This window comes from Amphibalanus amphitrite, unplaced genomic scaffold, assembly GCF_019059575.1.
Source record: "Amphibalanus amphitrite isolate SeventyFive unplaced genomic scaffold, NRLGWU_Aamphi_draft 000131F_arrow, whole genome shotgun sequence".
Taxonomy (NCBI): domain Eukaryota; kingdom Metazoa; phylum Arthropoda; class Thecostraca; order Balanomorpha; family Balanidae; genus Amphibalanus; species Amphibalanus amphitrite.
The window spans coordinates 460780-531198 of NW_024881626.1; the positions used below are offsets into that span (position 1 = coordinate 460780).

Genomic DNA, 70419 nt, shown 5'->3' on the forward strand with positions numbered 1-70419 from the left:
TCATTGCAAAGCCGTGGTCGTGGCAAGATCATATCTGCTATCCAGCGTGGCACTCTGCTTAATCCGCTGATAGGGAAGACCCAGCGAGACCAGTGTCAGTGTGTAAGGGCTTTGTTCTCCAAGTTCCGAAAAACTACGAGACAATGCAGCACAGTGGAGATGCCGCCTCTGTGAGAGCAGAGTGCGAGTCATTCATGGCCATGTTCATTGCCCTGTATCCAAAGCATATGGTGACGCCATACTTTCACCTGCTGGCGTAGGTATTATGTGCCGGAGTTGTGGAGCCACATGGCGTTCCCAGTAGCTTCAGACCACAATCCAAACTGTACGTTCTGGTGAACTATCTGACTCCTCGGGTCTATGACTATGTATCAGAGTGCAGCACATGCGAAGAAACTGTGGAAAATAGCTGAACGCTGAACACCAACTCATGTCACGTGCGTCACGATTGTATTCGTTAGCTGTATGCCAGTATTTTGCATAGACTTGGTTTTAGGTAAGCGTAATCGAATGCTGTCGATCACACTTACAGGTCCCGTTTGCGCCATTTATGTCTTTTGCCTACTTGGCGCCATCTTGTGGTAAAACGTTTCAGTTTTATGGCTGGCTGCATTCAATAAACGTGTTCTCTGCTTCAAAACAGCTTTCATATAAATGGTACCCAGCTATGCCGCCAGCCACTGTCATAACAACGTCATAATCACTTCTTGTACCTAACTCGCGCACGCCATGGCTGCAAACGAGCTAATGTGCTCGCGGCCAGATTGTGATTATAAAACACCGGCTCTCGATGGGCGCGTTAGGATCCAACTGCTCCAGGTGCACCAGGCGGCTGTCCACAGGCCGGCAGCTCACTCAGAGCGGCAGCCACGGGCCTGACGTCCATTCATGGAGGCTGCCCTGAGCATATTCCGGAAGCTACTGACCTCCTACAAGCGGAGTCTCGGAATCTCAGTGCTCTCTGCTAACATCATCCTCCAGTTACATTGGTGACGTGAACTTCAACACCATCCGGTGACCGGAGCCGCGGCCGCACCGCTACCGCCTGCTGCTCCGAACCTCGCTCCGTACGGGTATGCTCTCGCAAACAACCCGTATCTGTTCGCTGCGCCCAATATGGGAGCGCGCCGGCGCCGCCGCCGCAAGGCCGCGCCGGCGGCCCCCGCGCAATGAGCGGATCGCGGCCTGGAGGCTCGCCGCCCCGGGGACCTGGCGCTACCAGAACGACGGACTCACCGGAACCTGGACAGTAGCGCCGGCCCCGGAGCGGCCTGGTCGGGAGCCTCCGGCCTTCCAATGGCGGCTGGAACGAGGCACAGTTCGGCCTCTACAGCAGACGGCACCGCCATCAACAAATAGCGCCCACTCCGAGGACCTACCAGTTCTGCAGCAGGATGACCTGACTTCCCTGCTTCAAGAGTCTACCAGACCCTCCACGTCCTGGGCTTCCGACGACTCCTGGTGGCAGCACCTCCACTCCAACACAGATACAGGTGAGCGAGCGACAACCCCGTCACTGTCCCTCTCCCTGGCATCACTGGCTCCCTCGATAATGTCAGCTGAGATGCAAGCGGCCGCCGCTGCCATGGCAGATGAGCAGGAAGCTGCGCTTCTGACGGCATCGGAGGGTGAGCAGGAGGGGTTCCCTCCTCGTGGGGAAGCGGAGGAGCTTATTCAGCAGTGGCTGAATAACCTCCCCCCCCCATGAGTGAGGTCGAACCCCTGTCTTCCGCAGGCGACGATGAGTTGGACCTCCAATCCGACCTCGACGCCGCGTCGAATCGACCCGGGCAGGCGCTGACCACGCCGCCCAGGCCTGCCACGCCACAGCACAACACGTTAGGCGACACGGATAGCGAACACTCGTTCTTTCAAGTAGCTACACCCGTGCCTTCACCACAGCGTCCCTTTGACTGGTGGTCAATCCTTAATCGCCTCACGCAACAGCAGCTTGACGAGCTGAATCGCACAGCTACCGAGCTCGCCCTTCAAGACCCTCGTTACGAACCCCCAACGGGAGATGACCAGTTGGGTCCCCCGCAGGCCTCGGGGCCTCCAGAACCCGATGAGCCAAACGAGGACAACGAGCAATCCGAACAGGGAGATGAGCCAGAGGAGGAAGAGGACTCAGTCCTTACCTTCATCTCACAGGCCGAACAGGGTGAAATTACGCCTGATCACCACCCTGATTTTTCAGCCCCCAGTTCCCCAGTCTTGAATACGACGGATCACAGGGTACAGTCCATCCTGACCGCCGGGGCCAAAACTTTCATACCACCGCCAGCACGGGCACATCGTCAAATTACCTTTGTATCGCGGATCAACTCCGAGGTGATTGAGAGCCTCGAGAGCTCCGGCCTCATCAAAAAAGGGCCAACCCGCTCCACGTATCGTTTGTTCACAATCCCGAAAAAGGACAAAAGAGTACGTGTGCTGTACGATCTCTCAGATTTGACACCGCATCTCGCGACCCCCATGTGTCATCTGCCGCGACCTATCGATGTCCTGGCCAACAGTAACGCCCGGTTTGCGATCAAAGTCGATCTTACCGATGGCTTCTTTCACATCCCGCTTCACCCCCAGCTCAGTCAGTACCTGGGAATACAATACAAAGGCATCACGTACACTCGGGGGCAGATTGATGTTCTACCACTCCCTACCCATCGGGCTCCCATGGCTCAGCATTGGCTGCTGCCAGTGTTGCCTGCCCTCAGCACTGGTCAGCACTGCCTGCCAGTGCCAGTGCTGCCAGTGCTGCCACTGGCAGCAGCCAGTGCTGAGCCATGGGAGCCTGACAGGTAGGGAGTGGTGGAACATCAATCTGCCCCCGAGTGTACCAGTGGACACGCCTTCCCATGGGCCTGGCCACGGCCCCCGCTATTATGCAAAGCGTAATGCGGGAGGCCGCCAAAGAAATCACCCAAGCATTCCCTCACGTCTCAGCCTACGTCTACTTGGACGATTTCTTGTTCGTCGCCCCCGAACCGGCCCACCTCCGTGAGATTCCTGAGTTCATGACCAAACTTGGCCTCAAAATCAACCGGGCCAAATCGGCCCTGGAACCCACTCAGGAACTCACTTACCTCGGGATTCACCTGAACCTCAAAGAGCGCTCTCTCTCGGTCTCAAACAGTCTCCGGGACAAAGTCCTAGAGGCCATCAAGCAGGCACCCAGCAAATCCCACTTGTACGCTCAGCGTCTGGCGGGATTTGTCAACTTTGTCCGACCCATCGGTCGGCTGCCGCTCCAGATCGTATCAGAGATTCTCGCCCGCTCTCCGCAATTGACCCTTCTCGCCTCCTCTGACCTCATGCGCCACTCCTGGGTCTTCACCGCATCTGACTACCACAACCGCTTCCGCGAACACCCTCGCTGGCTAGCCACAGTTGCTACACCAGTACAACTTGGCTTTGCGGACATACACACGGAAATCTCCATACAACTTCCCGTGTATCTCCCGATCTTTCAGGCCGAGCTACTGGCCGTCTATTTGGCCATGTCAATCGCGCCGAAACGGGTCACAATACTCACAGACAACACCGGAGCACTGTCCGCTGCCCACAAAGGACGGTGCCCATCAGCCTGGCTCCCATGGGTAACCCGTGTGTTTATTCATAGGAACACCAGCCTCCGGTACATACACACGACACTTAACCCTGCTGACCGGCCGTCCAGGGTCCCTTAGTGTCGCTCGCTCTCATGTACTCAGGAATTGTAGTGTCATGCTTATCAAATGTACTCAGAATGTTCGTGTAACACTGTATTGCTCTACCAAAGGGGCACATATGCCCTCCGGTTCTTGCGTGTGTGACGTCACAGCGCGGGAATACGTCACACCTCTCCGCCAATCAGAGGCTGCGCCTCCCCGCCTGCGTGCGGGTAATGCGGCAGCGGCCGCCTCAGTCGGTCGCCGAGGCCCGCCGCGTACGGACGTGCCCCGACCATTGTCGTTGTGAGTGACCCCTTTGGGTGAGCAGTGTCAGTCCGGTGAGACAAATAAAAAAATGTCCTTGCTGCCTCGGAGCCCAAGACTCAACATCGTCATACCCGTTCTGCCGCACCAGCCTTAAGAACCGAAACAACGACCGAGCTTCGGAGCTAGCTACACCCAAGAACTCGCCAACCCAAACGGTCAGTGCGCTTGTTGGGACGCTCTTATCCCAGCCCTCCACCTGCTGGAGCCCGTAGAGACCGCCATAAACCGGGTGTGCTCCTACTCAACTCCTCGACGCCTGGAGTGCGTCACCAGCAACTGTGAGTGTCACTACCAGCCCGATCAACATCAGTGCCAGCACTGCGGCATCTGCCACAGCTGCGGCTGCGACCTGGTCACCACCTCCGCACCCGGCTTCCACCGCTGCTCCTGCACGTACTGTCTTGCCAGGTGCTGCACCCCCCATTTGTCTATACAGCCTCAAGACCCACCTGCCCACAAATTTTTATCCAGGAGCGCCAACACATCATCCTGAAACGGGCGCAGTCGAAGGTCAGCTGCCCGAATTCAACAACTGCGACCCCAGCCCAGCCAAATCAAGGACCCACTGGGATAACGCAAGTTCCGTCAAGAGCGACAGCTCCGAAGGTTTCTGACGCTGCCAACAGCATCCAGCCAACTGAAATCCCGTTGGCCATAGTCGAGCCACACCGCCGGCCGGCCCAATCAACTGCCGGGACACCCTGGAACCGGCTACACACCCAGCCACCGCCACTCGTCCTGCCGCAGCCGATACCCGACCAGCCGGAGGAGGACGACTGGTGAGGAGGACTTCGCTGCGTCAACAAGAGGCTCAAGAGGTGCCGAGCGCGTAACCTGCAATACTGGCGTCAGCGGGCCGTCCTATCGGTCAGCCATCTGATCATCCCGGCGGCAGGTCTGCTGCCTCTCGCACTGCCGTGGCCGATACCCGACCAGCTGGAGGAGGACGACTGGTGAGGAGGACTTCGCTGCGTCAGCAGAGGACAAGCGCAACCATGAAGCTCGTGGCGATGATCGTGTTTCTCGGCTGGCTCGCCACCGTAAGCTGGGCAATGGAAGCTACCCCTACAGACCCCGGGCATCTTTGTATTCCCGTGGGTAAGACGTACCCCAGCTATAGCTCCTGGGCCATAACGGTGTGGGTTAACATGAAACCGTTCAGAAGACAAACTCGTGATTTAACTGCTGCTCAAACGTCTCTGGAACGACTTGCCTCTGAAATAAGACGCAATAACGTAAACACCACTGACATTGCCACCTCTGAAACCATGTTCCAACTAAACCTGAAGGAGCTTGAAGCAGCGCTCGTCGAAATTAACAGCGAAGCAAACGGTCTGCAACAATCCTTTTTCGGATCTGTTGTATCCTAATGCATCCAATGATAGAGGCGACCGGTTAAACCCCGCTCGTCGCTTCCGTAACAGACGCCCCAAACGCATTCTACCACTTGAACCGCTTAAAGTACGGACGAAACGTGGTCTTATCGACGGTCTTGGTAACGCTTCTTTTTTGTCCCATGCCTATTGAATTGTCCACCATGTGAAACATAGTGGAACAGGTATGCAGGAGTGCCCTTCCATGCCCATGTGACCTGGCTACGTTAGGTAAGTACCATAGAACTTCATTTAAAGGTAGACTGCCACCTTTTTTCCACAAAACGGTTTTCACTAGAGCTGAGCCACCTATGTCCCAGACTGAAGTCGGTTTTCCGAAATTCGAACCCGTTTGCGAGAAATCGGAGACCAAAGTTCAGTTTGATGCCATTTTTTAGTCCAAGAAAACCGACATCTCTACTGTTTATCGATAACTTTGAAACATGAATTTTCTTATCTTTTGGTAAATATATGCCAAAACTTTGATTGTTTCGAGATCAGAGAAGAATTTTGGAGTGTCAAAATAAAAGTTAAACTTATATATTCAGTAGTTCATTTTTTCCAAAAAAGTGTGGGAAATGGGGTTTAACATGGGCCAGACCCATTCCAAATGAGCCATGATTTTTTTAATGTTTTACGAACTTAAATGCAAAATAAATTAAACATGGCCAATTTCTCATGAAATCATATATTAGTAAATTATAAAATACCTTACTTTTTCAAATAAAATGTAATAATCTTATGACCTTGAAGTCTAGTGATGTGTAAACATTGTCGCTAGACATTAACCGATTGATAATTGTATGAAAATCGACAATTTTTTTCGCGATTCACGTGATGATACTTTGTCAGGTGAATTCTAAAATTTTGTTTTGTCCAGGGAATAAATCATAGGCCGATCTGAGAAAACTTTTTGAAGGTGGCAGGAGGGGAATTCAAGCACATTAGGTCACATCACTCCCCGCTCTATTTTCTAGCTATGGACAGCCCGCCACCACAGGTACCTATTAGTAAAAAGGTTACCCCTGAGGACCCAGCAGACAGATAGCATGGCTAGTGACATCCGCTGAATTTTAATACCGCCACTGAAAGTGAGATCAAACACTACTGAAAACGTAATTCTTCTCAATCAGAAAGACTTGGCCATAGCTCATTAACTTAATGGGACCTTCAAAGTGCTCAATGCAACTAGAATAACTGCTCAAGAAAACCGCCTAGCGCTTACATCACTGTAAGAAGCTGTTCAAGACAACCCGCGCACCGACGGGGGTCTGCGCCAACTTAGAACCGACGGGGGGGGCGGATAACCCCCTCCCCCCTAAGATCTCGAGAACGAAGCAAGATAGCGACAAGCGGTAAACGGCATCTGATACGCACGGACAAGGTCTACAATTTTTACTAAGGTCATTTTCAGGTCAGGTCAAAGATGACGTCACAGAGGTCAAAAAAGTCAAAATGGCGGCGCTAGATATGGGAGTTTTTCTCGAATAACTTTCGAACTAGTCAAGATAGGAACAAGCTAAGGGCATCATCGTATCCTCTTGTCAATCCGCATCGAATGATATATATGTTGACCTCGAAAGGTCAAGGTCAAAGATTGACCTAAGGTCACGTGACCTCGTGTCAATCCGCATCGAATGATATATGTTGACCTCGAAAGGTCAAGGTCAAAGATTGACCTAAGGTCACGTGACCTCGAGGTCATCATGCATATCATTCGATGCGCCTTGACGAGCTGAACACAATGAGACCATCCGCGCGGCTGTATCTTGTTCCTGTACGGAGTTATTGGCAAAAAACCTTTGGTGACCTTTGATGACGTCACATGACCTTACAGTTGCCCAACAGCAAAACAGACCTCAAGGTAGTGAAGGTTGATCGTATATGAAGTCATGTATGGTTTATGGGGCCATTCCGACCCGTTTTAGTGGTAAAAACAGGGAGTTGATTTTTCCCCCATTGACTTATGATGGGGAGGTCGAGAAATTGACCTGACCTTAGGTCATCAATATCAAAATTCCAATATATACAAATTGTAGCTACTAATGACCTTATAACATCCTGCGACTTTCAAAGTCCTCCGACAAAGACTGTAGCTCTACTGCAGCTCTGGCACGGCGACAAAGTTGCAAAAAAGTGATTTGAGGTTGGGTCATTCAAAGTGACCTGGTGACCTGACCTTGAAAGTTAGGAGGTTCAAACTTGCACACCATGTGTAAAATTGATGAGAGAATAGTCGTACCGAATTTCGCGGCGCATCTACGAAAAACCTAAGGGGGGCGGATATCTCCCCCCCCCCCCCGTCGGTGCGCGGGTTAACGTAGGTAGCGTACAACACCATCGTTACGGCGGTACACAGCAATGTAGATAAAGTTTCCCTTGCATTACAGTTGTCTCACATCACATAATTCAAGAATCACACCTGACCCCCTCCCCGTGTTCGAATACGGCGATCCACGGCGTATCTTTGAACAGTTTCGGCGCTATGCTAGCCCGAAAAACCTCTCGGGCGTGGTGGCCCGGGGCTTAATCTGCTACGCCATCGGCTCGTGTAGGCGGGCGGCCTGGGTGGCCGACCGGGTTGAGGGGGAGGTACAGACTGCTGAACGGGATGCTTCAGTCAGTGCTGCGGGAGAAAAGGTGCTACATGTCCTCACGCCGGAAGTGATGAAGGGTCAGATTCTTCACGGGCTGAACTAGCGTCGTCTGCAGGCAGGCGAGACTCCACGCGAGTACGTGGAAGCACTGAAGATTCGGATTCAGCAAGCCATGCTATAACTGACGGCTGAGTCTCTGAATCGCATGACAATCGTGCAGGCGATCAAGGGTGCACCAGAGGCGGTGACGGTTTGTTTGTTTGTTTATTGGAGCTTTAGGGCGCGCCGTCTACTGGGGTCATTGGCGCCCATAACGTCACATACTATTAGAGCAAATGTATCAAAAGAGAGAGCCCACTAGATTCAAGGACTAGAACCAAAGACTGGTGACGGTATCGACAGTTCCTGACGGGCACAGGCAAGTTGAGCGGGACATGTCAGAGCGGTGTTGACTGTCACCGGCCGTGGCAGGGTCGCAGGTTGATCAAGGTGGACAGCCCGCGCTTGTTTGTGTCGTTTTTTACGGTGAACCGAGCACGTGCGTGGCGGAGAACCCCTGTGATGTTTCCGGCAATCCAAAGCGGTAAGTGGACTAAGGCGCTTTGGGATAACCTTCCGAAATGGATACCGATGGTTGAACGTTATTTCGCTGCGATGATGTAACGGAACCGGTGAGAAAATGTGCGATTCTCCTCCATGTCGTCAGCGATTATGTTGCGGACACGTATGAAACGCTTTCTGAGCCGGAAGGACGTGTCGAGGGTAATACCTTTGAGAGCTGTAAGTCGAAACTACTCGCGTAAGTACATGACCCCGGTGCATAATGTGATTACGGAGCGGTCAGAGTTTCATGCGATGACCATGTATCCGGACGATGATTTTTAACATTTCCTGAGACGGCATGAAGTCCAGGTTGGGCGCTACGACTACACCCCGGCGGAGGCTGAGAGGGAATTGCGTGATCATTGTGTTATGGGCGCCACACAGGGCCTTGAGGAAAAGAGAGCGACAACAGTGGCAGGATGTATCTCACAGTTGACAGAACCAATGCGTTGACAATAGTGCTGAGATGAGAGTCTCTTTCGGTAGTCTATATCTGGCACGACTAAGACATATAAGAAGACACCAGTGCATCGTGCAACAAGCTGATCAACAAGCTCGTATGATACTCGTAAGACAGCGTGCGGTCCATCACCACGCCCAAGTTTGTGACGTGATCGCTCTCGTGAATGGTACTGCCGCTCACGGTAAGGGTAAAAGGCGGAACACTTCGTAACATTTGGCAACTGGCCCAGTCGCGTGCCTCGCGCCTCGAGGCGCTCCTCACAGACCAGCAACTAGGCGACCGAAAGCCTACGCAGCTGCTGCGCAGCACGCAGCGCATGCTAGGCAGTGCAGGTCGCGACTTGGGACTACTCAGGACGCTGTTCCTCCAGCGCCTGTCGCCGACAGCCCGCGCTACCCTCGCGCTGTTGCCGGGCAGTAACGACGCTCCTCGGCGTGGCCGCTCCCGCTCCCGTCCACGTCGGCCCGCACCTGCATCGTCTGGCAGCGCTCAGCCGGCGGCGACGGACGAGGGGCATTGCTGCTATCACTGGCCGACACTGGCGCCCCTTAACCCGCGCGGGGCTGGGGTCTCCAGCCGAACGCGCGGGGCTGGGGGGGGGGGGGTAAATTTTACCCCCCCCCCCTGTTATCTCCCGAACTAATGGTCCGATTTGGAAAATTCAAACGCCAATCGAAAGCTCTCATCACGAACTACTAAAAACATGTACTTATTTAAAGTTTGAGGTCAAGGTCAAGGTCAGGTCAAGGGTACAAATTGCAAGTTTCTACAGTATCGGCCTTGCACCGTAGTTGCCGAAGAATGGAGTCATGGACTGAGACTGATCGCCCAAAACGTGTTCTTAGGCTACCAAGACAATATTCGTTGCATACAATATCATTCAGAGGTCAAGGTCAAGGTCAGGTCAGGTCACCAAAAAACAAAATATAGAAAAGGGCATGTGCGACACATGTTTTATGGGTCATTTTACTCATAGAATTCAAAAGGCACACTCAATAAGTGATATGGACCACCTCTGGATGAATTTCAGGTGGAGGTCAGGTCAAGGTCAGGTCAAGTGAGGTCAAATTTTGAAGTTGGTTGTTAAGGCCTAAAAAGGTGTCTATCTGATGCAGTTTTTCACGGTGAATCGAATGGTGCTATTTTTGTTTCCGTACGAGTTCTAGAACTTCAAAAAAAGTCATTTTTCAAAAAATGTGTGTGTCGTGACGTCATAAAATTTTGAATAACTCCCACATTTTTTAACCGATTCTTCTAAAATTTGGTATGTAGGTGCACATAGACCACTTCTCTGACATATATTCCGTTTTTTTCGATAGTTTCAAAATTTTGGATTTTAGAATGATTTTCCCAAAAAAGTCAGTTTTTTGAAAAAAATTAGGCCAAAATCCAAAATTTTTAAAAACCGAGATAGCCATTTGATAGACAAAGTAAAATTACGTATAACCTTTTTTGTTACGTCTTGATTCCTTTAAAAATGAAGATGTTAGCGGCGTTTGAACTTTCGCCGTTTTTGAGGCGAAAATGGCGAACATGACGTCACTAAAACGTCAATTTCTCAAAAAATTTCCGACGGATTTCGCTCAAATTTTCAAGGAACGTGTCAAATTGATGTAAGAAAAGGTACTGAAAGTTTGGCGGCGCTGCGCGCCGCCGTTTTTGAGATATCGCAAAAATTCGCGAGGGGGGTAAAATTTACCCCCCCAGCCCCGCGCGGGTTAAGTCACCGACCTCGCCTGGAACTGCCGAATCCTCGTCGAGACCGGCGCACAAGTGAGTGTCATCCCACCACGAGTCCAGGCCGACGTGTAACAAAGTTTAATTAGCCCTTTCCTCTAGCCTCCTTGTCACTCCGCCCGACCTCCTCGCTTCGATGCCTTATACGGTTATCCTCTTCCTATTGGCCCGTGATATGACGTGCATATGTCACGTAATGCATGCTGTGTGTGGTGAGAGCGCCGAACCGGAGCGGGCCGAAGCCCCCGGCAGTCGAGGACAGTCAATTCTTGTCAACGGACTCGGACCGTGCGAGGGCCGCTCCATATCCGGTCACTTTTGATCTTTACTTCTTCTTCTCGGCTCTTCATCTCGGACTCATTATCTCGGCAATATATGTATAGTGGAAAGTGGTGCAACAGTTTATTTGAGGAACGCGACGGACTAGACTATCACCAACTTTACTGCACTGTGCACTTTGCACTTTACTGTGTAATCGTAATTCTCGTGTGGGCGGTCAGTCAATCTACTGGAATGTATCTCTCGCTCTGTTATACGTTTTCTGACTGCTTCGTACTGCTCTTAACTTTGTCAAAACTAACTAGTGTTTCCTCGCTCTGTTCACCATATAGCTTGTTCGTACTGACTCGAATACATCGCTATCCTTGGTCGATCTGAGTGTTTGGGGGAGACGGCTTCACATCAAGGCACTTTCCAGCCTGTCGTGTGGAATCCCAAGTTGCGAATCCTAAACACTGGAATGGCTTAATCTGGCTCAGAGCACGACTCGCCACGGCACCAGCCACAAATGGTGACCCCGACGTGATCGGCTAGCTCGAGAAGTCTTCGCCTCCGCCCCGACAAGAAGAGGTCATCCCTGACCTGACCTCCCCATCGCCTCGGCAAGAATGGGTGACATTCACCCGGCTTCAGCTGCCGCGAACAGTGACTAGTGCGCTGGTGACGTGGCCCAGCCTCGGTGCAACGAGCGCTATCGCGAGGCTGCGCGGTGAGCACTATCGTAGTGCAGCGCCATCAGTGAGCGCAGCGAGCGCCTCACAACTACCAACAGTCTTTCTTTGTACATATAGTGTCATTGTGTGATATAATAGCGACCATGACACCGCCGGCCCAGCCCGAGCGGCCGGAGGCTGCCGCACAGGACGCGCCGACGCTGCCGTTCGCGTCGTTCAGAATCCAGCCCTACGCACCGGAGAAAGGAGAACTTTGGCGAGTTTGGCAGGTTGAATGCGCGTTCGCGGTCGCCGGCATCAGCGACGACGGCGACAAGTTCCGGCTCCTAGTGGCTAACCTGCCGGTGCACGTGGCATCACAGGTCCGAGACGTGGTCACGGCCGAGACCGGCTCTTTCACCGACCTCAAGAGGGCCCTGAGCACGCGCCTGGCCCAGTCGCGCGCCTCACGCCTCGAGTCACTCCTCCGTGACCATCAGCTGGGCGACAGAAAGCCCACGCAGCTGTTGCACAGACAGCATGCAGCACATGCTGGGCAGCGCGGGCCACGATCTCGGCCTTCTCAGGACGCTGTTCTTTCAGCGCCTGCCGCCGACCATCCGCTCCGCCCTCGCGCTGCTGCCGGAAGACACTAGCATTGAAGACCTGGCTAGCGCGGCGGACCGGTTCCAGGAGGTCTCTGGTGGAGCCGCTGTCACCGCCGTCTGCACGCCGACGACCGGCGTCGCTGCCGCCTGTGGCCCGCCGGCCGGCCCTAGGGTCATGCTCGCCCCGCCGGCCAGCGCAGTGGCCGCCGCCGGACCGCCCGTCGCCTGCGGGTGCGGTAATTCCGGCATGGCCGCTGCCGTCACCGCCCTCACCGCTGCGGTAGCACGCATCGAAGCCGTCTTCCAGCGGGGCAGTGCCGGCGCTCCTCCGCGTGGCCGCTCCCGGTCCCGTCCGCGCCGACCCGCACCTGCCTCGTCTGGCGGTTCTCAACCGGCGTCGGTGTCATCGGATGAGGGGTACTGATGAAACCACCAGAAGTACGGCGCGGAGGCCCACCACTGCAGACCGTCGTGCTCCTGGGCGGAAAACTAGTCCGCCTGTCCGCGCTAGCGCCAGCGGAGACGGGCCGGCCAACACTGGCGCCCCTCTTCTACGTTACCGACCTCGACCGGAACTGCCGATTCCTCGTCGACACCGGCGCACAAGTGAGCGTCGTTCCACCACGAGTCGTGGCCGACGGCACCACTGTGCAGCAGCCCGACGCGCCAAGACTTGAAGCCGCCAACGGCACCGAGATAAAACTCCATGGCGCCGTCTCGACTTCGGTAGGCTTCGGCACGATAGACTACCCGTGGACTTTCCTAGTCGCCGACGTATCGATGCCGATCTTGGGAGCGGACTTTCTCGCCCATCATCGCCTGCTGGTGGACATGCGCCGTCAGCTCCTCCAGGCTGAACACGGCACAACGTGCGTCGTGGGCACCCGAGTCGACATCGGCTCTGTCAGAGTGCGCATGTGCGCAGCGCCCACTCTCTCGGACTTGTTCAGAGAGTTTCCTCGTGTGACGGCCACCTCTGCCAAACTCCTGCCGGTGCGTCATAGTGTCACCCACCATATAGTGACACGCGGACCTCCGCGCGTGGGACATCCTCGGCGATTGCCACCGGACAGCCTCCGCATCGCTCAATAAGAGTTTGACAAACTCATCAGCCTCGGGGTTGCCCGCCCAAGAGCAGCCGGGCGGCACCCCTGCACATAGAGCCGAAGAAGGAAACCGGACAATGGCGCCGCTGTGGCGATTACCGCGCCCTGAACGCCGTCACCGTTCTGGACCGGTACCCCATTCCGTTCCTGCAAGACTTCTCCGCGAACCTGCACGGCTACACCACCCTCCCCCTGCAGAACGGTGTGCGCATCTGCGCGGACTACTGACTGACGGTCAACCCCCAGCTGAGCCCGCTCAAGTACTCGATGCGGACAGCAGAGGAGCTGTTCTCCGGCATCAGGAGAAAACGGTTGGCGAAGCTAGACTGCAGAAGCCCATACCTGCAGGTGGAGCTCGACAAGACGAGCAAAAACGAGACTACGGTGACACAACACCGCAGCGACTACCGTATGAACACATTGAACAGGATCCCATACGGGATCTCGGTGTGCGGAGCGCTGTCCCAGTCCGTGATCGACCAGATAACGGCAGGTCTGTCCGGCAAGGTCAGTTATCTGGATGACGTGCTGGCGTGGGCGGACACGGAGGGACGAGTTGCTGCAGCGGCAAGAGGTTGGAAAAGTAAGCATAATGATCCCTCTCGTGTTTCATCTACCTGGAGAAAAATGTACCTATATGATATTGGAAATCGGTATCAAAGCGATGATGAAAAGAAAAGAAAATTGTTTATGTTTTGGAACATGATAGGTGACATCAGTTCTGAATATAAAGTGCTTTATTGCTACTAGTTACGGCCCTCCAGGTATTTAGTGGTTGGTTGCCAACATCACAATAAGCAATCTGCATTGATGAATTCGTCTAATGGCTGTTGAAAACCGTTGCCGAAGTGTGTGCACGAACCCTCTTCTCATTTCTATTGAGTCATTTTACAGGAGTGTCTCTGTCATTCAAAGTTATTACACCAAAAGCACATAGGCTAACCAACCACTCTTTTGCTGGAGGGCCGTACATATTGATTAAATATCACTGAACGCACCAAAACACAACGGTACAAAAACAACTGGTAAAAATGTGGCCGTAAACTGAATTTAGACTTTTCCCACAACGACACAGGGAGGCGCCCCCAAGCCGTTAAAAAGGCGCCCCTCACAGCAGTGCCCCCTCCCCCCCCCAAGAAAAACAAAAGGTTACGCCCCTGAGTCTGCTCCGACCTTTCAACGCGTGTGGCTGTGTGCGTACTGCGCGTGTCGGGGCAGCGCAGGTCCGGTCATAGACTGACCGGAGGTCTGGCCGAGACCGGAACACCCTGAAAACCCGAGCGACAAACACTGGAAGAACTGATGAATGTGCTCCAGAGACACCTCAGCTCAGCCCGCAGGCACTGGTCCATGTGGAACGCTTCCAGTTTCACTTAAGGGCACAGTGGGGGGGGGGATGTCAGCAATCATTTTGGGTCTTAGAAAGCTGTCCGGTGCGTGCAATTTTCAAAACTTTCTTGATCAGGCTCCCAGGAACAGGCTGGTTTGTGGTTGGACCGGCTCCGGACGGCGAGGACCGGCTTTAATTCATAACAAGCTGTTGACTGAGTCTAAGGACCAAGCATTTTCCAGAGCTGAGGAAATAGCTCTGGGCATGGAATCTGCCGCTGAAAAAGCCACGCTGAGCGACATAGACCATCTCACCTCCAATGCGCAAAAGGTTGGCACCGGGCGCCGCCCTCGCCCGGCGTCCGCCCTGTTCCAGCGCTGGAGCCCAGCGTCACTGGGCCGGCTGCACGATGACCTGACCTCGGCATAACCGGGTCATCTGAAGTACGTACATCATCACCTCCAGACTCAACCAGGGCTGTCTGGAGAATACCTTCAGTCAGCTGCGGAGCATGTGCGGCCCCAACACGCATCCGGATGCCGTGGAGGTCCGTCAGCGCCTAGGAAAGGATTCCGCGATGTCTGGCGTATCGTGTCGGGAGCAGGCAGCGGAAGTCGAAGCTGACCCCGATTTCCTGACGACCGGTACTGCAGCGACCAGCTCCGACACCATCCGCGCCAGCGCACTGGACGGCCTCGACGTTCTGGTGGGCATTTAGTCGACGATTTCCCGCTCGGATGGTCGTAACCACCGACCAGTAGGTAGTGGTACCCACGCTACAAGCTCTGCTTAGCCAATTCTACTCAAACCGTTTGGACAAAATAGAAAAGAGAGTGAAATAGATATTGTAGCGCACAGCCGCAGCATATCGCTGATGTAGCGCACCGATGTAACTAGCACTGATGTAGCGCCCGACGCAGCGCGTCGCTACCGTCGTTACCGACGGCTGTGCCCGAAGCGGAGGCTCGCCGCCATCCGCTAGATTGCTCAGGTTGAGTCATTCTTATTGATCGGCTATTTAATGATATAGTGAGTTGCGTACCTTTGTTTATCCCGCGATCATCGTTTCCAATTGGGCATTGACTAAATCTACCTATCGGCATCATTCGCTCCTCTTCACGTTTTTCTATCTTATTCGAACTGCTATTTACCTTGTCGAAACTAACAAGCGAATCGTCACTGTTTATATGGTAAAGCCTATTTGGAGAGTGTCGAATGCATCTTCAATCCTGTCGGACTGACGTTTGGAGGACACGGTCCCGCATCAAGGCTCGCCTCAGCCTGTTGTGTGGTGACGACTGTGGCGAATCCCGAACGCTCAGCGGTGACACTATCCCGCTCTGGCTCGACTCGCCGTGGCACAGGTCACATCGTTCGCTGTGCACAATGGCTCACCGTTTCCAGATATCGCCAAGCTATGAGAACAAAAATACTGAATCAAGAACGTCATGCTTGAATAGAAAAATCGCACCAGGAGGCCAAGAGACAACCAAAAGCAGCAGGACACCAAAGCCGGCCCTAATTCGCAGGGTGTGATGTGACGTCCTCAGGGCTAAAATGGGTATAGAAACGGTGAACAAGTTTCCGCGGTTAAGACGCCTTTATCGCCAACAGTGGGCATATGCGAGCTGCTGGCAATTGGTCCTAGTTCGCAGGAGAATAGCTGCTAGCAAGTTTTAGCAAGTACACTTATTGCTACTATCATTCGAACACATTTTGGAGGAAGACGACGGAGGAAAAAACGCAGGGCGTAATGAAGCCCGATTTCTGAGCCCGTGATATAGCAAGTCGGGCCAATGTCAGCGGTAAGGTTCATCGAGAGAAATGCATCTAGAATGCGCTCTTTCCAGTCACATATGACACATCACTACCCAAACAGATTACGTGTTCTAGCCAGAACGCGCCGTGGCTCACTAGGTAGGTATGAGTAACTCTGTAACTGCTGGGGAGCGCGTACGTGCCGTTTGTCGCCTGCCAAGAGAGCCTTCCAAACGTAGGTACGGTTCTCCAGTAAAAGTCTTGTTGGTTTTGCTTTTTTGGATATATCTGGTCCTATATTATGTTCAAATGCATAAGTATGAACCCGAATTGTGTGTATGCACATTTACCACTAGACTGTAAAATTGCATCCTTGTATGCCAAATACTTTCCGAGATTTTCACCAAAAACCTCATTTTCTGCCGTTTGGGGTATTCTGGCCGCAGTCTGCCTGGGATCGCCTATGACATCAGTAGAGCCATCTAACGAGAGGAACGCGGAAACACAGAATCATGAATGAATCGAGCGCGTAGTAAACGGTGCATGAAAGGGAGACTCGGCAGAGGCTATCCGGGTGGCCGGCGGGCGGCGCGCCCTTAGGCAACGGCTGACCCTTCGGACCGCGTGGGGTCAGAGGTCGCGCTCGAGAGTCAGGAAGTCTCGGCTCTAGGTTTCAGCGCTGTGCAATCAGGAAGGGAGGGGAGGATAGCGCTAGCCCGACTGACTGGTATCTCGGCTGATTCGTGTGGGGTGGAAGGGAGCACAGAACGGGATGGTGGTTAGTGATGGATGGTGAGATGGTGGTTAGGTTAGTGCGTACTGCGTAGAACGTAGCTGAACATGCATTGTTTTTCATGACAAACAACATGCAGCATAATGTGCGGGATTATGCCAGAACTGATACAAAAAGGGAACTATATTTCGGGCGAGGGAGTGGATAGGTGCCGTGACACAGCATGGCGAAGACGATGCTGCCAAAATCGGGATGCTTTTTTGCCCCCATTCTTTTACCCCTAACATGGAGCGCTTGACCCGAACTTAGAGGTCCCCGCCTGACCTTAGACCTTAAAATCGCACCCGTCAAGTGCGCCACCTTTTCTTCAGGGGCGCTCTTCCTGGTTGCCTCTGTTCTTACCAATAACTAAAGCAAATCGAACGTGTAATTAAAAAGGCAGGCACCTCAAATACAATTTTATTCACACCCGCTCGTGTGCATACTTGTTTTGACCTATATCTTCTCATATCATTATATATCACTTCAGTGCTTAACCCTCAACAGACTTTTTGGTTTTCTGCATATACCCAGGCCGAGGGGGGGGGGGCGATTACGACCCCTCTCCGTCTTTTCGCTCCTAATTGAGCTAGCGCCTTCCGGATAAAACTGAGCGCGTGTGTCGTATGAGATGCAGCAGCTGGTGCCCGAGTTGAATGTCTCAGGTCAAACGATAAACTCTGAGGTCAGAATAAGTGCTCCAAGTCGCGGGATCGGTTTTTGGTAAACAACTTCACCATAGTGGATACAGAGCCAAGGTAATGGCACCATCGAGTTTTGCATGCTCAAGCGCGTCGAATAGTATACGCTTTGTTTTTGTTGAGGTCAATTTAAGGTGTTCACCTCAGGTCATGATCAGGGCAGAGCCACTCAGTCCACGAAGCTGGCCCAAGGAGGTCGTATCGCTTATTTGATTCGGTAGGTCCTCACAAGTCATTTGGTGGCTTCCCGACTCGCTAGCTCAATTTGATCGGGACTTTTTTTGGTGAAAACTCCTGTGACCTTAGTGACGTCATACATGAAGTCGCCTAAGATCAAGAATGCAAAAGGAAATGCTGGGGCTCGTAAAGATTGTATAATATCACGAATTAATGCGCTTGAGATAGCTTTAGACGGCTCCCGGCGCCAAAATAACAGTTTTCATATTTCCCCATTGATTAATAATCGTGAAGTTGCGTGACCGACCTGACTTCAGGTGACTCTTAAGAAAAATACGAGATAACTACATTCAAGTTGTGAGGCCTCTAGGAGATAGTATTATGTAGATCATATAAGCTTCATTACCCAGTGAAAGGTCCCCTGGCACGAAGGGTGTTGCGACGTCGCAACATTTTGGGACCTTACAGAGGTTCACTTTTGACGTCATTGGTCAACGGCCTGACCTTAACCTTCGCACTTGTAAGAGGGTGTCGAACAGACGCCCCACTCTCAGTTTTTCGCAAATAACTCGCGCAAAAAGCGGCTGTTCGCGACGAAACTTTCAGTACCCTCAAGTTAATCAATATTACGCCTACCCTTAAAATTCTTATGACCCTGACTCAAAAGACCTTTGACTTGTGGCCTGTTTTCCGAGACCATGCTTGGCCGGAATCGCGATTTAGCGTATTTCGGCTCACATTATGAGCGCGTTTATTGTCTTTTGTGGCTTTAAGCGATCAAACATGTGAAAGGATGTTGATCCCATGGATTCTAGTGGGTATCAAGGTTACCTACGTGAAGGTCAGTCAGGTCACTGGCCTTTGATGACCTTAGTTCACTGCTTCGAGTTCTGCATGTTTCTATGGTAGATTTTGGAGTTGATTTCGCATTTAGAAACCGTTTGAGCATTTACGAAGTAGTTTTGGTTCCCTCGTAACATGTGACCTGACCTGACCTGACCTGACCTGGACTAGATGCACGAAAACATCATCTGTGATAAAAGTTAACTTGAAATTCGTGATCAGCACCCCCGCAAAACCTTATAACAGCCTCACTTTAAGAAGCTCTAACAGGTCCCGATTTTCCCGACTTTTGAGTATATATTGACTTATCAACAAATGACCTAGGACCTTAAAATTGTGTATCAACGGCCTCCTCTCGTCACGGGCAACACGCTCTTTTTCCGCGAAGCTCTAGCTCGATCAGGGTCTGAACTGCAAAGGGGTCCAACGGACCCCCTCGGCCCCTTTATGCTAGACGCTGGCAAAACACCAATATGAGCGAGGGTTAAAATACAGCTGCTGTCATACAAATTCGGCTGGAATAAAAGGTCAGGTTTGCAAAATTTCAGCTCTCGCAGCAAATAGACATGTGGAGGCGGCACCCGTCTCCCCGCCCCCTCTTCTCCTCTCGGCCACTGCCAGCGAGGTTTTAAACGTATCATACACATTACAAAGCATCATATCAGATGACGCACCCGAGCAGCCATATGCACTGAAAAAAGCTTATTACCCACCCTAGTCTATCGGCACTAGAGATGTCAATCGGATACAAACTTTTTGGTATACCGATGCCAAACCGATACCAACTCGGTATTTGGTATTTCAATGCTAATGTGTTTGGTATTTTGTTGGTATCATGAACCCTTGCTAATGTTTAGGAAGCTAAGAAATCGGTAAAAAGTTGGGTATTTTCCTCATGTTCCCAAGTTGCTTTGGTTTCGGTATTTCTCCACGGTTTTGGTTGGTATTTGTAATTTGGTTTGGTATCGGTATTCCGATTTTCCGTAATTGACATCACTAATCGGCACCATAGCACATGGTCGAGACTGTCGTCAGCCACGGACGCGCACTCGACCAACCCTCCGAGCCCGTTGACTGCGGGTGACCTTGACATGTCAAGCCTGATCGGCCGCCGGCCGCTGTCGTGCGGCCGTTACACGCGGAGGGGAGGGAGACACAAAGCTCTACGTTATAGGTGACCTCTGACCTTTCCCTGCGCCCTGGTCACTGACCCCGCTCCATGTCGCTGGGCGGTGGCATGGCGGTGGAAACCGGTTCTAGCCTCTACACATGCCACCATTCTAACGCTCCCCTCCCCACGCTACTACGCGGCGTGGAGTACGCTCGTGCGTAACTGGGCGGAGCAAGGGGGCACGCGATACAGGGGCGGAACTGGTTGCCCTCCCGCTCGCCGAGAGACCAACGACTAATACCCTGGAGAACCGTACATCAACTGCGATTGATCGAGAACTTCTGGGGCCAGGATAAGCAGAATGCATATCAAGGAGGATAACAAGCGAAGAGTGACGTCCATTTAAAGAGCATAATCCACCATGTGTTGCGTCAGATGGACCTGAAGGTGCCGTGCAAACTGCAAGATGATGAGAGGTTGTGTCAGCGCGTGCGGATTGCAATAGTTTACTATGGAGCTCTTTAATAGTGGAGATCGGATTTTCAAATTTCATGTGATCACGTATCGTTTTTTTTTTTTTTTTGTTCACAAATATGACTTCGGAGGAAAATCCCATAAAATCCATAAAATGCAAATCCCAAAAAAATTAACATAATCCCAAATATTTTAGACATCTCAAGTTTGGAAAACGATCCGTCGGGAAAAGCGGCACTCAGGCCCAAGATACACTCGGTCAGACCTCCCGCTTAGGGGGTCTCCGTGTTCGGGCCGTGCTGGAGAGACTAGACTCCAAGAAGCGGCTGCCATCGAGAGAGCGAAAGTGGCCGTGCAGGATACCGTGCTGAGTGGAGATCCGGCGTTTTTGCCGGCAAATCTGACTTTCATTCCTGCAGCTCTAAAGAAGCTGGAAAAGGCTGCGCAGTCGGTTCACGGTGCACTGTCCCTGGTGGACAAATCGAAAAAAAAATATGTAGTCGGATACCAGGTGAGAAAGGGCAGAAAGTAGAAACTATAGGCGACATTCGAAGAGTTCTCCCGAGAAATCCGGATATCGCAGTGCTAAATGTCATCAATAGCACCCTGCGGGAAGAAGATTCCAGTGCGGTGCTACCGCCCACAAGGACGCCGGAACACATGGCCTGCTTCAAATACGCGCCAGTCACTAGCATTGAGGTCGAGTCAAGATTGTTTTCCCTCTACCGCGATGTGCAGACGGACAAAAGACGACGTCTCGCCAAAGAAAATCGGTCGCGGCTTATGGCATCCAGGCTGTTTTACAATCGATCTATCCAGAATGAAGAGTGAACAACTGTCAGTGGAAAAGGTAAGGTCCGTGTCGCATAAAAAAGGCCGAATTATGCAGGAAAAAAATGTGTGCTCCAATTAACACGTTTTCACGACTTCGGCACATGTTTTGTCATAATTTCAGTCGCAAAAATGGCATATTTTGGCGAAGAAAAAAATAATGTAAAGATCATATCTCTAACTACTAGTGCCATTTGTTAAGTGGTGTTCTGTCAGACATCTGTACCAGTGCTCCAATGACCAGTTTAAAATACAAAAAAAAAAATATTGAAGCACAAACCTTGTCCTGGAGGTAAGGGCATCCCCGATGTTTGTCCTCACGTTTTCCATGCCATCAATGCCCAAGTTCTTGGTGACAGTTGGTCCTCGAACAGCGGCATCAGCTCCGCTGAGATGGCGTGCTCGCGAAGAAAGAGCATTCTGTCGAGCAGCAGCAGTCCTTCCAAAACCGGCTGCAGACAGGCCTGCAGAGCGGTCAGGAATTCGACACACCGCAGCTGAGCTCCGTATTGTTTAAAGACATCGTTCGCCGTGCACTGCAGCAGCCGTTGGTCGCAGTCAGCGTTGTCGTCGGCGGCCCCCAACATGGCGGCCGCGTACTCTGCGAAGTTGGCGTACCGGTGCGTGCCGTGGCGGCGCCGATCCGAGACAGTGAGGCCGGTCCGCTGGGCGACCACCTCCAGCAGAGCTCTCCAGCCGACAGCAGTAGCATGCCGCGCGTGATCGGCGGCCGACTGGTGGCACCAGGCAGACACCGACTGCTGGCAGGCCAGGCGGCGTCCGAAGTGGCCCAGCCGCACCGTCGCCAGCCGCCGGCTCAGCAGTCGACCGTCCGCCGCTTTGTGGTAGCAGCACGAGAGCAGCAGCAGTGCGCGTGCCTCGGGCAGCCGCACCAGCAGCCGCAGCAGCTGTGGGGCGAGGTCTCCGCAGCAGTGCAGGCCGGTCAGACACCAGCCGCCAGTCGGCTGCTGAGTGGCGTCCCGGCAGGCGCACCGGTCGGCGGCGAACTCGGCAGCCAGCCGCTGCAGCCGCTGCTGACCCGAGTCCGAGTCGGCAACCTCGCAGCGCACGATCCGCCAGCAGGCGGGACAGCCGGCGGCGCCCGACTCAGTCAGCCTCCGCCGCCGGCGGCCAGCGGCCTCCAACAGCGACGCGTCTCGCTCCACACCAAGGATACGCAGCTGCGTCGACTGCCGCAAACTCTCGGCCAGGTGACCCTGCCGGAACCCCCGCGGCGAGTCATCACCCAGCAGCAGACTATCATCACAGTTCCATGTGGAGTGTGACTGGAGTCCTCTGACCTCGCCATTCAGTACTCACCAACCCTGCGCCGACGTCCATCACCAGATGTAAGCCTGTCCGAGTGCACAGCCCGGTCACGGCTGGCACCATCCGACGCAACTCGTGCCGCTTCTTGGCCGAGACTCCGCGCGTCAGCGCCTCCGGCAGGGGACTCTCGTTGGTCGGCTCATCGCACCGCAGCTGCCATCGCCGCAGACGGCCACAACGGCCGACAAACGAAGCCAATCCCGGTGGCCAGTTGTCCTGCAGGATGAGCAGCGGGCATAGTAAGCTCAAAGTTGTAAGTAGATCATAGCATGCAGAAATTGTGGGGGGGGGGGGGGTGAAATAGGGATTATAATTACCTACCTTAGGAGTTCCCTCCGCTACATCATGTAATACTTCCACAGCTGCATCTTTGCCAAATTCAAACCAGTGTACAGGCATTAAATCAAACACATTTCCAGATAACATCTGGGTCATCTTGAAATCAAAAAGCCATGAATAATGAGAGAGCAAATGCTGAATTTCTTCCACGTATTCCTCAATATTTTCAGGCTCCATTGCACTGAAAAGGTCAGACAACTGTCAAGTTACATTAACTTGGCTGTTGCTGAGGTATTTTTTTTTCACCTGCCATTTGCCAGGAGGGGGGGGGGGGTAAACAGTAAACACCCCAAACCAGTAACTCAAGAACCAAGAGGTGCAGCGAAACAGACCAGGCAGCAAATGAAAGAGTGTGACAAGACAATTCAGATGAGTACTTGAAAGTTGAAATTTGAGTTCACAGGTTGGATCAAGGTTAGGTCAAACAGCTGAAATTGGGCGTTCAGTAGCATGGACCACAACTTTGTACAGTACATCTCTAGTCTTTATCTGTCAAGACTGTGCAAAATCCTTCATGTAAATGCTATGCTAGTGAGTAGTGACAGATTCATGTTGCCTGTTGGGATTCAGTTAAGCAGAGGCCAGGGTCAAGACATGGGCCCTGTTTCACCGGTGCACCGGTGAATAGCAGCACGCTGCTATCACCGCGGTGATAGCAGCACGCTACTATCAAATTGCGCGAGCTGACGTAATGTGATGACATCACACTAATGACGTTTCGTGTAATCCGTGAGCTGCGTTTGGAACAGAGTTGCTGTCTCGTTGAATTGCGTTTGATACATTTGTTTGATCGCACGGCCGCAAAGATGCTAGCAGCAATATCTGATGACATCACACAGATTGACGACGGCATGGTTTGTTGATGTTTCCATGGAAACCCAATTTGACACGTATGATAGCAGCGTGCTGCTATCACCGGTGAAACAGGGCCAAGGTCAGGCCTATTATATCCCTTAAAATCAACTACTGTTTGCAGCATGACACATGTTTTATGGGAAATTTTGGGAGTAAAACACAACAGTGACAGTCATTTTATCATCAGGTAAGTGTTCGGTGGAAAAAGATAATTTAAGGATATGCATGCATCATGGTTGTGCAGTAAGTAGTCACAAGAATTTGCTGACATTCCGATCAAGATTTTTAAAATCGTCAAGCAATAATCCTTACCTTACCTCACCTTACCGATAGCGGGAATTTTGCCCGATCTCACCGAGCTCGCGGGCATGTAAGGACAAGCACGAAGTTAATCAGGGATGGTGTAGAAGATGTCTTTCCAGTGGTTATCGAGGCGGGCCTTGAACTGGTTGGTGGAGGACGAGAGGACCACGTGCGAGGGGAGCGAGTTCCAATCGTTGATTGCTCGGACTGACAGGGTGTTCCTTCAGACTCTGGAGGTGGCCTGCGGCTTCTTGAGCTTCAGTGGGTGTCCTCTGGTAGTGGTGTTGTTCGCCAGCGAGAAGAACTGATCAAGAACGACGTCAAGTCCTCCGTTTATCAGTTGGTAGATGGTTATCATGTCCCCTCGGCGTCTCCGGTAGTAAAGGCTGGGGAGCTTCAGGTGGCAGAGGCGCTGTGGATATGGCAGATCCTTGATGTTTTGGACGAGCTTTGTGGCCCGTCTCTGCACTCTTTCCAGCAGCTTTTGGTCAGCTCTGTTGAAAGGGCCCCAGATGACATTTCCGTACTCCAGATGAGGACGCACGAGGGTCTTGTAGAGGCGCGGGAGAGACTTTGAATCGATGTTTTCGAAGGATCTCCTGATCAGTGCCAGCATTTGGTTGCCCTTCGAAGCGGCCGAGGCAGCTTGCTCACGAAATTTCAGAGCTGAATCAACATGTACGCCCAGGTCCTTTTCCGCCAGGACTGCCATTTAAATTTCCAGCCACATGTCGACCATGTTACAGCAAAGTGTACGGGCATTCTCGTAGGTTTAATGCACGCCAAACACACCATACCAAAAAGTACTCTTGTAACCATCGTGCAAGGCCTTGTCACGTCTGTTGTCAGATATTGCATCTCAGTGTACGGCACGTGTAACGCGACGCAGCTCCATAGAGTGCAAAAGCTGTTGAACTTTGGAGCTCGAGTCGTCAGCGGCAGGCGGAAACATGACCACATATCTGATGTGTTTCGACAACTTAACTGGCTAGACGCGCCAAGCCTTGTCATGTACCACCGGCTGTGCCTGGTTCACACTGCGATAGCCACGGGGAGACCTGAGAGCGTAGCTGGTTGCATCGGTGGAGTCGCTGAGCACCAATACCAGACACGAGGCTCCTCGCAGCGCGCCCTAACGAGAATACGGACGGAGCTAGGTCGCCGCCGTCTGTGCTACAGTGGCGTGCAGGAGTACAACCGGCTGCCATTTGACGTGAACGCTCGGGGCTTCAGGTCCCGGCTGAGACGCCATCTGTTGCGCGTCCAGCACGGCGGTGTTCGAGCGCCGTGATCTGCGCGTTGTGCAATAGTCATTTGGACGTGACGATATGTGATTGTAGATGCATGCACTGTACTGGTACTGTAGCGCCTACCTACCTGTACATACGTTTTTTAATAATATGACGTGTGACGACGAAAAACCATGATTTAATGGATTTGTTACGAAATACATTCTGATTCTGATTCTGATTCCGAGTCGGACTGCTTAAGAGCGGTTCCTCTCATGTTGTACACATGACGGCCATTGCTGGACCCAATATGGAGAGAGCTGCACTTTGCCGCGTTGAATGACATCTGCCAGGTGTCGGACCAAGTGGTGGCTGTGTCAAGGTCCTTCTGGAGCTGGATGGGCCCAGAGATAGATGACACGTTGAGGTAAATCTTCGTATCGTCCGCAAACAGCTTCACAGAACTCTGTACTGCTTCAGGGAGGTCATTGATAAACAGGATGAAGAGTGTAGGACCCAGCACGGAGCCTTGGGGAACTCCACTGGAGACAGGGGCCCATGCAGAAGCCTGTCCACCAACGACAACTTGCTGCTGACGACCAGTCAGGAATGCCCTCACCCAGTTCAGCAGTTTGCCCGTCACACCGTAACTCTGGAGCTTGCTTAGTAGGCGCTCGTGTGGGACGGAATCGAAGGCTTTCTGGAAGTCCATGTACAGAGTGTCAATGGGATCGCCTTGCTCAATGATCAGGCTCCATTCGTTGATGACCTCTAGAAGCTGAGTGTTGCACGATCTTCTGGACCTGAACCCATGCTGCCCTGAAGCCAGCAAGTCACCCGCCGACAGATGTTCCATGAGCTCGTCCTTTATGATTGATTCGAGGATTTTACACGGAATGGCAGTGAGACTGACTGGCCGGTAGTTTCTTGGCAGTTGCCGGTTTCCCTTCTTGAATATGGGCACGATGGTCCCGAGAGTCCAGTCATTTGGCAGGCAGGTGTTGTCCAGGGACTTGGAGAAGATGATGGCCAGCGGTTTGGCCAAAAACTCAGCTCCTTCCTTCAGTACTCTCGGATGGATGTTGTCAGGGCTGGGTGAGCTTGATGTCTTGAGCCCCTTCAGCTTACTTTTCACAATGTCCTCGGTGATACAGACTGACTGTAGGCTGCACCCATTGGCGACAGGGAAGGGCGGAGGAACAGTGGAGAGGTCCTCAGCTGTGAAGACTGATGTGAAGTACAGGGTGTCTCACAAAAAGTGTACATATTTGTTTTGTAAATAGCTCCGTAAGTTAAAAACATACGTAAAAAACACAAATATCGCTGGAAAGCACAAAGCTTGCAAATTTATTCGCATATCATTTGCACGTCTTTATATTCACATACCGAATCAGTTTCCCTGCATACTCTAGCTATGCGCTCATTTTTTAGATGCTCAAAATGACAGCCTTTGCGCTCAGCGCACGTGGTGGCGCGCCTCATGGTCTCCTGAGCTACACGGGCGCATGTCTCCATGGTTATCCCGCGTATGACTCCTCTGATGGCCTTTTTGAGCTCGTCTAGCGTGTGCGGCGCCTTCACGTACACGACATCCTTCAGATACCCCCATAGATAGAAATCCATGGGGGTGAGGTCGGGTGAGTGGGGTGGCCAGCTGTGGGGGGCCCGCCTGGAGATCAGCCGGCTTCCCAGGCGCTCGGTCGGCCAGGCCAGTGGCTCTTGACGTGTGCGCTGGAGCGCCGTCCTGCTGGAACCATTGCAGGCAAATGGTGTCCGCGCACTTGCTGTTGAGAGACCGCCAAAAGCGCTTCAACACTGCTAGATAACGGTCTGAAGTCACCGTCACTGGTTCTCCGTCACCGTCTTCAAAGAAGATCGGTCCGATTATGCCCTGGGCGCTAAGCGCGCACCAGAGGTCACTTTTGGAGAATGTAATGGTAATTCCAAAGTCTTCTCTGGCGGGTGTTTGCCCCAGTGTCTGTGGTTTCGACGATTAGGTAAGCCGTGAAGGTAAAAGTGTGCCTCGTCGGACCACCAAATGTTGCCGATGAAACTGGGGCAAGACGAGCACTTTCCTAAAAACCAACGGCAAAACTCCAACCGTTGTAGGCAAGCAGACTTGGAAAGCTCTTGAGATGTTGATAGCCTGTATGCCTTAAGCTTCAGGTCCTTCCTAAGAATCCGATGCGTGGAACAGCGGCTGAGTCCAACTTGTTGCGCAAGGTGCCGCACGGACACTCCAGGCATTTCCTCAACTCGCCGAATGACTTGTCCGATTTTCAAAGGTGTTCGGGCAGTTATCTTGCGGCCGCTGTTTCCAGTGTTTTGATTTCCGACTGTTCCGTGAGCCAAGAAATGTTCAGTAAGCCGTTTTATTGTGTTTGCCGGCGGTTTCTCTCTTATTGTAGAGAAATGAGCCCTAAATTTCCTCTGAGTCAATACCAGGGAACCGGTTTGAAGGTAAAATTTCACGATTATTTTCCTATCCTCTTTACTAAACTGTCTCATGACTCTCACTAACAAATTGTATGTGAAATAAATTTGCACGAGCTAAGCTTCAATTTAAGCCTGCATTTGACGTGAGCGCGTGCTTATATGCTGAAATATCTTCATTTTAAATCTGTACACTTTTTGTAAGACACCCTGTACTCGTTGAGGAGCTGAGCTTTTCCACGGTCATCGCTGATCAGTGCTCCCTTGTCATCCTGCAGGTCTTCAACCGCTCTCTTAGTCTTGAGCCTCGAGTTAGCATATCTCCAAAAGCACTTTGGGTCAGTTTTTGCCTCAACGATGAGCTTCCTCTCGAACTCCCTCCGCAGGCTCCTAGTAAGGGCCCGCAGTTCGTTCTTGCAGCGGCTGAAGCGAGCAAAGTCGATTGGGGTCTTTAGACTGCTTGTATATCCTCCATAGTTCTTCCTTTTTGTGCCTTAGTTTCAATGCACGTCAGTTCATGTACAAGTTTCTCTTCTTCCCATTCAGTTTAATTTTGGGCACTGTAATGTCCACAACCCTCTGCAGAGTCTCCTTGAAGAAGTCATAGGCACCATGCACGTTCCCATCATGCATGGCAGTCCAATTGACCTCAGAAAGGAGGACTTGCATCTGGTCATAGTTCCCTTTAGCAAAGTTGAGCTTCCCATCCTGAGGTAGCTTGCGAGTAGTGTAGCAGGTCAAAACAAATCTCAAGACCACATGGTCACTGTTGCCAAGGGGACAGGGGTGCTAGGTATCTCGTATCCCTCACCATGCCTTCCTCATTAGCAAGGACTAGGTCAAGCAGGCTGGGGAGCTGACCTTGTCGGTTCCCTGACGTGCTGGGTGAGATAACAGTCGTCCACCATCTCCAGGAATGAGTGAGATACATGTGAAAGCAGTTCCTGAGAGCTCAAAAATTCAAAGATATTAGATAGTAAATTGAATGTTCATGGTATTGGCAGCCTGACTCTGCCAAGGAGGAGCCTAATGACTGCTAAAGACCAAAGGGTATATAACACGGTATATAGAGAACTTACATATATAAAAACACTTCTAGGCCTACACCACGGTATATTGATATAGAGAACTGGTACCAAGAGCGAGCCTTCGTACCCATTCGTACCAGCCAACGCACCAGCTTCGTACACGCGCGCGTATAAGAGCACGTGCGTGCGTACTATATATGGCCATGGATGAGAGAATACTCCTCTATTATTCTCTCCTCCATGATATGGCCTTGCGTGCGTACCAAGGCTATAGAACTCCGTGCGTACACGCGTACACGGCATTCACCGCATTTACGGCCTTGATTTCAATATTTTTGACACGGTATATAGAGAGAACTATATGAGAACTATATGAGTATATGATTTTTGAAAAATCGCTCGATCACGCTCGATCATGCCTGAGCCCTGATCACTGAACTCTATAATGTGGAATGCGCATCGGCCGCCAAATGGTGTCCAACGGTGCCGCCATGTTGCGCAGACCAGAAAGCGGCCGCCGCCTGTGCTGGGGAATAGGGAATTCGGGACCTCGATTTACGTTTGCGGTCGCTGCATCCGTTACGCTCAAGCTATGTGGACACGGAACCCGGCATCTTACGCAGAATTGAGTGGAGAACAAGATGAAATCCTAAAAGCTATAAGGAACTAATACGTTAAACCCTTATAAGTCAATGGGGAAATATGAAAATTGTTATTTTGGCGCCGAGAATGATCTGAAACTATCTCAAGCATATAAAATCATGATTTCATGCACTCCTTGCAAGGTTCTATGCTTCATATTTGCATTGTTGCCCTTGCGTGACGTCATTTGTGACGTCACAAGGGTCACCATTTTTCTTCAATAACTCTCGATCAAATTGAGCTAGCGGGTCGGGAAAGCCACCAATGGACTCAGGAAGACCTGCCGAATCGAATGATATGCGACATGACCTCTTTCGACCAACTTCGTGACCTGGGGGTGCTGACCTGACCTTGACCTGAGGTCAACACCCTAAGTTGACCTGACCCGAACAAAAAGTATATCACTCGATGCACCTGAGCTAGCTGAACACGATGATGCCAAAATCGCGGCTCTACGGCCATTTTTGGCGAAGTTATTTACCAAAAACCGAACCCGTGCCTTAGATCACTTGACCTGACCTCAGAGGTCACCGGTTGACCTGAGACCCTTACAGCGGGTTCCTACCAGTCACTCTGCATTATAATTTGCCGCATACGACCACTTTACCGCTTAATTCTAGTTTAATTAACGGTGCATTAGCGAGGTGGGTTCAATCAACCCCCTCGGCCGGGGCAAATGTAGGTCAGGCGAGTGAATTTGAGGAATTCTGAAGATACGATCGTGTTCCCCACTCAATTCTGCGTAAGATGCCGGGTTCCGTATCTACGTAACTTGAACGTAACGGATACGGCGGCCGCAAACGTAAATCGAGGTCCCGAATTCCCTATTCCTCAACACAGGCGGCAGCCGGTTTCTGGTCTGCGCAATATGGCCGCCACCGTTAGACACTACGGCCAATAGGGTTGAAGCGGCATTGCTCCCCTGTGGCCCTGATGCACGTGCGTGTAACAAAATTAGGACAAATATGACGCAGCTTACTAACCCCACGTTCGATGTCTCTCGGACGGCGAAGATTCTACGTCGTCCGGCCACTCCCGTTCAAGGTCAGCGGGGGCTCGGCTGCGGTTATGGAACGTGATTGGCCGGACGGCGTAGAATCTTCGCCGTCCGAGAGACATCGAACGCGGGGTGTTGGTTTTCACCAGTGGTTTCCACTCTTAGGGTCTGTTCCCGTCGCTCCTCCCAAAAAATCTCGGATGAGGTTGGATGAGCTTGGAGGAGAGCCGTTTCAGAGGAGCCACGGGAACATTTTCGCGAGGAAATCAGCTGTTTGCGGGCTGTAACGGTCGGCGATTTATGGCGCGCAAACATAAATCAAGAGATAATAATCGCTTTCTAATAAAATAACCTTAGATTAATATCAAACATTACTATTTAAAGATATCCAATCGTCATCAATCACTAAAATCATTTCCACTTCCCTCAAATCTCATTTATAAACAATTCACATTTGTATTACGTGCGCCAAATATGTCTACGCAAGAGCCTCCTCCAAAAAACCAACTTTCGTTTGGGATGAGGGAGGAGGCAAATAGTGGTGGTGAGATGTGAAATCTAGATGAGCTTGGAGGAGCTTGGAGGAGCGACGGGAACGATTTTTTGAAACGAGAGGAGGTTAGAGGAGCTTGGAGGAGGTTAGAGGAGCGACGGGAACAAACCCTTAGTGTTTCCACTGAACTCTATTATTGATTTTATAGTTTCTTATAGGTATTTTGCTTATACTTATACCTTATGCCATAGCTCAAGGCTCCTGATCAAGGCCATCTAAAGATAGGTATCTGAAGCCGAAGGTAATAACTAGTTTCTTATATTTTGTACCAACGGTCAACTGTGCCAACTGCCAAAGGACGGCTTGCCAAGGCATAGGTATCAAGATTAGGTACCTACTCAATGCGATTTATAGTTCCAAGATCAAACAGCTTCATAGCTAGTTCCAAGTCAAGCATTACTTTAAAGTTTACAATGAAGTATTAGTTTTTGTTATGAAGCCCAGTTTAACTAATATGTTCACGATGAATGGCTTGAAGCTAATGGTAAAATCAGGGTACTAAAGAGTTGGTAAAATGATTGATTTGTTGCAAAAAATGAAAAAAAATCCATGCTGCAGATTAACAGCAAATAATCATGCTTATAGGCGGGGTCCTGCACTGTTTTCTGGGACGACGGTGAAAACAGGGCGCCTTGGGCGATTTGATCAAGGTTCGTGAAATTTACACGTGACGTTTGGCATATAGAAGGCCGATGGAGCGGGAGAAGTTCCAAATGTCACGTGACTAATATGCCCTCCGGCGCCCTGTTTTCACCGGCGTCCGTTTTCTGTGCCTATTTTCCTTGTTTTTTTTTTAAAGGCCTATAGTAGATCCTCAAATCAATATTAGCAGTTGATAAGAAGAGCTGCTATCAATACTTACTGTGGCTATAGCTATACCTACCTATTTGGTTGCAACTGATTTTAAGTAAAATAAAAATAATGACTACGTATTCTAATTCATTTATGTCAAGGTGTTGATGAAAAATTATATTTTGCCTTGGCCTTCAGTCCTAAACAAACATTTAAAAGGGTACCATCATAGATGGCCTTGATCAGTACTATTAGGACAATACCATTTGTACCTACCTGTAACCTGCAGTGTCTGTAACTTATGTGATTTAGTAATTAGTATAATAGATAATATATTTGGTATTTTTCTTACCTGGTACCTTTGTATTGTTGACATATCATATGATATGATATGCCAGGTGCAAGCAACCATGATAATGTTAAGTACAGTTAAATCTTCAGTTTCTACTTGGTTCTCACAAAAATTATACTGTTCTTGCAGTGTTCCAAAATGAAAGTGTTTCTTTTGGTGGGAAGGACATCCAAAAGAAAATCATTTCACTAGCACCTCAAATTTTTAAAAGCTATTTTCCACTCCAAGTTTTACCCAGAGAAAGCATTTGCTTGGATAGTTTTGCCCACATTATACTATTCCTATATAAATGTTTGCCATTTATCCCTTTCCACTCTTTGTGGCCATTATGTGACTGACAATTTTCCACTCTTTTCCCTTTTTGGTGAAGAATTTCCCCCCTGATTTCTAACACCCAAGTCAAAATATAGTTTTCTGACACTGCTGTATTGAATATCAATGTAATAGAATGTTTATTTATTTTGAATCTTAACTTGCAGAAAGAGTGGCAAATCATGTCATGGGACTGGAACTGGGTAGTATTTCTTTAAAGTAGCATGCAACTGGAATGTAAGATAAGTACTGTGCATGGATGTGCAAGGTGACAGTGTCAGTCCCTCATGAGCCATGTGGTTGTCACTTTGTCATGTAATGCAAGGTTAAAGGTCTTATATGGCTAAGTTATATGAGACATTTTCTGGTTGAATGGACTGAATCGCTCACGTCTGACTGAATCTGACTGTTGCCAGGCCCTGGTCATGCCCAAGAAGTCGGCCAAGTCTGCTGCCAGTGCGGCACCGTCGTCGGGTGGCGCGAAGCCCGCCCCGCAGTCGGAGGACTGCCGGCGAGGGGCGGGCAGTCGTCGCAAGCAGCGGATGCCGCTCCGCGTGACGTCCGACTCTGAGGAGCCGGACGTGGACACCGCTGGCGAGACGCCGCCGACCAGCAAACAGGAGCTGCCCTCTGAGCTCACCAAGGCGGCCGCCAGCGCCACCGTGACATCATCGGCCACCACCAGCCTGATCGCGGCCCTCAACACCAAGCGCTCCCGACCTCCGAAGGCCAAAGATGTGGCGCGCGTGCAGTGTGGCGTCTGCAAGGAGTGGGTCATCGAGAGGGCATTTGAGCGCCACGCACTTTCCGCTCATTTGGGGCTCGCCAGACAGATGGGCGACAGCCAGGAGTTTACCAAATCCCAAAAGCTATCGGCGTTTGGCCGCGTCCTTAAGGCAGGTGGAAAGTTGCAGTGTCCCTTGTGCAAGAAATGTCTCACTTCAGCACTTGGTTTCTTTCATCACCAGGGTACTTGTGGAAAGGATGTGAATCCTGTCAAGTGTCCCAAGTGTGGATATTACTTGAAACCTCTGTCATTGCCACATCACATGCGAAAGCACGAGCAAGAAGAGAAAAATAAGGGCGAGGAGGACTGCGAGCCACCTAAGAAACGTAAGCGGCAGAGCGCTGCCAAGCTATCGAAATCGAACGATCCGGACTATGAGCCGAACGAGGTGGTGACCGCGAGGAGCAGCACACGCGGCCCGGTGAAGCGCGGCTTCTCGGCGCCGCGTCTGGCGCCACACCCTAATACAGTGGCCAAGTGGGAGCGGGCGCTGCAAACGGAGCGTCAGCTGACCTGCCAGATGCCCGGCTGCCAGTTCCAGGCCGACTCCGCGGACGACATGGTGACCCACTACCCCAACTGCCCAGGCCTGCCGGCCAAGTGGAAACTGTTCACTTGTGACCAGTGCGGGGAGCAGGCCGATACGGAGACTGACATTGTGAAGCACGTGGAGCAGAGCCACCGGTCGGCGGCGCCTGAGACGGCCGGACCGCGCGGCAAGCCGAACATGCGGCGTACCGGCGCCATCGTTCCCGACATGGCCGGCGAGCTGACCTACTTCACAGCGGTTGAGCGCCAGTCTTGTCCCCGCGAGCAGACGGAAAAGTACTGGTCACAGCTGCCCAAGTCGCGTGTGCTGTCGGCGACGGCGCGCAAAATCGACGGCTGGCGACCGGCGGGACAGGAGAGCCGCCGCTACATGCCGCCCATGAAGCTGTCGCCCGCATACAAAGTGCAGGAGATCGGGAACCCTGACCCGCACCGCACCTTCGAGCGGCTCGACCCGTTCGCCTTCGAGGAGCTCGACAACGGCGTGCTGTGTTTCAGCGGCGGGCCGGTGGTGGCGTGCGACTGGTGTCCCCTGCCTGCCGACTGGTCTGGCGACGCCGACGAGACCCAGTTCCTGGCGGTGGCGTGTCTGCCCGTGGTGGACGCTCACCTGCCGCCGGTGGAACCTTCGACTCTGCCGACCGCTGTGCAGGTGTGGTCATTCAGCGGGGACCGTCGGACGGCCCGCCTCGAGTTCGCGCTGTGCGTGGACGGTGGGCCCGTCTGGGACCTGGCCTGGTGTCCGATCGGCGAGCGGACTGTGCCTCCGGCCGACCGACTCGGCTGTCTGGCGCTGGCCTGCGGTGACGGCCGGGTGCGAGTGTACACCGTGCCGGCGCCGGCCACCCTGGAGGCGGGCTCGGCTGGCGCGCCGGTTTTCTATCGGAAGGAGCCCGACATGCGTCTGGAGGTGTTCGGAGACATGGGTCGCTCGCCGTGTCTGCGGCTGGCCTGGGCGGCCACCGAGGGCAATCGATCGATATCGGCCATCCTCGGTAACGGCGTGGTGGTCTTCTGGAACCTGCAGGCGAGCTCGCCGCTACTCTGTCAGACCGAGGGCGCCAGCCAGGTGCTGTACCCGGTGCAGGTGATTGCTGCACACCGCGGCCACGGCACGGCACTGGCGTTCAGCCCGGCCAGCGACCGGCACCTGGCCACTGGCGGCCGTGACCGCACGCTGCAGATGTGGGACCGCGAGGAGCCGGCCTCCCTACAGCGCGCCGCCACCAAGCTGCGGCCTATGCTGACGGACCTCTGCTGGCCGATCGCCACCAAGAAACTGTTGAACGCGTATGACCACAGCCTGTTCGTGGGCTCGCCGTCGATGATGCTGTCGGACGTGGCGATGCCGGTGCAGGACGCGCCGCTGTTCACGCACGGCGCCAAGTGCACGTCCGTGTCGGTCAACACCACCGTGAACGGGCTGGCGTGCGGCTCTGAGAGCGGCCTGGTGGCGCTGGCGCAGTGGCGCAACATGCTCTCCCACAAGCAGAAGCACGAGCTGCGCCGGCTGCTGCTCAAACTGGAGGCGGAGCGCCTGGAGCCGACCGGCGCGGCCGACGGCGCCGACGCCGAGGTCCTACTCGGAGACAAGTACACTCAGCTCTGGGAGTCGTGTGGCGTCACCATCTGGGAGGCCAAGTTGAACCAGAAGAGCGGCATCATCCGCGAGGGATTCGACGACCACGTCTCCACCACGACCAGCTGGGTGTCCAACTACCCCTTCGTGGCCGTGAACAAGGTTAGCTGGAACCGTAACGCCGGCGCTGACTCATGGCTGGCCGTGGGCATGGAGTGTGGCCTGCTGCGCGTACTGAGCGTGCCCTCCGGCGCCTTCACCGCGGTGCGCTCCTAGCGCGGTGACAGCGGCCCAGGCAGCGGCTCCAGTAGCCCTGTCCTCTAGTACTTGCCGCCATTCCTCCTCAGCTATAGGACATTGTTGTGTCGCCAAAGTATTGTGTTTGTTAAGTGTGCCGGACGATATATGGTGTGACCTCTTTCGTATGGGTTGTGACGGGTGGGACGAACGAATGAATTTGTTTCTCATGCATTTGATGGTATTCCGTCTAGACGTACGCTATTTTCAGCTTTCGTTAAACTGCTAAGCCTTGGCAGACAAATTTTCTTCCAATGATTTTCCGTTGCAGCCGCTTCTCTAACGTTTTTTCTACGTTAAACCAGTTTATTTGTCAATTGATGTGACGACTTATACCTATTTCTTCGGAATAAATGCTTCCCGTGTATAAATTTCCTGAGTCTGTCTAACGGCGAGGATGTAGGTTTTGAACGATATGTTGTTACATAGATGGAGTTTGATTTACGATAGACATCGACAGCCCAGCCTATGCTGAAACTTTATTTTTTAGGTTGGGGGGCATTATTTGACTTCTAGTAAAACACGTTTTCACGAATTTTAAGCATCAGCAGGGTCGCTTTTTCTAAAAACTATGCAAAGTACCTATTGCAGTCAAGACAGTCCATATTTAGATCCAGGACTGCAGAGTCGAAATTCTAATTAGGACTTTTAAGGACTGGCTTAAAAAAAACTCTTGACACCGACTCCAGAACTCAGACTGCAGACATAACTTTCGCACTACACACACGGTTGGCTCCGATTCCGGATTTTTGTCCATATCAACATGGGTATTCTGTCCGTATCTCGCCCGTATTTGTGTTTTTCCAGCCGCGAACGTCCAGGGGGGGATCCGTTGGACCCCCCCCCCCCCCCCCCTTGCCGTTTCGGCCCTGATCGAGCTAGAGCTTCGCGAAACAGAACGAGCGTGTTGCCTGTGACGAGAGGAAGCCGATGATACCCAATTTTAAGGTCCTTGGTCATTGGCTGACCTTCCAGGCCAGGTCAATGACCCAAAAGTCGGGAAAATCGGGACCTGTTAGAACGTCGTAAAGTGTAGCTGCTATGTTTTTTTTCGGGGTGCTGATCACGAATATCGTGTTAGTTTTGATCACAGATGTCTTTAAGCATTTAGACCAGGTCGGGTCAGGTCAAGTCAACCAGTAGGGGTCCTGCCGGGTATTCGTAGTGGGGGAAAGTGGGGTAAGACGGGCACCTTAACTTTGGAGCCATTTTTCGGCCAGTTAGAAACATCATAGAAACGGGAAACTGAGTGAAAACCTTTTTAGACATTTTACTTCCATTTGCCAGAAGATGAGACGCACACCTGATTCAACAAATAAACTGCTGCTATTTTTGCAAAACCTTGCAAAAACCCGTCTTACCCCAGCCCATGGGGACGGTTACATGGGTAGGGCATGACGGCCAGCTTCTTTCATCGATCAGCACAGCTCGCAACAAATGCCCGGGATTAGCCGCATTGATACTGTCGCTCGTTGGTCTCAAGTGCTTCGGAAATGGCAGTAGGTATACGAGATTCGTGCAGAAGGCGTATGCTCGTATATAGGCCCTAGTTCAGAAGCCATGTAGAACCGTTTTTCACATTCATTATTCGAGAATAAACTGTGCCGAAGGAATATTGCTAACATGTCTGTGAGTATCGGAACCGAACATATTCGTATTAGAAATGCTTCTTTTTTCCTACAGCAACAAAAATATTTTCACTATTACAGACCCATTGGATTCATAGTTGCCCGTCTTACCTCAAACTCAATGTCAGAAGTTTAGCACGATTTTCTCTGAGGACAATTTGATGCAGACAAAGCAAATCCGCGGTAAATGAACACTGGTGGCATATGAGTGTACCACAAGTGTTTGCGAATTTTTAACTCTATACCTAGTGCTACACACAAAAGCTTGCACAATACATTATGTATGTTTTCAATGAAGTGAGTGTTTTAAAGAAATCAAGATAAAAGATTACCTATCGACTGAACACAAATTCACCAGACTTCAATGGTGGTGTATAGTGGGAAATGCAATTCTGGTCCTATTTTTTCTCGCTCGTAGCGCTATTGGTTTGGTCTGCAGAAGGGGTGCCCGTCTTACCTACCCTGACCGTATTACCCCACTTTCCCCTAGGTGTCAACCGCCTCTGACAGCTTCGTAACATGTTACGAAGCCGCCTTAACTACTTCGTAAACGTTCATATGGTTGCTAAATTCGAATTCAGCTCGAAAAACTGACCTAGAAACATGTAAAACTCGAAAAAATGCACCGAGGTCACCAAAGGTCAATGACCTGACCTGACCTTCAGGTGACCTTGAAACCCACCCTAATGCATGGGGGCAACATCATATCACATGTTTGAACGCTTGGAACCACGAGAAGACTGCAAACGCGCTGCTAGTGCGAGCCGACATACGCCGAATCGCGATTCCGGCCAAACATGGTCTCGAAAAGTAGATCAAAGCCCAAAGGTCATTTGAGTCAGGCAGGGTCATGAAATTTTCAGGGTAGGTTTAAACATGATGAACGCGAGGGTACTGAAAGTTTCGTTGCAATCGGCCGCTTTTTACGCGAGTTATTCGCGAAAAACCGAGGGGGGTCCGTTGGTCCCCCCCCCCCTATACGGGCGAGGGTTAAGTGAAGTTCATGCCGAATATCTTATCATGCCTGAAACGATCCATTGTGCGTTCCAAGCCGTTACATTGGCTGCAACTATGGTTTATAAATAGCATGCGGAACTAACGGTGGTGGTCTTGCGGCACAGCATGCAGCAGGCGCCGAGTGAAAGCCATCTGTTGAGAAAATTCGAAACTACCGGGCCGTGCGGCACAGCATGCTGCAGGCGCCGCGCATGAAAGCCATCTGTTGACAGAGATTAGAACTACTGAGGCATGAACCATCCCTGTGAAAGCTCCTCTGGCACTGAAGTCGTTGCGAAGTTGCGACATCTGAAGACCGTGCAGAGGTTCACCTATGATGTCATATGTCAGTGACCTGACCTGACCTGAAAATGTGGTTGGCCGTTGGTATCCAAAGATCTGGCTTGAATCAAAGGTCAGGTAGGTCTTTTTCTAGGAAGCGTACCTGTACGCTTCCTAAACCTACGTACTTGTAGGAAATTGATGGATGCTTATTGCTTATTAACCCGGCAGCTGCTGGGGTATTTCGCCACCCGCCTTTTGCTGGGGGGGGGGGGGCGTGAAATGCCCCCAGCCGATAGCTCGAGAACCAATAGGCGCCGCGAAACGCACGAGGCGGCAAACGAAAGACCGCGACGAGACGCTTCAGATGAGTACCTTAAAGTTAATTTTGAGGTCACAGGTTGGGTCAAGGTCAGGTCAAACACCTGAAATCGGGCTTTCAGTAACATAGACTTCAGAACCTCGCAATGGGCGCCTCTCGTCATCAACTCTGTCAAAACAGTGCACAATCCTTCATATAAGGCCTACAAGAGTGTCAGATCCATGTATGTAGGGGTCAGTCAAACATAGGCCAGGGTCAAGGTCAGGTCAACCAGGTAGGCATATATCCCCGAAAATCAAAACTGATATTCGCAGCCTGTGACACATGTTATATGGGTAATTTGGGGCGTAGAACACGATGGCGACATTCATTTTATCATATGTGTACGTGCTTGGTTCAAAAAGTCCAATTTAAGAAATGTATGGCATGTATTATGGTCGTGAAGTAGTTACGAGAAATTGCTAAGACTCAGTTCAAGATTTTGGAAAATGCGGAACGACAATCAAAAATCGAAGATAACCGTTTGATTGTTCATGGTATTGGCAGTCTAATGGCGTTGACGGCATGTCTGTATGTCAATTTCGTGATTTTATGATTTTTTGAACATATGCCGTTTTTGGTCGAAAACTCAGAAATCATGACGTCACTAAAACCTCGGATATTTCAAAAAATTTCCGACCGATTTTTTTTTTAACTTTGTCACAATAAACTTCAATCAATTCCCTATAGGCACCAAAATTTTGGCGCGCCTGCGGCACGCCGTTTTTATAGCGCGGCGAAAAAAGTGGGGGCGTTTAACGTCCCCCCAGCAACTCGCGGGTGCCCAATTAGAAGAATTTGATTACATAGAATTAGAATATGGAATTAGAAGAAAAATCGTTCGGAATTTTTTGAGATATTGACTATCCAGTGACGTCATGATTTCGGAGTTTTCAACCAAAAATAGCGTAGGCCTACTTATGTTAAAAAACATAATATCACAGAAGAGATGTACAAACATGCAATCAACGCCGTTCGAGTACCAAAACCATTTAGGTAAAATAAACTGGCATCTTTGATTTTTTATTATCTTTCTACATTTTCCGAAAACCTGTACTGAAACTTGGCGACTTCTCGTGAATAGGTACCTTACGACAATGATGCATGTATAATGTATTTCGTAAATCGATCTTTTTCGACCAAACACGTTATACGTATCTACTCAGTACTCTGAATGTCAATACTCTAAATATCTCCTCTGAATGTATCTGGATGTCTCTATCGTATCAGAAATTGTGCAGACAATTTCAGTTGTTCGGCATTAGTGTGTTCATATATTGGATCGGTACACGATTTTCATCACTGCCTATTTCGGCGTAGCGCCAGCATAAATAACACCAGTGCAAACGTTTCTAACCACACAGTACGGAATCTGAATGCACTGTTTCTAAAATTGGATTCACTGTATCTGAATATTACGCGCTATGTCTGAATAGCCTGCACTCTGCCGAACTATCGATGCGCTTTGCCGTACTGTCGAAATTGGTCACACTATTACCGAATTATATGCGCTATGTCTATAATTGGCCGTAAAGTGGTGTACTAGGTACCTATAGATGGTTTAGTATGTGACTGCATACCGAATTTCAGTCAAATCCGTCGGCTAGTTTCTGAGATATAGAAAAAGTGGATGCACGTGCGCACGTGCACACGTGCGCAATTGCATCGACACCTCACATTTTTATTGCGGCGCTAGTATGGACGGTTCAGTATGTGACTGCATATCAAAATTCAGCCAAATCCATCGTCTAGTTTCTGAGATAAAAATAGTGTGTGCACGTGTGCACGTGCGCACGTGCATCGACACCTCTCATTTTTATTGCGGCGCTAGCATGGACGGTTCAGTATGTGACTGCATACCGAATTTCAGTCAAATCCGTCGGCTAGTTTCTGAGATACAGCAAAGGGGTGCGCACGTGCGCACGTGCATATGTACCTCATATTTTTCTTGCGCACCAGTATTGACGGTTCAGCATGTGACTGCATGCCAAATTTCAGCCAAATCCGTCGGCTAGTTTGTGAGATATAGAAAAGGGGTACGAACGTGCGCACGTGCAGCATTACACCATTTTGGGAGTATGGGTCAGTGATGGTTACATAGTATCTGCTTACATGCCAAATTGGAAGGAAATCGGCCCAGCCGTTCCAGAGATATCACTACACCAACTTCGTAAACACCCCGCACGCGCCACGTGCAGGCTCTCATCCAACACACCCCACTGCAGCAACGCAAGGTTCCCAGCAATTTTAATGAATGGAGCTACCGAAGAGTGAAAAAATGGATGTCGTAAGTGCTATGGTTTCCGAGCAATTAGCGTCAACTTTTAGGGCCGTTGTGGTCATGTGCCGATTTTCTGTGTCCAGTCCATGTTTACAGAGGTCTATGTCTACACCTATGTAAAAGTACCCATAAAACATGAGTCATATGCTGCGAATGCCAACTTCGATTTTCGGGGATATGTTCTTACCATGGTTGACCCGACGGCCGACCTTGACCCTGACATATGGTTGACTGACCCCTACATGGATCTGACATTCGTGTAGCACTTATATGAAAGATTGTGCACACTCTTGCTAGAGTTTATGATGAGACTAGCTACGAGGTAGCTCCAACTTTCAAGTACTCGTCGCGTTTTTCCGTTTGCCGCCTCGCACGTTCCGCTGCGCCTATTGGTTCTAGAGTTATGTATTGCAGGCGTTTACCATCCCCCCCCCCCCCCCAGCAAGTGGTTGGTGGCGAATTACATACCCCAGCAACTGCCGGGTTTTAACGACAACCAACTTCTAACATTGGCATTTCATCGACCGTCGGTGCTAAACAGGAATTGATATGGTCGACACAGTCGTCAACGTTTGTAATTTTAAACCAGTAAAACGCCTTTTGGGCGAAGAACGAACGAGCGAGATAGTGAGCCCTGCACGTGCGGAAGGGCGATAGGGTACTTCCAACGGGCTTGCGCAAAGCACCCTTCTAACCGGTCGCTAACGGTGTACCAAATTTGAACGCAATCGGCCCAGCCGTTCCTGAGATCTGGAAGCGGCATTCTGCACGTGTGCACGTGCAAACGGGGTCCAAACTGACTTTTGCACGGCACCCTACTAATTGGTCCCAACCATGTACCAAATTTGAGCGCAATCGGCTCAGCCGTTCTCGAGATCTGGAAGCGCCCCCTGCACGTGCGCACGTGCAGTAGCACCTTAACCGCAACAAATGGGAATGCATTGTCTGGTGGGTGCCTACCTGTTTGCCAAGTTTCAGCGAAATCGCCCCAGTAATTACCGAGTTATTAAAATGGGAACAAATTTGACACCTCTTATTGTTGTATTTTGCACGTGCACTGGGGGTGACCCACATGCACCGAGAGTATCCAATTTTGGTAGAAGGGATGCTGCTACCCTACAAAAATTACCGCAAGCCAATCGCCCAAGCGGCTGCTGAGATATGAGCCTCTCAAAATCACTACTTTGCAAAACAGCTTGAACACCCTTGACTTTTCACGTGACACGTGCCACGACGGTCACTGAGATGTATCAAAAGTAGTCAATTACGGGGTAGAAGGGATGGGGCTACCCAAAAAAAAGACCACAGGCCAATCAGTCCAGCGGTTGCTGAGATATAAGCCTCTCAAAAGCGTTATAGGCCGGGCCGGGCCGGGCCGGGCCGGGCCGCTCATACTGAGATTTTTACGTTATACCGGAAAGAAATTGAAAAGACTCACTTCGCTCGCTGCGCTCGCTCGCTCGTAATAATCGAAAATCACGAAGCTGCGGATTTCACGAACATTTACCTTTATGTTCGTTATATCAGTTTTATCAGTTGTACATTTACCCTAACCTACCGGCCACTTAAGCCGACCAAATTAAGTTCAGACTGAGTATTTGCACTGCCAAGGAAAAAAGGCCACATACACAATATACAAATTTATTACAAAAATCACAAGGATGAACGTTGTACACGGTGCCTAGTGTATAAACATCACTGCAGGTTTATTGCTAACACATCCATGGAAACGTTCAGTTGTAAGACGGCTGGTAAGCCGCCTGGGGCTCGACGTAGGCGGACTGGGGCTCGACGTAGGCAGGCTGGTAGGCGGGCTGGGGCTCGACGTAGGCGGGCTGGGGCTCGATGTAGGCGGGCTGGTAGGCGGACTGGGGCTCGACGTAGGCGGGACCAACAGCAGGGGTCGGGTACTGGGTGGGCACCGGCGTCGGCAGGATGTCGCTGGACGGCTGGTAGCCGTTCTTGTCGGCGACAAATGTCACCTTGATGGGATTGCCGTATCCGTCGGTGTAGCTCCAGGAGCCCTCCTGGCGGTAGCTGCCCTCCGGCTGTCCGTAGGCGTTCTTGCCGTAGCCGGGCAGAGGCACGCCGCTCTCAGACCTGGACATTGGTTTCATGGTGTCAATGATAAACGTTTCTCCAACCAACGTTTTATGTTCACCGAAATTTGGTTAAGCTTCCTGATTGGTACCCACATTGTGCGTATTTTCGGTCTTAATTTTCCCCTAGAGTAAATCTCACTTTATGCATTGTTAACTTCATTTACTAGATACCATCTCTCACCTGTAGATGCCGTTCTCGGTGCTGAAGTGGAAGTTGTAGGAGCCATCTCCGGGGTGGACGTTCTTCTCCTCAAGGATAGCGATGGGCTTGTAGCTCGGTTGGGCGGTGTAGGTCGGGGCAGCGTAGGTCGGGGCAGAGTAGGTGGGGGGTTCAGGAGGGGCGTAGGTGGGGGCAGAGTAGGTGGGGGCAGAGTAGGCAGGACGTGGCCTGTAGGAAGACTGGGGCCGGTCGGCAGCAGCCACCAGGGCCAGAGCAGCGACGATGAACTGAAAGGCAGATATGGTAGTAAGAACAAAAAATATTGGTTAAACATACCGTTCATAACGATATGTGCGTTTCATTAATATTCTGGTAATTGCATGAATTATTCCGCCAGAACTACTTACGGCCTTCATGTTGATGTGACTGGGTGCAGTGTCGAACTGATACCTGTGTCGGTTTGCTCGTCCATTATATAGTCGGGTCTTTGACAATGTCGCCCCCGGTCTGGTAAGTGCTCGGCTGACCACACCCGTCACCAGGGAGCTCCCCTGCCGCTAGGACCGCCCAGACATCTGCCGCAATACCGACCCGCCCCGCCCTCCCGGCCCCTCCTCTTCCTGCGGCCACTGCTAACCGGTCCAGCCGGCCAGCCGCGACGGGGAATCGCAGCTGATCTGCAGACCGTGATCTTTTGGCATAGACAGGTTCGACGAAAACATTTTTAGTGACATTGGAAACTTGGAAGATAAACTACCGTGGTTACCGTTGTATATTTGTCAAATTAATGTGTCAGTTTTTAAATCGCACATAACTGGGGTATTTTCCATAACGCAAGTGGCTGGGGGGGGGGGGGCTCTACAGAGCGCCCTGGTCTCTGTAGAGCCAGCCGTAGCTATTTTTGAAGATATCGCGCTGATAGGTCCTATAGAGTAGATCATCGGTATGTGTTCTTTTACATATATCCAGTTTTTGTTTCGAAAAGCCAAAAACTTTAATGAAAGAATCTTTTCTTTTCTAAATTTGTAGTTATAGGTAATTATCGAAATTTACTAAATTTTAAAAATCCTAGATAATGATTTGATAGCTCTGCGTAATATTAAGTCCTTTCATGCAAAGAAATTGGATCTATCTATCTTAAAAACTAGGCTCTTATGGGCGATTGCCGTAGTTCAGTATTTTGCATCAAAATCGGCCTAACATGACGTCACTCTGACGTCACCATCGGCCGACCTGTAGTGGCTACGAAATTTACATTTGGACACAAGATGTCAAATTGATGCCGCCGAAGGTTCTGCACTTTTTGTGTTGCTATGTCCATTGTCCAGCGGTTTAGAAGATATTGCAGAAAAACGGGATGGGGCTCTGTCATGAGCGGGTTTTCTTTTTAGACCGAAGGAAGTCTGAGATGGCTTAAAGGTACCTATTAAAAGTTTTTTTTGTCCGAATTTTCGGAGTTATTCAGTGAAACGTGTCAAGTCATCCATCCCAACAATGCCTAATTTTGAAATGGCGGTCCTGCAAAGTTGATTTGTCTTAAATCAGAAACTTCGCTAAAGATGCAGGTAACAGAGGATAGGGTAAGGTGCCTAATTAGCGACCCTTTCCGATTTGCGACCTACCTCCCTACAGAAAAACTGGCAGGAGAAAACGGGGTAAAAATATCGTCAAAAGGTCAGCCATACTTTGGTTATCAAATTAAATTATTTTCTGGTCGTCGATGTTTCTGGTGGGACGTTCCAGGTGAGTTTAAATAAAAATGACGAGTTTCTTATCCAAAAACGTGTGTGTTTGGGCCCTCTCTGATGAAAAGCGATGCACATTAGGATGATGCACCTTTTTTATTCTGAATCGACATTCCTTTTTCAATTGATTGCCGTTTTCCAATAGTGAATCGCTCAACTGTGCACAGCGTGGCGGTTAAAAATGTGTCGCAACTCATATTTCGTATTTGCGCCTGACATGGTCGCAAATAGCTCAAGAAGGGAAAGAAAGGGGAAAAGAGAGAAATGAAAATGAGGTGTTGCTGAAGCTTGCAATGTGTGGCAGGGGATGCCAAATGTCGTCACCGACTGTAGGGGTGCCGAATTCAGCGCGGACCTCGAATATCATACGAGATAGCCCGCAAAATTTGGGTTTCCGCCTTCTTTTCGCCTTCGGTGCATCACGTGATCAATTTTTACTTACGTAAAGGTGTTGGATAAACGTTCCTGTTCGAGTGATTGAGTGCTTTGCGTATAGGTTACCTTTTTGAGATCATATTTCATCTTTTCAGGCGTCGCATTTTTTGCCATTTTTAATATGGGGAAACCCATAGACTTATTAGCGACCCTCCCCGGTCGCTAATCGGGAAGAGTTCCCTATTAGCGTTTTTTTTCAATGGTTTGCCCAAATGCCCACTACAAATACGTTAGTGAATATTGGGGCTGAAAATGACTATATTTTAATAGAAAAATGAGCGATCTCTGCGAAGATCAAGCCAGTAATACAGTGGCACCCTAAGAGCGTGAGCAATGACGGTTCAAATTAAGGGGGTCGCTAATTAGGCATCTTACCCTAATGCGTGAAGAAATTGGCACTAAATATGACGAGACAAGATTAATCGATGTGTAAGTCAGGTACTTAAGAATCTTGAGTCGGTATACATCGTCTCTCGACGCTGGTAAAGCTATTTCGGGCATACAAAAGACTAAAGCAACTAGAATTATGTGAAAACAGGAATATTGCCAGATAAGCGCTTTAAATCGACCGATTAAACGTGCTCGATTTAAACGGAGCAATTTGCATGTCAAGCGCCAAGCATCGCAATTGTCAAACAGCCTGTCAAGTTTATGGTAGGGGCGAAATGGGGTTCGCATGGTATCCCCAAAGCAGGCGGTAAACTCGGCGAACTACGCGCCAAAAATCATGTGAGGGTCATTCATGGCAAAAGTGGAGCGCTGAGCACAACAGAAGCCGTCACGGAACGAGTTACGACAACCCTTATGCACAACTCTTGTAGGTACTCTTGTACTATTTGATGTCAGGGCAATTTTCACGTAAGGTGGAGCACCAGGGTACAACACAAAACGAAGTAATAAAAAGTGCGCTTGAAATACGTTTCAGGAATCTGACACAGAGACGAAAGGCCCGGTAGCTTGTCCGACCGAAACCAAATGAAAATATCTTGTCGGTGGTAGAGGAAACCCTTAACCAGCAGGAGCTAACTACCAGCCTGGGCCGGCTAAAGCGACGTCTGAAAAGGGCATGGAGATTGGAGGGGAGGGTCGTATAACAGATGAACAGAGCAAGCTGTGCGGTTTCTTAGAAATCGTGTTATTTACGGATCCTGAGATACGCCATGGGCTTCGCAGTGATAATGTCGGATCATAGGCGGCGGAACGGGGAGGGCACCGGGGCACCCTGCCCCCTTTGATTTTGGCATTTTAACATTAGCCCTATGGGCGTTGCATGGAAAGAATGGGACCAAAAGTCGGCAGTGCCCCCCCCCCCCTTAATTGGAGGTGTTCCGCCGCTACTGTGTCGGATGTTAAAGAATTTCAACAAAAAGAGTTGATGACCGAGGGTTTGTGATGCTGAAAACTTTTGGGACATCCTGTTCTTATGAACAGTCGACGTCAACCAGCCATAAACGGTTGGAGCCTTTTAGGTAGGTACGGCGCCCCTGTCACACCACATCGACTTGCCAAGCACAAATAGCGCTAAGTTAAACGCTAATAAAATGCGAAACTGGTGCTTAGGCTGCTTTGTGAGACAACAAAATGTATGTATATGTACATACATTTTGCTGTCTAGATAAAATGTCAGCGAAACATTATCTATGGTTTTCAAGTTTACAAACTACTGTGCAGTGGGTAAGCACTGATCAGTGAGCACACTGAGCAGGCATTCTCCTCGCACATCACAGCGGGAATTTCTCTTACCAAAGTGTAGGTACAGTGGAATCCGCTTACACCTTGGTGACAAGGTGTTTTGGATTTATTAAGCGATGGCTTTATTAACCGGAGTCAGATATTTTCATTAAAAACATGTAGTGCAGCTGCACATTCCGTTCCCCTGCGATACAAGCGAAGAGGCTAGCATTCCTGATTGCCTTACTTATTCCAATGAACGTGACCAAGGGCTCCAACATCGGTGGTGTCGGGGGTCCGGACCCCTAATAATTCGGCTTTTGAAATGCAGCCTAATTTATAAAGGCGTGTGCTTCAGGGTTGGACATCCCCCAAACCTGCGAACGTAGAAATGTCACCGAAAGGGACCAGCGCACACTGCATACTGTCACTATCCATCCACGATCACTCCTGGTCATGCCTGCCATGCCAACGCGGAACAGCCAAGCGTGCCTGCTTTGCCGGGGACATTTATTTGAGGTGTATGTTGATTGAGCTCTTTATAGCCATGATCTTCTGTTTTTAGAACTCCAACTGCTGCAGACCGCTGCTCCAGACTGATTCTTTGGGCGCGGGTTGGATGCAACAGTTCGAGTGAGGAGACGTCACTGCGGACTTAAAAACTCTCAAGTGGCTTTATTAAGCGGAGTGCGTGTACTTATCAAGCGGATTTATTTACAATGGGTATCGATGGCGAAAATCCGTGAACAGCTCAAGCTGTCACAATAAGCGGCTGGATTTTATTAACCGAGAATCTATTAAGCGGATTCTACTGTTAACTGTACATATGTAAGCGCAAACTATACCATCGATTCGGGAATCGGGAACAATAGTATCTTTTCCTTTCAGTTTCTTCAACTATTCCATTCAATCGACAAATTGTTACACAAGATCCTATTCTTCTTCGAGGCGTGTCATCAGCCTGAAATCAAGGTTAGACATCGTGATCCATTGATGTGCAGTGACCGGCTGGACCGGTCAGCAGTGGCCGTAGGAAGGGGAGGGGCCGGGAGGGCGGGGCGGCTCGGTATTGCGGCAGACGTCTGGGCTGTCCTACCGGCCCTGGTGACGGGTGTGGTCAGCAGAGCACTGACCAGCCCGGGGGCGCCATTGTCAAAGACCCGACTATATAATGGACGAGCAAACCGACCCAGGTATCAGTTCGACACTGCACCCAGTCACATCAACATGAAGGCCGTAAGTAGCTATGGTGGATTTAATTAATTCGTGCAATTACTGAGAATGCTAGAATTCAAGTGAAACACTTACCTTTACGAACTTAGTACCTACAACACCGTCTTTATTGTGACTACCGTCTCTGTTTTTTCAGTTCATCGTCGCTGCTCTGGCCCTGGTGGCTGCTGCCGACCGGCCCCAGTCTTCCTACAGGCCCCGACCTGCCTACTCTGCCCCGACCTACGCTGCCCCGACATACACCGACCAGCCCAGCTACAAGCCCATCGCAATCCTTGAGGAGAAGAACGTCCACCCCGGAGATGGCTCCTACAACTTCCACTTCAGCACCGAGAACGGCATCTACAGGTAAGAAATGACTAATTAACTATCACGGATTCCACTTCAACAAATATTATACAGCAGCAAGATAATAAAAAATGGCGTAGTATTTGGTTTATGCAAAAGCTGTTTCCCGTCTCTTCGCAATGTCGGTTTCCATCTTACATTACGTTATTATAAATTATGCACTGGGCGATCAACAACCATCATCAATTTTAGGCCTATCACTTAAATCTTAAATTTCGTGAAATAATATCACATTCATAAATTTACGTCATAACCTTGACCAGTTTAAACTCAGGTAGGTACCTATAATTTATCATTGTTTGAACTTATCTTCAGGTCTGAGAGCGGCGTGCCTCTGCCCGGCTACGGCAAGAACGCCTACGGACAGCCGGAGGGCAGCTACCGCCAGGAGGGCTCCTGGAGCTACTCCGACGGATACGGCAACCCCATTAAGGTGACATTTGTCGCCGACAAGAACGGCTACCAGCCGTCCAGCGACATCCTGCCGACGCCGGTGCCCACCCAGTACCCGACCCCTGCTGTTGGTGCCGCCTACGTCGAGCCCCAGCCGGCCTACGTCGAGCCCCAGCCCTCCTACCAGCCTGCCTACGTCGAGCCACAGCCTGCCTACGTCGAGCCCCAACCCGCCTACGTCGAGCCCCAGCCCGCATACCAGCCCGCCTACGTGGAACCCCAGCCCGCCTACAACTAAGTTCCTAAACGTGAATGGCCAGAGATGTTTAAAGTTTATTGCGTGTGGCTGTTGATTATGAATATGTCTTGCAATATATCACTGAATTGAGACCTATCTTGTATTGCTTGACATGCACAGCTGAGCCTCCTTCGCTTTATTGTGTTGCGTCATCAGTCGAGTCACCACTGAGAAGCAGGTAGTTCGGTTTTCAGCTGACGGGGAATGGCGACTGTATTTGAACACGTCCAAATGAGTAGTTGAACACGTCCCTGCCGTAACGTAACTGGTAATGATGAATCCCGCGACGATGCGCTGTCGTCTTGTGTTACGTTGCACCGAAATTCGTCGTATTATGTCGCCTTTTATGCACGTGTTAAGAAAAAGAAAGTAACTTATCGCTTAACCCTGCCTCGCTGGGCTATTCAGCCATGCGCGCCCCACCGCGCTAGGGGGGAGGGCAGATTCTGCCCCCTATCTTACTTCCGAACCGATGGTTGTAGAAAGACGTGAAAACCGAATCTCGAAAGCACTCAAAACCCACCTTTGGGCGTATTTTTTGCCTAAGTAGGTCACCTGTCAGGCTAAGGTCAGGTCAGCGATTATATATTCCCGACCGGGGCTGGGAATATATATTCCCGACCGGGGCTGGGAAAATGCGTTTTATTCACCGAGGTTTTTGTGCGGAGGACCGAGTGCCGGTAGGCACGAGGTCCGTAGCAAAAAACCGAGGTGAATAAAACTGCATTTTCACAGCCCAAGGTTGGGAAGAGATTTACCACATGCCGTACCGGCGCAACAGTTAATATCATATTCATTTGAAATTTTACACTTTAATTTTAATATTGTGTTAATATTATATTAGTATTATGTTCATATTTATAGTCACCGTGATTATTTTTTGTGTTTTTCATTATTGGGCTGCGTTGAGTATGAAAGATGAAATTCCTACTTCCCCCTTATTTAGGGTTTGAAAAAGCTGAGGATGAAGATGGTGAAGCGCCAGAAGTTAGAATAAAAATATGGAGTTCAGCAGGAGTGAGAAAACCGTGAGGAAAACTGAAAATTGGGTGAAACGCTGAATCAAACGCGTCTTGGATCCCAGCTGGAACAATATCAAATGTTTCATTGTTGCACGTTAAGATGCTTCACGCATTTAAATTGATCGTTTTTTGCGTGCATTATGTAGAAATAATTATTATTCCGATTTCCGACCATGTTCTGCAGCAATAAATACATTGGCATTGGAACGATAACCTTGTTTAGTTGAATTACGTTGACAGCAAAAGTAAGTAAACACGCAGTCACTTACTTTTGCTGTTGCTGTTAGTGAACACACAATCCGTAAATATCTTCTTTGAAATTGGTTCTTCCGCTCAGAATATTCAGTAAAATTTTGTCTGGGAAAATCAAAAAGCCCTAGGGCCGAATCGTTTCCCAAATACCTTCAACATTAGCCGAGGCGGGCCGAAGCCATTTCCCAAATGCACGTGCTAATGTTAAAGGAATATCTCGGCATGTGGTAAAATGCGTTTTATTCACCGAGGTTTTTGTGCGGAGGACCGAGTGCCGGTAGGCACGAGGTCCGTAGCAAAAAACCGAGGTGAATAAAACTGCATTTTCACAGCCCAAGGTTGGGAAGAGATTTACCACATGCCGTACCGGCGCAACAGTTAATATCATGATATTGTGTTAATATTATATTAATACTATGTTCATATTTATAGTCACCGTGATTATTTGTTTGTGTTTTTCATTATTATGCTGCAATGAGTATGAAAGATGAAATTCCTACTTTCCCCTTAGTTAGGGTTTGAAAAAGCTGAGGATGAAGATGGTGAAACGCCAGAAGTTCGAATAAAGATATGGAGTCCAGAAGGAGTGAGGAAACCGTGAGGAAAACTAAAAATTGGGTGAAACGCTGAATCAAACGCGTCTTGGATCCCAGCTGGAACAATATCAAATGTTTCATTGTGGCACGTTAAGATGCTTCACGCATTGAAATTGTTCGTTTTTTGCGTGCATTATGTAGAAATAATGATTATTCCGACCATGTTCTGCAGCAATAAATACATTGGCATTGGAACGATAACCTTGTTTAGTTGAATTACGTTGGCAGCAAAAGTATGTAAACACGCAGTCACTTACTTTTGCTGTTGCTGTTAGTGAACACACAATCCGTAAATATCTTCTTTGAAATTGGTTCTTCCGCTCAGAATATTCAGTAAAACTTTGTCTGGGAAAATCAAAAAGCCCTAGGGCCGAATCGTTTCCCAAATACCTTCAACATTAGCCGAGGCGGGCCGAAGTCATTTCCCAAATGCACGTGCTAATGTTAAAGGGATATCTCGGCATGTGGTAAAAACCACAAATTCCTACACTTCTCACTTCGGAGCCCAGTTGGCGAAAAATAGACTAAGATTGATCACCCAAAACGCATTCTCAGGCTACCAAGAAAGGGTGCATGACATAAAAATGTCATGCAAAGGTCAAGGTCAGGCCAGGTCACGAAAAACATACTATACTCGAAGAATAGGATATGGCGACACATATTTATTGAATCATTTTGTTCATAGAAGTCAATAGCCATGCTCAATTATTGATTAACACCATATTTGGATGAAGTTCTGGTCGAGGCCAGGTCAAGAAAGGTCAAATTTTAGTTTATTGTTGAGACCCAAAAGCTGTTCATCTGACGCACGCGGTTTTTCACGAAGAATCAAATGGGGCTATATTGATTGCAAGTTGTGTCCAGGGAAGGAAGCTTTCATCAAAATTGTCGACCAATAGCATGTTACCAGCAGTTGCATCTTGGAGGTTGTCCCTATTTACCATCAAAATCTTGATTGAGAAGCAGTCAGTTGCAGGGGCGCGGGAACTACTTTCAGACTAGGGGCGGGGGGGGGGGCAAACCATAATAGAGATCAACCTAGGGTATCCCCAAATCTAGTTTTCTCAACGGTTTTAGGGCACTTCTCCCCCCGCCCCGCCCCCACGGTTCCCGTATCTATGATCAGTTGTCCCCGTATAGACAACATTGTCGAAATTGCTAATTGGTTCCTCTTGGTCCCAGTATTAGAACTTACGCATTGAAGTAAAGAAGTAAAGAACGCATTGTTAAGTAATGTCAGGGCGGCCAAAGTCCAAGCTGGTAACGCTGACAGGGGCATTTTTTATCAGTCTGATAAAGAGAGCCTCGGTGGGAGCGGCCGACTGGCGGCCAGGTGCTCAGCTCCCAGGCAGGCGGTTTCCTGTGTGCTGAGCCTTATATGCATGCGTCGCGGTGGCCGCCACTGTCGCCTCGATCCCCGTCGCAGCCACATTGTCAGCCATGCTCTCAGGCGCGGTGCCGCTGCTGGTGCTGGTATTCGGGTCCGCGGTCAGCGCCGATCCGGGCGAGCCGCTGTTCCTGACCCCGCTGATCGAGGCCGGGGAGCTGCAGCAGGCCCGCGAACAGAGCAGGGTGCTCGGCCTTCCCGGAGCCGGCGCCAACGTCACCAGTCACTCGGGCTTCATCACCGTCGACAAGGAGCGCAACTCGAACCTCTTCTTCTGGTTCTTCGAGTGTCAGCAGGCGTCTCCGCGCGAGGCTCCCATCCTCCTCTGGCTACAGGGTGGCCCGGGCGCTTCTAGCCTCTACGGACTGTTCATTGAGAACGGCCCGTTCGATGCCGACGCTGACCTGAATCTGGTGCCTCGGAACCTCAGCTGGACCAACACGCACAACGTGCTGTACATCGACAACCCGACCGGCACCGGCTTCAGCTTCACTGACGACGAAGCAGGCTACGCCAGGAACCAGGAAGATGTGGCCCGCGACCTTTACTCGGCGCTGACGCAGTTCTTCACCGCTTTTGAGATGTTCCAGGGTAACGACTTTTACGTGACCGGAGAATCGTACGGCGGGAAATACGTGCCGGCCATCACGCACAAGATACACATGGAGAATCCCACAGCTGAGCTGAAGATAAACCTTAAAGGTATGGCGGTCGGAGATGGGTTTGTTGATCCCAGTAACCAGGTTGACTACGGCGAGTTTCTGTACAACGTTGGACTGATCGACGCCGAACAAAGAGAACAGTTCCACGCGTCGGCCATGGACGCCGTCGACCTAATCAACCAAGGTGATCTGGAGTCAGCCTTCCGTCTGTGGGACTCGGCCCTCCTCGGCACCAAGTACCCGTACCCGACCTATTTCGAGAACTGCACGGGCTTCACCAACCACTTTAACTACCTGCAGCCGGTCGACCCGCACGACGTAGACGCCAGTCCGTACAACGACTTCCTGCGCCTGCCGTCCACGCGCGCCTCCATCCACGTGGGCGAGCTGCCGTACAACGAGGCCGGCGACATCGTCTCCGACTACCTGGTCGGTGACATGATGAACACTACCAAGCCGCTGGTGGCCACCATCCTGGACGCCGGCTATCGAGTGCTCATCTACAGCGGCCAGCTGGACGTGGTCGTCGCTTACCCGCTGACCGAGCAGTGGCTGGCCTCGATGGAGTGGCACGGCGCCGAGCGGTACCGGGACGCCGAGCGTGTCATCTGGCGCGAGCAGGGCGAGATCGCCGGCTACGTGCGCCAGGTGGACAACCTGATCGAGGCGTTCGTTCGCAACAGTGGCCATATGGTGCCCACCGACCAGCCGGAGGTCGGCTACGCGCTCATCACCAAGTTTACTGGCACCAACTGAGAGCTCTATGTCAGGCCATTAATCCAAAGGTTATGTTTATTCAAGGGATATACAGCCGCTCATATGTCAACAATCAACAATTAGGCCACCAACAGTAGGTCAACAGTTAGGATTATGTCAACAAGCCGCTCACATGTTTTACGAACCACGCAAAAATAACCAAATATGTAAAACATTGGTTACGTTGTCTAATGTTTTTTTCCCACGTGACAGTGAAACTCGTGCTCGACTTTAAGGCATAAAAGTAGGTTGCCGCAGCGATTTTCTGTCGGTTAAACTGCATGGTCTCTGCTCAATACAACATTTGAGTTTTAACCCTCGCCGGCACAGGCCATTTTGCGTCCTTCGACGGAACAAGAGGGGGAGGGTTGGTAAGACCCCCTTCGCGTTTGGCCCCTGATCGAGCTAGAGCTTCGCGGAAAGAACGAGCGTGTTGCCCGTGACGAGAGGAAGCCGATGATATCCCATTTCAATGTCCTAGATCATCGGTTGACCTTCCAGGTCAGGTCAATGACCCAAAAGTCGGGAAAATCGGGACCTGTTAGAAAGTCGTAAAGTGTGGCTGCTAGTTTTTTCGGGGGGGGGGGGGGGTGCTGATCACGAATATCATGCTAGCTTTGATCACAGATATTGTATTTATGCATTTACGTCAGGTCGGGTCAGGTCAGGTCAGGTCAACCAGTAGGGGTTGTGACGGGTATCCGTAGCACGTGTCAACCGCCTCTGACAGCTTCGTAGCATATTACGAAGGCATCAAGTCTATAATTAGAATTCAGCTCAAAAAACTAGCCTAGAAACATGTAAAACTGGAAAAAGTGAACCGAGGTCATCAAAGGTCAATGACCTGCCTTAACCTTCAGGTGACCTTGACATCCACCCTAATGCATGGGAGGAACATCATATTTCATTTCATTTCATTTCATTTATTCACCATATCACATGTTTGAACGCTTGGACCCACAAAAAGACTGCAAACGCGTGGCTTATGCGAGCCGACATACGCCGAATCGCGGTTCCAGCCATATGGTCTAAAAAAGTGGGTCACAAAGCAAAGGTCATTTGGGTCAGGATCATGAAATTTTCACGGTAGGTGTAAAATTGATAATCGCGAGGGTACTGATCGTTTCGTCGCAATTAGCCGCTTTTTGCTTGAGTTATTTGCGAAAAAAAAAACTTAGAAGGGTGTTGCATTAGCCCCCACCCCCTTTGCCAGCGAGGGTTAAGGCCTCAGAGTCACGGTACCCCAAAATGCCTCGCTCAGTCCACTGTTATCTTCCATGAGGGTTTTCTTTAACCTTTAAACCACTTTGGAGCGCAGGAAATATTTCACAAGTTATGTATTTTTGACCTCAAGATTAGGATAACAACGCCCAGTAGTTTGGATGCAGTAAATATCCTCACGCTCGTCAAAGCCCGAGTTCGTCAAGGTGCATATACAGCCCCAATCTGACAGCTGGGTCGCTCTGACAGCTCTGACAGCCGTAGGTCTGACACGTCCGACAGCTCGGGGCATCCAGACCGCTACCGAACTACCGGTCGCTGCGACCGTTATCTCAAGTGAAGTGTCGCTGATACCCGTATCGAAACAGATGCTTCGTTCCTCATTTGTCTTTTATTTGTAACTTCTCGGTCTAACTCATCACACGAGGAACGGCGGTGAGTGGCGACAATGATGAAGTGAATAATTACACAGTGATTGACGAACAAATAGAAAGATGACAGATACCGACATCAAGCACTATTTATTTATCAAATAAAACTACGGAACAAATAAGGCTGCATATTTACGCTATGTATGTGCACTGTGCAGTGTATACATATTTGTGGGTATTAAATATGCAGCACCCTGGAAAATACGCTGCTTTGCATTCTCATTACCTAAACAACTTAAAAATCATTTAGTTGTAGGCGGGCTGGTAGGCGGGCTTGCCATAGGAGGGCTGGGGCTCGACGTAGGCGGGCTGGGGCTCGACGTAGGCAGGCTGGGGCTCGACGTAGGTGGGACCAACAGCAGGGGTCGGATACTGGGTGGGCACCGGCGTCGGCAGGATGTCGCTGGACGGCTGGTAGCCGTTGTCGTCGGCGACAAAGGTCACCTTGACGGGGTTGCCGTATCCGTCGGTGTAGCTCCAGGAGCCCTCCTGGCGGTAGCTGCCCTCCGGCTGTCCGTAGGCGTTCTTGCCGTAGCCGGGCAGAGGAACACCGCTCTCAGACCTGAGAATGGTTTCATTGTGTCAATTACATAGCTTTTTCATCTTAGTGGCTGACAATTTATTCGCTCATTGATTGATAAGAGCATATTTTCGAATTTATTCTGACCCGAATTTCGATATCTATCATTTCTCACCTGTAGATGCCGTTCTCGGTGCTGAAGTGGAAGTTGTAGGAGCCATCTCCGGGGTGGACATTCTCCTCCTCCAGGATTGCGATGGGCTTGTAGCTCGGTTGGGTGGTGTATGTCGGGGCAGCGTAGGTCGGGACAGCGTACGTCGGGGCAGCGTAGGTCGGGGCAGAGTAGGTGGGGGCAGAGTACGTCGGGGCAGAGTAGGCAGGTCGAGGCCTGTAGGAAGGCTGGGGCCGGTCGGCAGCAGCCACCAGGGCTAGAGCAGCGACGATGAACTGAAAACAGAGACGGTAGTCACAATAAAGACTGTGTTGTAGGTACTAAGTTCGTAAAGGTAAGTGTTTCACTTGAATTCTAGCATTCTCAGTAATTGCATGAATTAATTAAATCCACCATAGCTACTTACGGCCTTCATGTTGGTGTGACGGGATGCAGTGTCGAACTGATACCTGGATCAGTTTGCTCGTCCATTATATAGTCGGGTCTTTGACAATGGCGCCCCCGGGCTGGTCAGTGCTCTGCTGACCACACCCGTCACCAGGGAGCTCCCCGGCCGGTAGGACCGCCCAGACGTCTGCCGCAATACCGACCCGCCCCGCCCTCCCGGCCCCTCCCCTTCCTGCGGCCACTGCTGACCGGTCCAGCCGGCCGCTGCACAACGATGGATCACAATGGACCTAACCTTGATACTAAGTCCGTTCAGCGCTTGCCAAATACTATTTCTGTAAAAAGCACCGGTCACTAACTGATGTATGTCATACGTTATATGCTCCTAAAAAGCCTACAAAGAAATAAGTCATCCTCACTATTAATCTTAGCTCGGCTAAGGGGGGGGGGGGCGTTTTTGGCCAACCAGCCAGTTTCTTTGCGTGGCATATGTATGATACATTTCGCATTTCGTGTGAAATTCTTACCCCAGGTCACACAAGGTCAGGTGACCACATCAGGTCATCCTTCTAAAAAACAACTTTGTGATTCATCAATCATCATTCCTACAATTTACATCCTAGAAGTTTGAAACTCGGTACTATTGCAAGGGGGAATCAGTGCCTACCAACAAGTTAGGTACCTATTTCAAAATTTTAATATCGGTGACCCAAGGTCAAGTCAATTTTGCGACATTCCCATTTACCCATAGGTATAAGCCAATGGGAGAAAATTGAAATGCCCTTCTTATCAACGGGAACACTCAAACATCGGGCTTTAGGTAAAGATGACACAATGTCCACAATGAATTGTAAAATTGCACCCAAATTCCAAACCACTCGTATGCCCCTGGGGTCACGTCAGGTCATGAACTTCTCTAACAGCTTTTTTACAATAACAAGATAGAAACATGTTAGAGCGCTGAAAATACCACGGATGCGCTCAGCTCAACGATACGAACCAACTGATATACAACGTGAGCATTTCTGTGACCTTGACCTGAGGTTAAATTTCTAAGTTCACCTGAAAAGTTAAATTTACCTGAAAAATTCAACTTATAGTCCATTCGACGCGTCTCGACGAGAGAAACGCGCCGCCGGTAACATGAACGCAATAGAAGCTTCAAGCTTGCTGTCAAGAGTCATTTAGGTAGGGGAAGATGGGGAACACCGACCCCCATAACGTTTTAGGGTCTAGTCACGTAATTGTTGGCCAAATGATCAATCCCTCAGTTTCACTGGATTGTCGCATCAATTCTACATACATATCAACCAATTGTTTTCTTTTATTGTCGTTCATAATTGCATTATTCCACTTATAGTAAATGTCTACATTTTTCGGGGTAACACCGACCGTTGGGTAACACCGCCTTAGCTCAGCAGGCAACGAAATTTGCAGATTGCTGGACTATTAAGCTGTTCATCATATCGTAAATTTCGAGGCGTTTTAGTATATTCATAAAATACAGTGGAAACGATTTTATTATATCCCTGGTACCTACAATCTAGTACTCATTTTTATATAACTAGATGACTTAAAGTCCCAAAATTTCATTTTCTCGAATTTTTTTAATGATCCTCTAAAAAGAAAACATAGCAACAACGTTCTTTCTTTATTTGAAATGCACCACTCCTGGGTTAGATGCTATTAAATACCAAATTTTCCAAGTGGGCGGTGTTACCCAAGTGTCTACATTTTTCTTTAAACAATCCTTCAATATGGCAGCACGACAAAAATTTCGCCTCGAGGAGGAGCACGTAATGCTTGGATGAGTCCTAGACTCCTAATTATGGTAAAAAATACTACTTCAGAAATAATGTCTGTCAAATAACATCAGTTTTCTTCTTGCTTTATGCTAGAAAAAGTATAAAACGTATTCACGAAACGTAAAAATTAGGAATTTCTCGCAAATCACCTAAACCAATGCGGTGCACTGCCCATACCTGCACTTCTGTTGTCGTCATGCTGCCAAAAGACAGTCAGCTGTCGCCCTAGACCTATTTATATTTCTGATTTCGGGGTGGGCGGTTTTCCCCAAAGGGCGGTGTTCCCCATCTTCCCCTATACCTACAGAAAAACGTTTTCCGCAAAAACTTCAAATTTTGTGTTTTTGCCTATGGAGGCTAAGCCGTTGACATGTCAAATTTGAGAGCATTATTCAGAAAGAGCTTTGAAAGAGCTATCGAATGTTTTTTTTTTGTAACCATGTACAGGGTGTCCGGAAATTATCTGCCCCTTGTTCATTGAGCTATAATCCACCTGTGCGCTTAAAGAACTGTTGAAAATTTGCTCAAACCGTGCCTAAGGCTATCCACAGCTGTCCGTTAGTCACATGACCTAACCCGGTCACCTGACCTTGACACGTGAGAGGCGCCAGGGGCCAGCGTTTGGCAGGCGTAACTCGCACCTTAACGTGGTGTCTTCTGTGACGAAAGAAATTCTTTGACAAAGCGTCATCGCGCTGAAGTTATGATGAAGACTGGAATGAAGTAGGAAGTCAAATCGATTCCTCTGTCCTAATCCCAATCGAAAACCTATGGGGAATCATGAACGAGGAGTTCAGCAAGATTGAACCAGCTCCCACAGTAAAGAGACTTAGAGGAACCTGTGAAAGGTGTGGCTCAGCATCAGCGCGAATATTCTGGACATCTCGATCTATGGAATACCAAAGCGGATGAGGGAATGGGTAAGACAGGGCAGGGGATAAATCGGTCAATAAACCATGACCCGGGGGCTGTTTGTTTATTAATTATGGCGGCGAGATGGAGGGGTAAATAATTTACGGACACTCTTTATATTACCTGCAGCCGTAGCTGTAGCTTAGCTAAAGCTCTATTGTTTCCAGACTCATGCGCCGCTTTGTGAAAAGCTGTTCAGCTCGGGACCAAAATTCGTGATAAATTTTCTTTTGGTGACCTTCAGTGACCCCAGCGATGACCTGATCGAAAAATGATCTTATTGCATAGGCGGCGGAACGGGGGGGGCACCGGGGCACCGTGCCCCCCTTGGATTCTGCAAGGGGGGCACCAATAGCAAGGTGCCCCCCCTTAAATTTGATGTATTAGTACCAGGGGCGGATTCGGGAAAACTCGGGAAATTCGGGAAAGGGGAGGTTCATGAATCGAAGTGGTGCCCCTACCTATGCCCAAAATTAAAACCTCAACGGATTTCGGCCACTTAATTTTGGTGGTGCCCTATTTTCATTTTTTTTCTTTATTTTTGGTTAGTCATGTGATGACTGGTGCCCCTGCTAAGCCGCTGGTGCCCCTAGAAAGACTGTGGTACCTACCTACCCTGCCCCCTGACAAGCCTACGGTGGGCCCTGACATGACTTAGGTGCCCATGGGCCCTGACAGGCCCGTGGTGCCCCTGACAGGCCTGTGGTGTCCTTGCTAGGCCTGTGGTGTCCCTGGGCCTTGGCAGGTTTGTGGTGCCCCTGTTAGAACGTAGGTGCCCTTGACAGGTTTGTGGTGCCTCTGACAATCCTAAATTGCCAACGACAGGCTTGTGGTGCCCTTGACAGGCCCATGGTGCCCTTGCAAAGCCGGTGGTTCCCCTGCGAAGCCGATAGTGTCCCTGACAGGCCTCTGGTGCCCCTGGCAGGTCTGTGGTGCCCCTGGAAGACCTGTAGTGCTTTTGCTAGGCCGATGGTGCTCCTGACAGGCCTGTGGTGCCACTGACAGGCCCGTGGTGCCCCTGCTAGGCCTTTGGCACCCCTGGCGGGCCTGTGGTGCCCCTGTCGGCTGTCAGGCCTGTGGTGCTCCTGGCAGCCATGTGGTGACCCCAGGCCCTAAGTCATGACACATGTGACCTCCACCCTGGGATTCGCCACTGATTAGTACTGCGATGGCTTCTTGGGAATTATACATGTAGGATAAATGGAATTTATCAAACGACAATAAGGAAGAGACAAACACATAGGTACTTGAGGATCAGCTTAAAGTTAACCACACATACGGGCAGGGGTGTAATTTTCCTAAAATGATTGTGGGTGCCCAGCTGTAGGGGCGCCCGGCGCCAGGCCGTTTTGGGGCGCGATAGATATTCTTTATGTGGGAGCCTAAATTAACACCGAATTTGATAACATTGCTAGCCGAATGGCGCTTCAAGTGACGTGTCTGACTAAGCAAATACACGCTTAAAAGTGGAAACTGACCGGAAGGACGTAAAAATATGTAGAGAGGCGCCATCCAGTAGGAGGGGCACCAAATGTGGAGGCGCCAGACGGTTACGACTTACGAGGGCGCCGTGAGACGATGAAAAGGGCGCCATTCTCTTAGGAGGGCGCCGAGTGATTGAAAACGCTATGTGGTCTAGGGGCGCTAAGAGGCCAGAAGGGCACCGCACAGTCAGTAGTGCTACGTTGGTGGGGACGTGGGGGCGCCAGATGGTTACGAGGGCGCCTTGAGATCATGAAAAGGGCGCCATTCTCGTAAAAGGGTGCCGAGTGATTGAAAACGCTATATGTGGTTCAGGGGCGCTGAGAGGCCAGAAGGGCGCCGAATAGTCGAGGGATGCACGGCGAACAGAGACCTAAGGACGCGAGACGGTCAGGAGGGCGCCGTTAGACCATGAGAATGGCGCGGTGCTGTCAAAAGTGCGCCATTCTCCCAGAAGGGCGCCGAGTGATGATTAAAAACGCTATCCATGCTCGGGGTTACATGAGCAGAGTTAATACGCATTACAAACGGACTACAATGGTGAGCGAATAGGAAAATCCGTTCCTGATACGCATTTACTTGCTCATGTAACCCCGGTACATGAACGCGAGACGGTCAGGAGGACGCCGTTAGAGCATGCGAAGGGCACCGTGCTCTCGAAAGGACGCTTGCAGCCTTGTAAAAGACTTGTGGGTGCTTTTTCATCATTGTGGGGGCATAATTCAGGATTGTGGGTGCATATGCCCCCACAAAGAGATATAAAATTAGGTACACCCCTGCATACGGGGGTGAACTGCCATTTTCGTTTAGTAAAAAAAAATAAAAAAATCATCGTGTCAGGGCTGTGACGAAAAATAAGTGGCCTAAATCCGATGAGAAAACAGGATTTGGGGGTACCCTAGGTTTGGCTCCTTGAGCCATGGTGCCCCCCCTTGTCTCAAATCGTTCCGCCGCCTATGTCTTATTGGTTCTGAAAGATCTTACTACCGGGCTTTGCAAATGCAAAAGTTCTGTTACACTTTCTTTTTCTTTATTTTGAGGGGTTTACAGGTCTGGGCCAAACGTTTCGGCGATATCAATTGAAAATTCTGCTTATTAGAGACATGGTACCATGACGAATTTAACCTTCTTTTGCAGTTATATCAAAATGGAGGCCAAGAGAATAGAGATAGCCGCTTTGCTCCGCGCGCAGCATACCAAAGCTTTCATTGCCAAGCACCTGAAAGTCAGTTGAAAGAAAGAAAGAAAGAACATCATCACGGAGGCCGGATGTTTGGTCTTTGACACGCGGCGGACCTCGGAAACATCGTTCCCAAAGGTGACGACGCGGTCGTTCTGCTTGTTCACGACCGGGTCAACCGTGAGGGTTTTCTCGTCAGAGAAGATGAGGACGCGTTTTCCGTTGCTCTTCAGGTCGCTGAGCAGGGGTCGCGGCGCTGCTCCCGCATTCGGGCAGTGAGCAGAGGCCCTTCCAGTAGTCGAAGGCTCTTTCTACCCTGGTTCTTGACGGCCCTGGACACCGTGGCGACCGAAATCTTCTTGCGTTTCGCGACCTCAGTCATTTTCAGCCTTGGGTTGCGTTCGAATGCCCGTTTTACGGCCAGTCGGCTCACTACTCGAGGTCTGCCGGTACGGGGTCGATCTTTGAGACCTTCTCCGCTCTTGAGCCTGTCCGCAACTCTGTGGACGGTCATCCGACTGACTTTCAGGTGCTTGGCAACGAAAGCTTTGGTATGCTGCGCGCGGAGCAAAGCGGCTATCTCTATTCTCTTGGCCTCCATTTTGATATAACTGCAAAAGAAGGTTAAATTCGTCATGGTACCATGTCTCTAATAAGCAGAATTTTCAATTGATATCGCCGAAACGTTTGGCCCAGACCTGTAAACCCCTCAAAATAAAGAAAAAGAAAGTGTAACAGAACTTTTGCAAAGCCCGGTATAGCGAGCTACTAGGGTGGCCCGCGTGCTCCGCAACGCGAAAAGGGGTATTTTCGATCGGCAGGTGTTTGGTTGTTCTTTTGTCGGTTGGGTTATCTATCAATTTCGGTCGATTGCTTTTTGACGGCTAAACGGCTCGGTTTGGAAAAAAATATCCATCGCATCGAGGTGCCCGTGTCTGATAAGCATGCTTTCCACTTCAGAATCTGTCAAATGTGTTTTATAATTTAGGTGCGTAGTTTTATGACAAATGAAAGGCGTAGATAATTTTCGCTAAAAATCGTTTTGCAGAAGTTTGAAACATTTATATTTTCAAGAATACTGTTGCTTGTCATGCAAACGTGATGATTGGATCTTGGAGAGAATTGAATGCTCTTTCTAATGATAGCATTTTCAATTGTCAAGCGTATCAGGTTAAGCAGCAAATCCCGTGTAATTATTTAAATGCACATTATGGACAAATATCATTTTCTCCAGAGATTTGTTCCACCTTGTTTTTGATCAATTAGCTTTTCACAATTTTTCCGTGAGAGGCGGTACATTTCCCTTGCCTATAGGCATTATTTAAACTCTTTCAGTCTGACAGTCACGTGAAAATAAAATAAAATCCAAAATCCGTTTAAAATGGCACTTTTTGAAATGAAATTGCCCTCACATGTGCACGTGGCACGTGCCATCCTCCGCACCGCACACCATTCGATAGCCCGTTCGATTTTCTACACGATGCTGTTTTCCCCGTGACGATCGGGCGCACGTTACCGAGATATTGCACGGGGACCGGACCCGTGTTGGGCAAATTTAGCCAATTTCGCCCGATTTTGCAGGCCGATTTATACATGTAAAGTCTATGACGCGAATTTGCACTTTTCGGGCACGCGCCACGCGCTCTCTATCGACCCGATCGAGCCGAGACCGCTCAAAGGCACGTTGTCCATCCTTGTTCTATGAGTTGCGCAAATTTCAGCGCGCTAGGTGCAACGGTGTGACCTGTAACCCGCGCTACGTGGCACCATGTCGCGACCTCGGTTACAGACAGAAACTACGTCACCACAAATAGTAATATAGATCTATTGCTTTTTGCCGTGTCTTTCTAGCTTTCTTGCTTTTCGAGATAACCTGTTGTAGCTTGATAGCCCCCCCCCCCCCCCCCGGTGCGAGCGACTTTAGCGAGTGTCATTTGAGCGAACGTCATTTGAGCGAACCATTTTCAGCGACTGGCAACTTAGCGCTCTGAAAAAGTTAGATTTTTCCGAAAATTTGACCTTTGACCGGTCATAAGTAGGTCAAATGTTGACCTAGGACCATAAAATATACCACCAATCGCGAAATCTCATTGAGAGCAATCCGTTGGTTTTTTCCGCTAAGCTCTACGACGCTCCGTTTTCAAACGCCAGGGGGGGGGGCCGCACCAACCGACAGTACTCTATCCTGGGACGCTCACGTCTCCGAACTCAGCCGCCGGTGGACGGGACTATTGATCGGTCTCTCCCATGCGCGCCACAGTCTCCCGGATGGCATCATTAGAACGCTCGTAACAGCACTCTTTATCTCACGCATCCAGTACTGCCTCTCAGTTTATGGCAATGGGTCCCCCCCCCCCCAAAAAAAAAATCGATCGTCTCCAAAAAAATTGAACTTCGCCTCCAGTAGGAAGAGTGGCGCAGCGGCCGGTCGCGTGTCGGCCCTTGCCTCACAGTAGTGCCACAGGGCACGTGCTGGGCAGGTAGAAGTTCCGGTAGCTGGCAGCTCAACATAAGCCGCTGGGCCGTGTTGCCTGTTCTTCTGGATCGCCACCCGTAGAAGGCATCCGTCCACCGTGAACTGCACGTCCGTGAGACGCGCGCCGCGTCCCGGTCCGGTAACCAGATACTCGCTGCTCCGCAGTCCACCGTAAAAACCTACAGCGCAGGCGGCCCACACACAGCGCTGGTCCCAAAATGACGGCAGCAACGAGGACAGACGGTTCTTCAGCGTTCTCATGTGATGGACGGTGAGCGCCTGTCTCGTATATTCCACCGGCGGTGCTCCCCGTGGCGCAAACCCCTGCAGTGCCGCTGCCACATAGGGGGGCGGCTCAGGGGGCATAGGGCAGCCCCACTGCAGGTGCAGGCGCCGTACAGCGGAAATATATAGCCGCGCAGTGGCAACCGACAGCCCCGCTCGATGCAGGTGGCCCACGAAAAAAGTGAGAGTCGCTTCGCTGGCCGGCACCGCTGTCAGGCCGTATTGCCGGCAGAAATCAACAAATCGGCGCTGCCCTGTACGGTACGCACGATGTGACGCCGGGGCAATGCTGTTGTGTAACAATGCCTGCGTGGCCCTTACGAGAGAGGCGTCCTCTTCACACGGGTGCCAGTCACCGCGCGGGAAACCTGGACACTCGCCACTCATCGCGCCGCACCGCACTATAGGCCGCACCCGAGCCACAGCTTTCGGTTGTCGGCTCAGCGCTGTGCCGGCTGTACACACTGCGGCTGGAGACGCTTGTGCGGGCCTCTGACACCCTATTGGGCCGCGCTGCCCCTCCCCCTGGTCTATGGCCGTCTATTGACACCCTCACTAATGGAGTCTATGGCGTCGTCCAGAGTACCCTGCCCGGCCGGGCACACAGTGAGTAACCAATCGTCCAGGCGCGGAGACTGACTCTGTGAGGCCACGCGGTCGACCCGTCTCCCTTGTTTGTCACATTCTAAGGTGTTATGACTACCTGCGGCCTGCCCATGTGTACTTTACCGTCCTGCTCTCGCCCGGAGCACCCTGCCCGAGCGGGCACGAAGGGTGTCAATGTCTGCTGGGGGAGAGCTGGCACCGGCCGCGACAGGGTGGGCCGCCCATATTGTTCGATTAGTCACACAAGCCTGAATGTTCAGCGGCTTTATGGCGTGTACAGATAACGGGTAAAACGTTAAGTCGAAACACCAATCCCGACTCAGCGAAAGCCATGGGCGAACATGAGCCCTCCGTCTCGTTGAGAGAATGCTGTCACAGCCGGCCGGGAGACCAACGAGATCTAACCACTCGGCGCACACATCCAGCCGAGTTCTAACCACTCGGCGAACACATCCAGCCGAGATCTAACCACTCGGTGAACACATGCAACCGAGCGGGACCACCCGGCGCACACAGCTAGCCGAGGAACCCACGATAACTTACCACTCGGCGAACACATCCAGCCGAGATCCAAACACTCGGCGAACACATCCAGCCGAGATCTAACCGCTCGGCGAACACATCCAGCCGAGCGGGACCACCCGGCGCACACAGCTAGCCGAGGCCATGAGAACTTACCACTCGGCGAACACATCCAGCCGAGATCTAAACACTCGGCGAACACATCCAGCCTAGATCTAACCGCTCGGCGAACACATCCAGCCGAGCGGGACCACCCGGCGCACACAGCTAGCCGAAGCCATGAGAACTTACCACTCGGCGAACACATCCAGCCGAGATCCAAACACTCGGCGAACACATCCAGCCGAGATCTAACCGCTCGGCGAACACATCCAGCCGAGATCTAACCGCTCGGCGAACACATCCAGCCGAGCGGGACCACCCGGCGCACACAGCTAGCCGAGGTCATGAGAACTTACCACTCGGCGAACACATCCAGCCGAGATCTAACCGCTCGGCGAACACATCCAGCCGAGCGGGACCACCCGGCGCACACAGCTAGCCGAGGCCATGAGAACTTACCACTCGGCGAACACATCCAGCCGAGATCCAAACACTCGGCGAACACATCCAGCCGAGATCTAACCGCTCGGCGAACACATCCAGCCGAGCGGGACCACCCGGCGCACACAGCTAGCCGAGGCCATGAGAACTTACCACTCGGCGAACACATCCAGCCGAGATCTAAACACTCGGCGAACACATCCAGCCGAGATCTAACCGCTCGGCGAACACATCCAGCCGAGCGGGACCACCCGGCGCACACAGCTAGCCGAGGCCATGAGAACTTACCACTCCGCGAACACATCCAGCCGAGATCCAAACACTCGGCGAACACATCCAGCCGAGATCTAACCGCTCGGCGAACACATCCAGCCAAGCGGGACCACCCGGCGCACACAGCTAGCCGAGGTCATGAGAACTTACCACTCGGCGAACACATCCAGCCGAGCGGGGACCACCCAGCACACACAGCTAGCTGGGGCACCGCCGCTGCACCGCAGCGCGACACTCACTAGATCGATCTACTCGGCAAGCACACACACATCAATATGCCGCACCCACCTGCCATGTCCTGCCGACGCTCCGCTCCAGCTGAAACCACGGCTCCCTCCGCACACGCCCCCGGTCTGAAATCACACTTTGTCCTAAACGCACGCTCTGTCGCGTCCGCGCCCGCCGCGGTCGGGTCCTCGCTTCACACTGGTATCGTTATCTCGTCTGTCTCCAGCCTCCCCTCCGCGACTCTGCCTGTCCCAGTTACGTCTCCCTCCGTCCGTCCCGCTCATTGTCCAGCGCAAATATATCCCGCCACCTCACCCCACGCACGTGTTCAGAGCCGCCCTCCGCGGCTCTGCCCCCTCCCCCTACGTTACCCCCTTCCCTCCCGCTCATCTTCCAGCACCAACAAAGCAACCCACACCGCCCCACCGCACGCCCGTAGTCAGAGCCGCTCCCTCTCGTCGGTCACTAACCGAAAATAGGTGCCCCTATTACTGATTCACTTCATCGTCCCGTAACGGTGTATTTTTTTCTTTTTTCTTTTGCGAGCATTCGTACAACGAATGTTTCCGGAACTTTTCATGGTTATCCCGAACTGGATGGCGGATGTCACGTTCAAAGTTAAGACGTTAGGCTCCAAATTTAATACCACATTTCTAAAAAATTATAGCGGTTCGATTTCACCCTCCCCCCTGCTATTTGCCAATAATGATGACCAAACGTTTGTTCAGAGAGTCATATTGCTTGTGCTGCTTTTTCGCGAAATTCCCCCCTTGAATTTGGATCAGTTCCCCACGTTGTAAAATTTGTTCTTGCCCCAAGCAACGTACGAATTTCCAGATATTTGGGTGAGGTCCCTGAAACATAGACTGGATCCCCTGTGCCATCCCTCGAGTTTATTATTGGTCCTTGGCATTCCTCCCATCGTCCTATCACTCACGTTCCACATTTCCAGATCAAAGTTGCAGAATGAGGCCAGATATTTCTGTGGTTTCCAAGCTTAACCCGCGCCCAGATGGGGTCTGCCGAGCAACGCGGTCTGATGGGGGGGGGGGGGCCATTTTGGCCCCCCCCCTCAGATCTCGAGAACCACGCAACATAGCGACAAGCGGTAAACGGTGTTGGATAGCCCCAACGGGGAACTACCTTGTGACCCAATTTCATTGACCTCGGTCAAACCGATGACGTCACAGGTCAGGTCAAAGGTCGAATTTTCACCGTTTACAGGCATTTCAAGAAATGCGTTGTAAAATCGTGTAAAATGCATTTCATTGAAAATCATCGATGGGGAAATGCTCTTCAAACACATATTTTGCTATTTGAGGTCACTGATACCAGGTCAGGTCACAGAGGTCAGGTCACTGGGGGGTCACAATATGAAAGTGTCGTGTGATACATGTTTTATGGTCCATTTTACATGACAAATGCGATTATGTGGGTCAGACAGACTTTAGGGCCAGCTTAGGTCACGTTTTGGTCAAGGTCAGGTCAAGGTCAGGTCAAGGTCAGGTCAAATTAGGTCAAATTTCAAAGTTGATATTTTTGCATAATATGGGTATCGATTCGATGCAGCTCGTCACGGGGAGTTCAATGGTGGTCTCCGTTTTGCGATACGAGGTCTAGAATTGCTAAAAATTGAGTTCAAAAATTTGACGTCATCAATTTTTAACAGTTTTTTCGCTATAACTCGGCCAAAAAAAAGAGGTATCGGTCTAAAATTTGGTATGTATATCGAAGAGCGCAGGGACTATCACATATATTCCGGTTTTTTCGAAATTCGAAAATTTTTTGGAAATTTTTTGAGTTTTTCTAAAAAAATCAATTTTTTTGATTTTTGGGGGTCAAAATCCCAAAATTTCGAAAATCCGGGATAGCAGTTTTCTAGCGCCGTCTTTTCTCTACACAACCACATAAAGAACTTTAAAATTGCTTGTTAACTGTAGAATTGGTGAGCGTTTCAAGATGTCATGTTTTTTGCTCATTTTTACTCGAACATGACCTCAGTTTGACCTCAATAACTCCTGACCTGAGGTGACCTGTGACTTGAAATTTTGTGTGAAGGTGTCAAATTGATGTCCGGTAAGGTACCCAAAATTTGCCCCCCCATCAGGGCGCGGGTTAAAAGCAAATTTTTAAGTTGCCGCGCGCAGCTTGAAGCATAACACATACCAAGCGGGTATTCCAAGGGCAAGAATTCCCGAAAAGTAGCAAATGATCTTCCGTCACGTTTGGTTTCCCTGTAATTGTGTTCGCTCAATTGGTCCCCCATTGACCTAACAGTTCGCTAACAGGATGCTCTTTAAAGGGACAGTATCATCGAAAAAAAAATCCATGTATGGAGCTGATTTTTTTTTTACTAGCATTTCTTATTTTTCTGAATCAGAAAAACATAGTTTGAGGACCGAACTCGGTGAAAAATATTGCAACCACATTTCATTTTCATGATTCATTTTCATGAGCGAACCACCACTATACAAGCATGGCCGCCAGTTTGGAAGCATGCAAAATTACTACAGAACTGGCGCAGCTAATACATTATTGACGCTACGCTTACGCGGTCGTTCTTCTGATTGAGTTGTCCTTAGGGAGAGGTAGCCTTAGGTATTGCCTATAAAAATATAACGTGACAATTGGAGGGAGTGACAATTGGACGTGACAATTGACAATGGGAGAAAATATCACGTGACAATCACGTGATAAACGTCATACATTGGAGGGAGATTGTGATTCAAGCTGGAGGAATTCCTTTGTTGAGCCGCTAGAATCCGAAGGAAACAGCGGAAATTGCCTACGACTATTTAATGAATTTAACGGTGATGAATAAGTGCGAAAAACGTTTTGGCTTTATAAAATTTGATGAAATGACCAGGGTAAAAGTTTTATTACTGGCGGTCAATTCAAAACGGCGCAAACATTTAAACAGTGAAGATAGTGAAGCACGATTCAAAGTGTGGTACACCTTTCGTACTTTGAGCGGCGATAGCGGGATAACGGTGTGGAGC

At 50.4% G+C, this 70419-nt stretch overlaps 5 protein-coding genes across 10 annotated transcripts; 3 read left to right on the top strand and 2 right to left on the bottom strand.

Moving 5' to 3' along the window:
• Positions 1–21648: 21648 nt before the first annotated feature.
• Positions 21649–29316, bottom strand: LOC122381981 (protein RRNAD1-like). Its single transcript, XM_043366800.1, has 4 exons — positions 29047–29316; positions 23044–23242; positions 22714–22938; positions 21649–22610 (listed from the first exon to the last, which is right to left on the bottom strand). The coding sequence occupies exons 1-4, from the start codon at positions 29112–29114 to the stop codon at positions 21711–21713; spliced, it is 1392 nt and encodes a 463-aa protein (XP_043222735.1). The 5' UTR covers positions 29115–29316; the 3' UTR covers positions 21649–21710.
• A 1695-nt stretch (positions 29317–31011) lies between these two features.
• On the top strand, positions 31012–36161 carry LOC122381983. Of its 6 annotated transcripts, none has more exons than XM_043366802.1 (2): positions 31012–31092; positions 32974–36155. In XM_043366802.1, exon 2 carries the CDS (start codon positions 32983–32985, stop codon positions 35746–35748), a length of 2766 nt encoding a protein of 921 aa, XP_043222737.1. In that variant the 5' UTR covers positions 31012–31092; positions 32974–32982; the 3' UTR covers positions 35749–36155. The 6 variants fall into 6 exon arrangements, with proteins under 6 accessions (XP_043222737.1, XP_043222739.1, XP_043222741.1 ...); XM_043366804.1 differs by having other exon boundaries at positions 31055–31186; positions 32974–36153; XM_043366806.1 differs by having other exon boundaries at positions 31079–31166; positions 32974–36153.
• Positions 36162–42944: 6783 nt separating this feature from the next.
• LOC122381985 (adhesive plaque matrix protein-like) lies at positions 42945–57280 on the bottom strand. The gene is made up of 5 exons (XM_043366809.1): positions 57128–57280; positions 56725–56996; positions 56474–56591; positions 43601–43866; positions 42945–43417 (listed from the first exon to the last, which is right to left on the bottom strand). The coding sequence occupies exons 1-5, from the start codon at positions 57134–57136 to the stop codon at positions 43051–43053; spliced, it is 1032 nt and encodes a 343-aa protein (XP_043222744.1). The 5' UTR covers positions 57137–57280; the 3' UTR covers positions 42945–43050.
• LOC122381986 (larval cuticle protein 1-like) lies at positions 48643–49792 on the top strand. Its single transcript, XM_043366810.1, has 3 exons — positions 48643–48666; positions 48800–49011; positions 49327–49792. Exons 1-3 carry the CDS (start codon positions 48658–48660, stop codon positions 49700–49702), a joined length of 597 nt encoding a protein of 198 aa, XP_043222745.1. The 5' UTR covers positions 48643–48657; the 3' UTR covers positions 49703–49792.
• LOC122381984 (probable serine carboxypeptidase CPVL) lies at positions 52965–54692 on the top strand. Its single transcript, XM_043366808.1, has one exon. The coding sequence runs from the start codon at positions 53013–53015 to the stop codon at positions 54375–54377; it is 1365 nt and encodes a 454-aa protein (XP_043222743.1). The 5' UTR covers positions 52965–53012; the 3' UTR covers positions 54378–54692.
• Positions 57281–70419: the final 13139 nt, after the last annotated feature.

Bases quoted from the DNA above. Each gene is read 5' to 3' on its own strand.
- LOC122381986 (XM_043366810.1), top strand. The intron at 49,012-49,326 runs GTAAGAAATGAC...ACTTATCTTCAG, and splicing joins ACCGAGAACGGCATCTACAG to GTCTGAGAGCGGCGTGCCTC.
- LOC122381981 (XM_043366800.1), bottom strand. From the start codon at position 29,114: ATGGCCATATATAGTACGCACGCACGTGCTCTTATACGCGCGCGTGTA. The intron at 22,939-23,043 runs GTAGGTAATTAT...CTCATCCTGCAG, and splicing joins TAGCGGAGGGAACTCCTAAG to GACAACTGGCCACCGGGATT. The intron at 22,611-22,713 runs GTGAGTACTGAA...GGGTTCCGGCAG, and splicing joins TGGACGTCGGCGCAGGGTTG to GGTCACCTGGCCGAGAGTTT.
- LOC122381983 (XM_043366802.1), top strand. From the start codon at position 32,983: ATGCCCAAGAAGTCGGCCAAGTCTGCTGCCAGTGCGGCACCGTCGTCG.
- LOC122381985 (XM_043366809.1), bottom strand. The intron at 56,592-56,724 runs GTGAGAAATGAT...AACCATTCTCAG, and splicing joins ACCGAGAACGGCATCTACAG to GTCTGAGAGCGGTGTTCCTC. The intron at 43,418-43,600 runs GTGAGAGATGGT...ACCAATGTCCAG, and splicing joins ACCGAGAACGGCATCTACAG to GTCTGAGAGCGGCGTGCCTC.
- LOC122381984 (XM_043366808.1), top strand. From the start codon at position 53,013: ATGCTCTCAGGCGCGGTGCCGCTGCTGGTGCTGGTATTCGGGTCCGCG.